Here is a 64,380-nt window from a genome sequence, read left to right as displayed (position 1 = left end):
GCCTTTCAATTAGCCCCACATGTGATTATCGGCCAGGTTGGCACAATTAACTAACTCACCATAGATGTGTGGGTTTATTTCTGGACTCTCAATTCTATCTATATCAGCCTTTGTGTTTACTGTTATACTAGTTCAAAGCTGTTTTGATTACTGAAGCTGTGTGGTATGTTATTTTCTTTGCCCCTTCTTTTTATTGTGAATTGGGTGAAGGTTTACAGAGCAAATCAATTTTCTATTCAACATTTCATACACATTTGGTTTCATGTCATTAATTGTAATCTCCACAATGCAACATTACTTGTCCCACATCCTCTCAGTGTTTCCGGTTTTGATTCATTATTCCTTCCTTCCTATGCCTTCTTGTCTTCTGACCTTTGCTCTTGGACAAATGCTGCCCTTTTGATCTTGAAGGGTTAATTATTTTAATGGAGACATACCTTCCTAGTGTTATTTTTCACCTGTTTGTTGTTTGGTTGAAAATAGAGGCATTAGACCCCAGCGGACTCGACTGTAAAACATGCATAAAAATCAACGGGCATATCTGTAACTGTTTGAGAGTTTTTCCTTTCTTTGTGTTGTTTGTTTGTTTATTTTGTTGTATTAGCTGCTGTTGATTTGTTTTTTTGTCTTTTTTGGTTATGTTTTGCTTTGCTTTGTTTTTGTGCATATTATTGTCTATACATATCTACCTGGACAAGACAGGCAGGATGAACAATCTGGAGGAGAGAACAAGGGGACCAATGGTTCCAGGGGGACATGGAGAGGGGGAGGTGGGGGAAATAAAGGGAGGTACTAGCAAACCCAGGGACAAGGGAAGAATAACTGATCTAAAATTGATGGTGAGGAGGGCTTGGGGGTGGGGGGGCGCTCAATGAAGGGCAATGTAGCTGAGAGGAATTACTAAAACCTGAATGAAGGCTGAACATGTTAGTGGGGCAAGAGGAAAGTAAAAGGAAATAGAAGAAAGAATGGGAAGATAAAGCACATTTATAGAGGTCTAAATACAGGCATGAATATATGTAAATACATTTATATATAATGACAGGGGAATATATGTATGCACATATACGTATTAAGTATTATAGTAGTGGATGGACATTGGGCCTCCACTCAAGTACTCCCTCAACGCAAGAACACTTTGTTCTACTAACATGGCACTCTGTGATGTTGACCTTCCTGACACGATCGCTGAGACAAAATGGGTGCATAAGCAAAGGTGGTAAAGAAAGCTGATGGTGCCTGGCTGTCAAAAGATATAGTGTCTGGGGTCTTAAAGACTTAAAGATAAACAAGCGGCCAACTAGCTGAGAAGCAACAAAGTCCACATGGAAGAAGGACACCAGCCTATGTGATCATGAGGTGTTGATGGGATCAGGTATCAGGCATCAAACGCCCCAAACAACACAAAACAAAACAAAACAAAAAAATCATATCAATGGGAATGAGGGGGAGGGCAGAGTGGAGACACCCCCCTGACAGAAGGACCATGGGGAAGAGGGGAGCCAGTCAGCACCGACGAAACACATAATCTTCCTCTGGTTCTTTAATGCTCCCCCTCCACTCAATCATGAACCCAATTCCACCTTACAAATCTGAGTAGACCAGAGCATGTATACAAGTACAGATAAGAGCTCACAACACAGGGAATCTAGAACTGATAACCCGCTCAGGACCAATAAGGGGAGCAGTGATACTAGGAGGGTAAGGAGTGGGGAGAAAGGGGGAACCTATCACAATAATTGACATATGGCCCTCCTCCCAACGGGACGAACAGCAGGAAAATGGGGGAAGGGAGACAGTGGTTAGTGTAAGACATAAAGATAAAAAAGGAATAATTTATAAATTATCAAGGGGACATGGGGGAGGGAGGGAAAAATTAGGACATAATACCAAGGGCTCAAGTAGAAAGAAAATGTTTTGAAAAAGATGATGACAACCTATGTACCGATGTGTTTGACACAATGGATATCTGTATGGATTGTGATCAGAGCTGTAACAATAAAATAAAATAAAATAGAGCCATTAGGATGAGTTCCAGGCCTGAAGGCTGACTGATGCATATAATCTCAGGGGCTCCACTGGCTCTATCTGACTTGTGTGACTGGTAGTGATGATTTTGGGTCTTAATTCACACTTTTCTTCCATTCTACCCAGGACTTCCTAATGGGATCCCTTTCAGAGGGATCAGCAGTGGTTTCCAGGACCATCTGGGTCTTCTGACTTCATGGTAACGAGGCTGAGGTTTGCGTGGCCTTTAGTTTATTGGACTCATTGTTTCTGCTCCTCTTCAGATTTCTTTGTTTCGATGGGGAAAGGGCAAGCATTGCTCCATAGATTGCCACTCATAATCTTTTAAGACCCCGCCTGATTGCCACTCATCAAATTAGAATGTGGCACAGTCCTTGTGGGCTATGTTATGCCAATGGACGTTGCTGTCTCCCCAAATATAATGTTTTAAAATCAGAAAGTATGAATCCTCTTCCTTCCTTCTTGTCTAGCAGGAGTGTGTTGGCTATTCTATTAGGACCTCTTTCTGTTCTAGGTAAAGTTGAGAATCGAGTTTTCCATTTCTGACAGGAAGGCTGTTGTAAGTTGCATTGGGATTGCATTGGAGGTATAGACTATTTTACTTAGTATTGACATTTTAACAATATTAAGTCTTCCAAACTGTGGATGTACAAGATCTATTCGGGTTTTTTCAAGTCTTCATTATTTCTCATCTGTATTATTTCTTTAGCCTCTTTAGGAATGTCCCTGCTTTCAGTCTTATATTTTTCAATCCAGCCCCCGCCCCCCCACCTTGAAGTGCGTACAAATGCCTTTCATGCGGTGGTCTTTGTCTTCTTTCAGGCTTTTTTCTGACATTCACATAGCATTGTTGCAGCGTCATTGCAAACAAATGTGTACCGAATGGCACGTGACTCCTCTTGTCTGGCATGGTCTCTCCTCTGACCCTCCCACCTCACTCGCTGAGTAATTCACGTGGGGTCTTCAGGCCTGCTCTGATGTGGACTCCTCTGGAAAATCTTCCCTAACGATCTAGTTTGCATTTTATCCTCTCTTCCATGACCCAGGTCCCCCCAGCTTCCTGCTGCCATGCCTCTGCATTGAACTTTTACTTACAAGTTTATCTGCTTGAAAAGATCCAAACTACCAGGCTCTAGTTCAATGCCTGCTATGCCAAAGGCATTCAATGCACAGATGCTGAGCAAAGGAGTGAGTGATAAAACCCAACCAGGCTCATTGCCACCGAGTCAATGCTGCCTCCTGGCAGTCCTGTAGAGGAGAGCTGCCCTTGTGGGGTTCTGAGACTGTAACTCTTCATGGGAGAAGAAAGAAGTCGTTCTCCTAAGCGAGTGACAGGCACCGATAAATATCGGCGGAACCAAAGGGGAGTGAGTGAACCCTACTTTAGAAAAGTGCAGTGTCAGAGTGAGTAATGGAGCTAGTGGTCACAATGGGAACGTTGGAAGGGAGGGGCGAACAAGGTGTGGTGGCCAATTTGAAGCCTCACAACCGACCAATCAGCCACGTTCTGATCAACGGAGAGCGGCTATAAATCAGAAGGGATTCCAGGGCACACACTTGCCCTAGAATTCCTGCTGCAAGAGAGAAACTCCCTCCAGCTGCTGCCGCTGCTGATCTGAGGCAAGTTCTTGCTGGAAAGGAGAAACCACCGTTCAGCGGCTGCCACTGCCCGGAGACAAGCACTTGCTCTCTGCTCGCCCTTCCCTTGGCTCTTCCAGGAACATGGCCAGCAAGAAAGTGATCACAGTGTTCGGAGCCACAGGTAAAGGAGGTCTTTCCTTTCTGCTTGTTCTTGCTTTCACTGCATCCGGGGGCTGAACAAAGAGGCCACTGAAGGGAATCTAGAAAAGAGTGCTTTTGCTCGAACTTCGGATAGAGTAAAAGGCAGCAGGGGGGTGGGGGTGAGGGGTGGAGTTGATTTGTCAGAAATGATCCCAGCCGGACGGGGGGCATCTCTGACCCATTCTGCCTTTCTCCGTCTCAGCCAACTTGGTGCCAAGTTCATTTCAACACAAACCGTCCTGTGCAGGAGGCTCCTCCCCCACTTCCTGCTAAGCACAAGGGACCTGGGTGTCTGTCTCTGTGGTGCATAGATCAACGTGCCTGCCCAATGCACCAGCGATTCTGACAAGAAGGGAGTCGGGGGTTAGAAGCACGTGCCCAAGCGACCTTTCTCACGAGGGCACCCGCGGAGGCGTTTCAGCCTTGCCTGGGACCGAGCTGGGCTGCAGCAGTCAGAGCCGTCTCCCGAAAGCGTTCAGTGTCAAGGGTGACCCATTCATTTGAAACTAAGTCAGAGCATGTCACCCTGTGTGTGGACTCGTCCAGTGGCTGCACATCTAACTCCAAACAGGTTTCATAGCGCTTCCACAGCCAGACCCGCCTCACGTGGTCCTCCCCCCATGTCACCCTCGCTGGCTCGCTCTACACCAGCCATCCTGGCCTCTTTGCATTTCCTCAGAACCATGCTTCCTCAGTTGCCCCCTTCACTTTGCCCTTCTTCTCACCCAGCCCTCCAGTCAAAGGCCACCCGCCCTGTGAGGCCGTTGCAGACCTCCAGAGTCACAAGGGCACTCAAACACTCACCGCCACCCAGGCGATGTCCACTTCTCGGGACCCTGCAGGACAGGGTAGAACTGCCCCTGGGAGTTTCTGAGACTGGGACCCTTGATGGGAGTAGAAAGCCTCGTCTTTCTCTGGAGGAGCTACCTGGCGGTTTCAAACTGCTGCTAATCTTGCGATTACTTATCCAACTCGCCACCACTATGCTGCCAGGGCCTCTTCCCTGGCACCACCTAACATTATTATTATTTTGTTACTATCTGTCTCACTAAAATGAAAATTCTGGGCTTTTGTCTGAAAGGAGCCAAGGATTGCCGGAGGGAGGGCAGTGAAATAAAGTGGTAAAAACTGATGGGCAGCTATGTTATTGATCGTAAGCAGAAGAAAAACAAACAAACAAAACAGTAGTGAGGTAGGGGGCTCCCTGTATATGGCATTAAGGGATTTGATTTTCTTGAGAGAAATGAGAAGCCAGTAAGCGATTTTGAGCTGAGTGACATTGGTGCTAAAAAGATCCTGTGCTTCTGTTGGGTGAAGACTGTGGAGGAGAAGGCTGAAGCAGGGACAGTGGGGGGAGGCTGCTGCCTTCAATCAGGGTTAGATCAGGAATAAAAGCAATGAGATGGGAGTGATCAGACCCTGGGAATATTACAAGGATGGACCTGATAGGGCTTGTGGGTGCGCCGGATATATATCAAGGGTAAGAAGAGAGGAATGAAGAATAACTTTAAAACTTCCAAAAATTTCTGCTGAGAGCAAGTGGAAGAATCAACATGCAGCTAACTGAAACGGAGAGGGTTGAGGGTGGAGGAAGAAGAGCTGCAGGTAGGTCTCATTGGACCTTCAACGCTGACGTGGCAATCTGGGCAAGAGTTAAACCTGTGGGCGCTCGGAGGGTGGACAGAGATCCTCAGGAGTGGTGTGCAAGGGAACCAGGTTAGATGAGTCAGCATTGAAGATGTTGACTCTCAGTTAGCTAAATGGGCAGGGCTGACTCTGACTAACTTACTGCTTAACTCTTGGCACTGGTTCAGGAGCCCTGGAGCACAGCAAGGTGAGCTGCTCCCAGGCTGGGTGCCCTGGGGTGTTTGAGGCAGAGTTGCAAGATTTAGTAATTAACAACATTTTTTTTTTTTTTTAGTATCAGTATATCCCATGCACCTACCCCTCACTTCTCAAAGATTTCATTGTCTGGCATCGCACATGTGCAACAATAGTAAAAGCACTAGCTGACTATTTTGCTCATGAACGACAAGTCTGGCAGTAACAGAAGTGAGGTGGGAGCCCCGAGGAACGCGGGCTGCAGTGGCTCAGGTTCTGTGTCAGCTGGGTGGGCTGGGCCATGATTCTCAGTGGCTCGGCAGTTGTGGAATGACGCAGCCACCTGTCATTTTGTGCCTCGATCGGGACATCCTCCATTTACACAATGCTGGTTTTTGCTTCATGACCCGGTCTTTGGAACCTAACCATGCTGATAAGCAAGGAGTGGGTGTGAAAAGGTATTTGGTGTGAGTCCCAGATATCTCATGAAACAAATTGGTATTGAAAAATGATCCATTATTAACTTGACATTAAATTTAATTGGACATCTTGTATCATTCTCCCCACCCCCCAGTTTTCATTACTATTGTCTTTTATTATCAATATCATTATAAATCCCATCTTTATTTGTCTTCGGGGGTGGGAAACATTACCAATGAGGCACAGATATCTATTAATACATATATACCTGCATACATACAAAGGGGCTTGTGAAAGCTTGTGGAAAAATTCCATTATTTTTTAACTCCATGAACCTTTTGAAGCTCCCTATAATATAAAAAGATACACAAACCATATTTAAAAACCATGGCTATAAATGTAGTCTGTTTTTTTTGTAGCTGTGAATGCATTTAAAAAAATAAATAGTCTTATTGGGGGCTCTTACAGCTCTTATAACAATCCATACATCCATTGTGTCAAGCACACTTGTACGTGTGTTGCCACCATCATTCTCAAAACATTTTCTTTCTACTTGAACCCTTGGAGCCCTTGAGCTCCTCTTTTTTTCCTCCCTCTTCCACCTCCCACCCTCGTGAACCCTTGATAAATTATAAATTATTATTGTTTTCATATCTTACGCCATCTGCTGTCTCCCTTCACCAATGTCCTGTTGTTCGTCCCCCTCGGGGTGTCTGTGTGTCTGTGTAATACATTGATCCTTGTGATCAGTTTCCCCTTTCTCCACCTTCTACCCCCATCTTCCCCCTACCCTCATGGTATTGCTACTCCTATTACTGTTCCAGGGGTGCGGGGGTGGGGGTTGTTACCTGTTCTGTATTCTGCGTGTCAAGAGCTTGTATCTGTACCAGTGTACATGCTCCGCTAGCTGGATTTGTAAGGTAGAACTGGGGTCATGATAGTGGTGGGGAAGAAGCATTGATGAACTAGAGGAATGTTGCGTTTCGTCAGTGCTATACTGTACCCTGGCTGACTCGTCCCTTCCTTGTGGTCCTTCCATGAGGGAATGTCCAATTGTCTACAGATGGGCTTTGGGTCTCTATTCTGACCCTACTCATTCGCATCAGTATGATTGTTCTGGGTCTTCTGATGCCCGATACCTGATTCTGTCGACGCCTCGGGATCACACAGGCTGGTGTGCTTCTTCCATGTGGGTGGGCTTTGTTGTTTCCCTGCTAGATGGCTGCTTGTTTATCTTCAAGCCTTGAAGACCCCAGACACTATATCTTTTGATAGCCAGGCATCATCAGCTTTATTGAACACATTTGCTTATGCATTCATTTTATCTTCAGCGATCGTGTTGGAAAGGTGAGTATCACAGAATGCCAGGTTCTTAGAACAAAATGTTTTTCCATTGAGGGAGGACTTGAGTAGAGGCCCATTGTCTATCTGAAACCTTGGTACTTAACATATACATATATGTACATAGGCCTATATCCCTATCCTTATATATTAATATATTTACATATGTACATGCCTGTATACATGTCATCTATTTCCTTTTACTTTCTTCCTGTCCCACTATCATGTTTGATCTTCATTAGGCTCTCAGAAGTTCCTTTCGGCTACAGTGCCCTTGATTGAACCCCACCAGGCATTATACGCCCTCCTCGTCATCAAGTTCAGATTTCTTGCTGTTCCCTTGTTCCTGGGTTGGTTGGCTCCCCCCTCTCTCCCCCGACATCCCCCTATCCCATGTCCCCTAGGAACCATAGGTCCCGTTGTTTTCTCCTTGGGATTATTTATCTTTCCTATCTTATATAGATATGAGCAAGAAGAAGAAGAAGGAGAAAAGGGGCCCATAAATACTTCCAGGTGTGTTTGCTGAGCCTTATGCAGTGTTCTGATTGAGTCTCATGAGGTGTCAAGGCCTGTCCTTGAAGTCTATTTTCAGGATTCCTCGGGGCCTTTGTTGCTTTGCTCCCCTTGCTGCTCTGTTGTGTTCCCTTCATTCTTTGCCCCGGTATGTGTGTGGGTCAGACCGGGCACAATTCCCGCACTGAAACATCCTGTAGTTTATCGGTCCAACTTAGTTTAAGGACACCTTGTGCCAATATTGGCAGCAGCTAAGTCCAGGAGCAGTGGCCACAGTTCTTGTTGATCTCCTACAAGGCCTGAAACTTCCAGAACCCTGGTGCAGGCTTACAAAGTCTAGGTCTTGTGGTGTTCCTAGCACAGGTTTCTGCTCAAACTTACAGGGTGAAGTAGGATAGTAAGAGTTCCTGCAAGGTACCAGGCAATGTGCTGACTGCTTCACACATATCACCCCCCCCCCCACTCCCTCACCCTCACACAGGTGGAAGTAGGTGTTAAAGCACCACGTACAGATGGGGACACATTGTACAAGGATCTGCACTAGTAAGAGGCAGAATTGCTTAAGACGGGAAGAAATAGATTTCCAGATCAGACAGAGTTGGTTTGCTTATTTCTGCTCAGGTCTGTGTTACCTTAGGGAAATTACTTATTTTAGCTGAGTTTAACTTTCTACTTATACATTGATAATCACATCTCAAACATTATTATTGGAATAGAGATTATTATTTTGTATAAAAACGCCTGCTCCAATGTCCAATATTTAGTCAGAACGAAAGTGGCAATGGCATCTGGGCGAAGAGGGATGTAAAGAACCATTCCATCCAGGCAGAGTCTTGCTACACTCCCAGACCCTGGGAACTGAGCAAAAGCAAGAGCCAAGAGGTCCTTCCTTGGAGGCAGTGGTGACGCCAGGGATGCTGAGCAAGGGGAGAACTGGCAGAACCTGGCAGGCTGCTTTCCCTCACTGGGCCCCTACCTCAGATAGCTCCCGCCAAAGGACAAGCTCATTCTGGTTCTAAAATAGATTTGGTATCAAAAATAGAGTTCCTATCAACAGATTGCATCTCACCGTGACCCTATAGGACAGAGTAGAACAGCCCCTGTAGCTTGCTGAGACTGTAAGTCTTTAGGGGGTTAGAAAACCTCATCTTTCTCCCGTGGAGGGCCTGTGGCTTCCACTTGCTGACTTTGCAGTTAGTCACCCAATGCATAACCACTCTGCCACCAGGCCTCCTCCAGCCAAAGGAAGGCATATCGATTTCTTTCCCACCAGGGAAGACACGTGCATTTGTACATAAACATGCTGGCACTGAGCACTCCGAATACACGTTAACCTTTACCTGTGCTATGCCTACCTTCAGCCTGAAGTCACCTGGAAGAGAAGTGGATTAAGGAGGGCAGGCCCAGAAGCAGGTCGGGCCTGAGACCACTGCGTAACAGAACGGGTGCTTTGGGATTGCTTTTGTAAGCAGTTGGAGTCATGGGTGAGTCCTGCTCCCTTTGAGGAGCAGGGTCAAGGTGGATGAATTCCTCTCCAGGCCCTACTTTTGGTTAAGTATTAAAATGGGATAGCTTCGGTGAATCAGTGTTGGTTTAGATCCAACTACTATTTTTCTTTCTTCATGCTAGTTAGTTCAGGCCATTTGCTTTTCAACCTCACTTTGATCCAGGAAGGACGGGTTAGCCTGCAAAGCTGAGAGCCCCCAAACATAGAGACCTCAATCCTTCCACTCAATCATCTGTTCATTCTTTTATTCATCCATCTGCCCATCCATCCACTCATCCATCCATCCATCCATCCATCCATCCATCCATCCATCCATCCAACCCACAAATAGGTAGTTAGAACTTGAAGTGTGCCAGGCAAGTAAGTGTTCATGGTGGTATTGTGGTAATGCAGTTGGCTGGGAGCCACAAGGTCTGGAGCTCAAAACCACCAAGAGCTCCTCAGGAGAAAGATCGGGCTTTCTATTCTCATAAACAGAGTTTCCCAACTCACAGGGGCAGTTCTACCTGGTGCTATAGGGTCACTATGAGTTAGTATTGGCTTGATGGCAGCGAGTTACCTTTTAGTTAATGTGCCAGGCACATTGGTTAGGAAGCAGGAATAATAAGGAAGCAGTTTCTGTCCTCAAGGAATGCCTGATTTAATAGGAGAGTTGTAAGGAAATAATTAAAATAACCAGACAACACTTTAAAACGTTATTTATTTTGATACAAACACACACACATAAAGCTATTGATTTTTAAAAAAGCATGTATGTAGTTTAAACAACTTAGAGACATACAAGACTTATTCAGAAAACCAGCAAACCTTGTCTCACTCATTTCTGCATTTAGCTTTTCTGTTTTTTATTGGTATCTGACTCCATACTTCTAAATGATGTGATAACCCTAGTATAGCAGTATATATATTTATTTCATTAGCTCTTCTACAGCCCACTCCCAAGCATGCACTCCCTTCCTCCCTAGCCTCCCATGGAGTTGACAACCATTTGTGCTTTTCACACGGTTGTGGGCTGATATGGACCCTTGGTAGGGCTGCGGGACTGCCATTCACACTTGAGTGCACTGGCCACACTTTTTCTTCCCTTACATAATTGCTTTTTTCCCCCTGAAATTTATCATTGCCTTTCGTTTCATTTTCTTTTTTTTTTTTGTCTTTTGTCTTTTTTTTTTTTTAACATTTTATTAGGGGCTCATACAACTGTTATCCCAATCCATACACACATCAATTGTGTAAAGCGCATTTGTACATCGTTTCTCAATCGTTTCATTTTCTTAGCTGTCTTTGTAAGGAGCCCTGGTGGCGGAAACACCAGCCACTCTGTGGGAAAAGGCAAGGCTTTCTATCCTGTAAAGAGTTAGAGTAAAAAACTTAAAAAAGAGTAGCAGGCTTGGCAACCCACAGGGGCAATTGGACCCTGTCCTACAGGGTCGCGATGAGTCGACATTGACTGGATGGCAGTGATGTGTGGTTGTTGTGAGTTGTCTTTGTGTTCATTACTTCTCTAATCTCTCCAGTAAGAATGTGTGTGTGTGTGTGTGTGTGTGTGTGTGTGTGTGTATGTGTGTGCATTTCTCTGACAAGGATCAAAACCGCCAATCAATGGGCTCTTTTTCCTCTGGGAAGACCACCCTCCTGGCGCAATCCCTTTTACTGGTTGCTTCTTCTTAGGGCTCCCGTTCCCCCCCAGTCTGGCAATCCTCTGTCTTTCTCTGGCGTTTGGTTCTTTTCGCTCCACTAGTTTCTAGAGAAAGAATTCATGGGAGTTAACTTTTTGAGAGCTTGGGTGCCTGGCAATTCTTCAGGATGGTTAGAATTTACTGGTCATTTGACTAGGTTTAGAATTCTAAATAACAGGAAAATTAAATCTTCCTCTGAAAGGATGTTGACATTCCTCCATTACTTCCAATGTTATTAAGAGATCTGATGCTAATTTTCTTTCTTTAGATTGACCACTTCCCCCACCCGAAAGCTTTGTAAGATGCTCTCTTCCCAGGGCTCTGAACTCTCAGTGATGCGCATAATATGCAACTTCCCTCGCTTTGCTGGGAATCCGGTGGAACCTATCAGTGTGGAAGCTCCACCAATCTCCTTGCACTCCGGGAAAGCATCTTCTTTGATAACTGTCCCAACTCCCTTTTGCCCATTCTCTCATTTTGAAACGTTCCTGGCTGGATCATCTAATCATTTTCTCATACCCATTTTCCATTTATTTAGAAGATTTCTTCAAAAATTTCTATTGGTATTTTCCCATTCTGCTACAAAACCTTCCATTTGTGAGAGCTGCTTCGTCTCCTTCTCCCTCTCTCCATCCCCCATTTCTTGGCGCATTATGAAGAGCTATGTTCTGAATGCAGCCTCTTTAATCTATGAGGATATTGAAGGAGCCTGATGATGTAGTGGTTATATATTGGGCTGCGATCCGTAACGTCAGCAGTTCAAACCCACCAGCTGCTCTGTGGGAGAAAGGCTTTCTATTCTTATAAACAGTTACAGTGTCAGAGCAGGTTGACCTTGTCCTCAAGGGTCGTTATGAATTGGAACCAGCTCAATGGCAGCGAGTTTTTTTAATGAGGATATTAATTATTTTAAAATTTCCCCTTTCTCTTCTTGTATTGCTTCCTTATTTTGCTTGCTTGTTTTAATTTTTGCCTTTCAACTTAAAGGCTTTCCTCAAATATTTGGTGAACTTTTGCTGCCTGTTGCTGCTGTTTACTCCCATGGCATGATCCTTTGGTTGAAGCTCTGTGCCCAAGGGCAGGGCTAACTGGCTAGTGGATCGTCCGGGAGCTTATCAGTGATGTATCTATCACCAGGCGTCCCTGGGAAACATGCATCACCATTTTATGGTGAAATTATATCCAAGTGAGCAGAGAGGAGGACAAGATGGAAGAGTTAAGCCACAGCAGAGAGGAACAAAGCGTAAAGGTGATTACCCAAACCTGGATAAAGTAACAATGTAGAGAAGCCCAGCTCGCCTGTTCTGGACCCCTGCCTTCCATTTGCCAAACTGCACTGGAGTGTAAGGGAGCCCATTGATGGAGCTCATAAAAGTCGTCTCCCAAGGTACTAAGGAGAATGGAGGAGAGCAAGGTGGTTCTGAAAGAGCAAATGAGTAGCCAGGTCAGGTCCCCAGACAGTTGGACGGAGGACTTGAAGTGTTAGTAGCCCCAACATAGCCCTTAGCACATACTCATCCAGGAGGCCCGCTAGCAAGACGTTGTAGAATGGCTATTTGAGACACGACATGGCCCTACGCATGACTTTGAATGCAATCACATCCTTCGTTTTCTCACAGGACTGTATTCTGAGTGATTCCCGAGCCGGAATTGCAGCCGGAACTATTCTACACAACCCTAACACTGTGGGAGGGAGAGAGTTTACATTTTCTCATGTCAATTTCCCAACTTTATTTTATTTTTTTAACTGTTCAAGTCAGGTTTATTCCTTTGATCTTCTATACTCATTTCTTCAAATGAACTCTGTTTATAACCACTTTCCTCCCATCCTTCAATTATGGGTAGACAGATCACCGGAGGCTTATTTCCTACGTGGATCCCACAGATGTAGCTTGGGCTCCCACTGTCATCCATAGCCGTCTGCAAACCGGATTCTCGCACTTTAGGCTCTGCTACTGATCTGTTCTTCGACTTTGGATATGATTTACAATCCTTCAGTGACTGATGGTGGGGTACTTCTTCCACGTGAACTTAGTTGACATCAATTTCCTAACTTTAAAAATCACAGATGAGGAACCTCTTCTGAAAATAGACGTTATGAAGAGCCCCAAGAGCTGCCCCTGTGGAATCCGGATGTGGAGCCCTGGTCACTTGGCATCCTTCCTGCCTGCGGTGAACCCCTCCCCTGCAGCCCCTCCCCGCGCTTTCTGCATCCATCCACCTGAAGGGACTTCAGGAGACCTCCTTGAAAGCTACTCTTGGCAAGCCGCCGGCTCCTCCTGGATTAGTTACTCTAACAGTCCCTGACCGAGTAAACGTAATAAACACCCTCTTGCCCTCCCCCTGCAGGAGCTCAGGGTGGCTCAGTGGCCAGGAGCCTTTTGGAGAGCAAACGTTTTGCTGTGAGAGCAGTGACCAGAGACGTGACCCGACCGAAGGCCCAGGTGCTGCGAGACCTTGGGGCAGAGGTGGTGAAAGGGGACTTGAACGATGCGGCGTCGGTGGAGGCGGCTCTGAAAGGTGCCTACGGGGCCTTCGTGGTGACCAACTTCTGGGACCACAACAGCAAAGAGAAGGAAGTGTGTCAGGTGGGAGCCTAACCGTTTTCTCTTCTCTGAAAGGGGGCTTGGTCTTTAGTCCGGGCGAAAATAGAAGTTTCACTCCTCAACGTCCCTGGGGACTTTATGAAATCCACGTTCTCTAGGTCCGTGTTAGAGGTGTTATTATGAAGCGAAGGTGAGGTAGCACCTGCCCAAGTTTCCATGTGGATATTCGAGAGCAAGGACTCAGTTGGTTGGTTCTCTGGTGCTCAAGGTTTGTTTGTAGATGGTATGTCGGGGTGGCAGCAAGGATACCCCACCCATTCAGGTCACTCTGAGAGTGGAATGGGGAGAGGAGAAAGGTACTGGGTATGTTACACTGCTGGTTCCCTACCCCATCTCCAGCCCTGTCTGTAAGACCCTGCAGGAGGAAGCGGAAGGCTTTCACCTCTTGGAGGTAGAGCCTCTGTTATGGATACCAATGGCCGCCCAGAATGTAACTTAATATATTGTGATGTTAGAAGAGCCTCTTCTTCCCCAGGGATGAGGACAACAAGAAAAAGAGGGGTGGAGGGCGCTTTTCAGTAAGAAGTGTATTCTTGGGTCCCCAGGGAAAGCTGGTGGCCGACGCTGCCAAGCGCCAGGGCCTGCAGCACGTGGTGTACAGCGGGCTGGAGAACGTCAAGCGGCTGACTGGTGGCCAGCTGGAGGTCCCGCACTTCGATGGGAAGGGCGAGGTGGAGGAGTATTTCTGGTCCATTGGCGTCCCCATGACCAGTGTCCGAATGGCAGCTTACTTCGAAAACTTCCTGACTCTGTGGAAGCCAGTGAAAGCCTCCGGCGGGGATTACTACACCTTGGGTAAGTGGGCAGGTGGCTGCCAACCTGAACCAGGCATCCGCCCTCGCTCTCCTCCTTTCTTCCCCTCCCAAGCACTTACTAGTTGAGTGTCTGCTATGTGCTGAGCTCCATGTGAAGCGCCGAGAGAGGGATGTCAAATTATCCTGGGCATCTGGGGGCCCTGCCACTATAGAGGACAGGGAAGTGGATTTTGGACTGTCAACCAAGGCTTCCCCTTTGAGGCCACACACCATGCCTATACTACATTGGCAGTGTAACCTCAGGCCTCCATGTCTCATCTGAAAAGTGGACCAGGTGACTTCCAAGGCTCCTTCTAGCTCATTTGACACATCTCACCTTTTGTGGCCATGGAGGAAAGGCTTTCTTCTCCTGACCAGTGGCCCCTGGACAGAGGCAGAGCTCCAGAGGGACCCTGACCCCCTGGGGGATAGGACACCAGCCCTTCTGCCGAGAGTCTGCAGTCCTAGGTCTGAGGGAGGTTCCAGAAAGCAGGACTCCATGGTAATTACAATACTGCTGCCACCGGCCATTGTTTCTCTGCTTTTATGAGGCCATTCCTCTGGCCATCGTCACAGGCAGCCTCTAGAGAGATAGGTATACCACGGTGTCAATTAAGAGTCATCGGGGGGCACAACCGGTGGCAATGTAGTGTGAGCTGGAGCTGAGGCATCTGCCACACATCACACCGTATGGTGAGTAATGCGCCACAGTACGAGCTCCCCAAACGATTAGATAAATGCGCGCCAGTGATACGCCTCCCACGGCTTGTCTCTAAGCAGTTGATTCCTTTGAGGGATGGGACCAGCCGAGGATGTCCTGTAATGGACGCTTCTCATCACTTTTAACTAGCCCTGCCCATGGGGGATGTCCCAATGGATGGCATCTCGGTCGATGACATCGGACCCATCGTCTCCAGCATCTTTAACTCTCCCAAGGAATTCGTCGGCAAGGCTGTGGGTCTCAGTGCAGAAGCTCTCACCGTCCAGCAGTACGCCGATGTTTTCTCCAAGTTCCTGGGCAAAGAAGTCCGAGATGCCAAGGTGAGTTCTTTTGAGATGCAAATGGGACCACAAGAGGCCGTGTTGGTTAATCTCGCCCAAGCACCAACTCTGGTAAATGGCCCGTGAACTTGGGCAGTCAGAAGAAATGGAAGAGGGTTCCAGTTCCACCACCACCCCCGCCCCCCCCTGCCAGTCTGTTGGTGCCATCTGAATTCCACCCTTCTGACTTTCTCTCGAGCTTTTAGAGGAAAATGACTGCTGGGGAGAAGGAACAGAGTGGTACTTTTTCAGATCCACCACACCAGCTCTGAGGCGTGCTGGTGGTGCACTAGGGAAGCACTTAGCTGCCAACCCAAAGGTTGGTGGTTCGGACCCACTAGCTGCTCCACGGAAGAGCGAGGTCACAGTCTGCTTGCATAAAGATCATGGCCTTGGGAACTCTGTGGGTCAGTTCCACTCCATCCTGTGGCATCACTGTGTCGGAAGTGACGGTCAGCACACAGCCACAGATCAGCAACTTATCTAAGCACTCATTGCTGAGCACTAGAGAGCTCTCAGTGGGAAATCACATCCCTGGCAAACACTCACATTTTGCCCCATCCAACATTTGACGCCCATTTTCTGAGATCACTTTGCCATAATATCAATTCAAAAATACAAGTCAAGCTTCTTCATCTTTTGCCTAACATGTTATGACAGATGACATGACAACTACAAGTGGCTCTTCCTTGCTCTCACTCATGAAAAGGCCCAGGGCGTGCTCAAATCCATCCCCTCCTCTCTGGTTCCTTTTCTTTCTAGGAGCCCTGGTGGAGCAGTGGTGATGAGTGGGGCTGCTAAGTGCAAGGCCAGCAGTTTGAAACCACCAGCCAGCTCTGAGGGATAGAGGAAGCTCTCTGTGCCAGTAAAGACTGGCAGCCTCGGAGACCCACCAGGGCAGTTCCACCCAGTCCGATAGGGTCGCCATGAGTCAGCATGGACTCGATGGGAGTAGGTTTGTTTTTTCAGGGGGCGGGGTGGTTTCTTCTCTTTCTACGCCCCACCAAGCAAGATCACACAGTCTGTCTTGACCCACGACGATTCTCAAATACGAAAGCATTGGCTTGAACGTGCTGAGTGGTCTCTCACAGAGGGCTGTGGAAACTGCCATGGCTAATCAAACTTCTCAGTGGTGCCCCCCTCCCCACACCCCGCCGGGGTTCAAGTGGCTCCCAGGGCCCGTGCCATATCCTCCTGGGTTTCCAAGACTAACTCTTTTTTTTTGCCCCCATGAAATCATTTTATTGGGGGCTCCTACAACTCTTATCACAATCCATCCATCCATCCATTGTGTCAAGGACATTTGTACATTTGTTGCCATCATCATTCTCAAAACATTTTCTTTCTACTTGAGCCCTTGATATCAGCTCCTCATTTTTCCCCCTCCCCACCCTCCCTCCCTTGAGAACCCTTGATAATTTATAAATTATTATTTTTCATGTCTTACGCTGACTGCTTCACCCACTTTTCTGTTGTCCGTCCCCCAGGGAGGAGGTTGTATGTAGATCATTGTGATCGGTTCTCCCTTTCTCCCCCACCTTCTCCTTCTCTCCTGGTATCACTACTCTCATTATTGGTCCTGAGGGGTTTATCGGTCCTGGATTCCCTGTGTTTCCAGTTCTTATCTGTACCATTGCACATACTCTGGTCTAGCTGGATTTGTAAGGTAGAATTGGGATCATGATAGTGTGGTAGGGGAGGAAACATTAAAGAACTAGAAGAAAGTTGTATGTTTCAATGGTGCTATACTGCACCTTGACTGGCTGGTCTCCTCCCTGAGACCCTTCTGTAAGGGGATGTCCAGTTACCTACAGTTGGGCTCTGGGTCCCCACCCCACACTCCTCCTCATTCACAATGATATGATTTTTTGTTCTTTGATGCCTAATACCTGATCCTATTGGCACCTCATGATCACACAGGCTGGTGTGCTTCTTCCATGTGGGCTTTGTTGCTTCTCAGCTAGATGGCCGCTTGTTTATTTCAAGCCTTTAAGACTCCAGACGCTATATCTTTTGATAGCTGGGCACCATCAGCTTTCTTCACTGCATTTGCATATGCACCCATGTTGCCAAGACTAACTCTTTATGCAACACGAGACTAACTCATTACACAGTAGACAGCCTCATCTTTCTCCTGCAGAGCGCAGAGCGGTGGGTGCTTTCCCATGGCGGTCAGCAGCCAGACTCATAACCCACTTTGGTACCAGGGCTCCTCCTGACCTTGCAAGCATCTCTTAGCCATGTACCACTGGGAGATAAAGTTGCTTTATTGTGCAGCTAAAACGGTTCTGACCCCATAACTTCTAGGACATTAGAGGCTGGAGGTCCTAGAAAATGCTGTGTGTACTATTCTTAGTAACTAGTCTGATTTGAACACCACCCACAGATCTAGATTGGGGAAATTCTCAGGCAGGGGCCCCTGGGTGAGGCCACTGGTTAATGGGCTCAGCTGCTAACTGAAAGGTTGGAGGTTCAAGTTCACCCAGCAGTACCTCGGAAGAAAAGCCTGGTAATCTACTTCTGAAAAAAACCAGACCTTGAAAATCCTGAGAAACACAGTTCCCCTCTGACACAGGCCAAGTCACATACTCCCCCGCCACAGTGTATGATTTTTGGTTTGAGAAAGGATACATCTGGCCACACGGTGGCGCCCCGGCGCCCATAGGCTGACTAGTCCTACTCTGGCTAGGAAGCGGTTTGCCTAACTGATTCAGGGAGGGGATGGCTCAGAGCAAACGCTGGCCAGGAAGAACTCTGGTGTGGCTGAAAGGGTTATGTCTAACCTCCGGAGGAACATGGCTCTCTCAAAAAGTGAGACAACTAGACAAATCTCTTTCCTTCAGAAATCTGTGTTAGGTTGTTGCTATGAGGTGCCATGGAGTCCGTTTGACCCAGAGCAACCTCTTGCACAACAGAAGGAAGCCCTGCTGCGTCCTGTGCCATCCTCACAAGTATTCCCATGCCTGAGCTCATTGCTGCAGCCACGGAGTCCGTCCATCTCCTTAAGGGACTTGCTCTTTTTTTTGCTGCCCTTCTACTTTACTTCCCCAGGGACTGGTCCCTCCGGACAACACGTCCAAAGTGTGTGAGACCAAGTCTCACCATCCTTGCCTCTAAGGAGCACTCTGGTCACACATCTTCCAAGACCGATCGGTTGTCCTTTTAACAGGCCATGGTACTCTCAATATTCCTCTCCAGCCTCAGCAATCTGTAGGAAAGAATGACTTATTTGATTGGGGGATCTGGGGGTGAGAGGGGGGCAGCGTCACACATTTGTGGAGAAATTCTATTACATTTTAATTCCATTTTTTCCACTACTTTTCGGAAGCCTCCTTGTATTTGTCATTTCCTAAAAATTACAGGATGAAAGAATGACTCAAGGAGGCATTAAAAAATCATCTCCATTTTCCACCAGCCCCTTTTAATTGGAAACTCATCTGATACGTCTTCTTTTTAATTTCACAAATAAATGGTTATTGTAGGAAAACAGAGAAACTCATACAAAGAGAAAATAAAAATCACAAGTAGTTTAACCTCCCAAAGATAGCTGCTGTTAAGACGTGGTCCCTTTCCCAGTAGTTGCATTCACAATCCCCAACCAAACCGGCTCACTGCCACTGAGTGGATTCGGCCCCCAGCCGGAACCTGCAACAAGGCAGAACTGCCCCTGTGAGTTCCCGAGGCTGCAAGTGGAGGGGAGCGGGATGCCTCGTCTTTCTCCCTCCGATTGCCTGGTGCTTTAGAACTGCTGACCTTTTGGTCAGTAGCCCACTGCAGAACTACACCGTGGCTCCTATACACATAGTAATATATATATTCATAATAAAATGAAAATAACCTACTTTTGGCAGCATTTTTATCTAGCTTTTCAACTTTTTGTATGTATTTTCCTAGTGTAAAAACCCTTCAAAGACATCTATTTTAATAGCTAGATGATGTTCTTAAAAAAATGGGCATGCCACAATGTTAAAAAAATGATTCCCCCATTGTTGGACATGTAAGTTGTTCTTGAATTTCCATGCTCACAAATGGCAATGTGGCAATCCTTGTGTCACAGAAGTTGTTTGTGTCTATGGCATTTTTCTAAGTCCAAGTGGTTTCCGAGGTCAAGGTTATCTCCGGAACCTAAGGACAGATTACGCTGGATCAGATAGTAAGATATGACCTAATCCACTAGAGGCAACTACTGATCTAGTTAGTAGACGAAGGGACTCACGGGGTAGATTTTGTGCTGGAAGACAGGTGGTGGCCCCGTAGACATGTGACAGGCTGTATCTCTGGGTGCTCAGGGTCTGGAATGGTTACAGGCAAAATGTCCATTTTAAGCAAGGAGGAGGAAGCCTGGGAGACCCAGTGCTGGAGTGGGGGCTGAGGGGCTTTATCTAGGGCCTGGGAGAGGGGAGTATCTCAGGGTGCTGTTGGGAGAATTCCCTGAGGAGATGCACATGAAATCACCACAGAGGGGTGGTGTATGAAGGAGCTCAAAAAATTCATTAAAATTTTTTTCATTATCTTTTAATTCCATTTCCCCAGACTCTTGAAGCTTCCTCATAGATCTAGAATACCTGTCTAAAATCCTTGCAGTCTGAGGCTGCTTGAATTACAGAATCCCTCAGCTTTTAGGCAGGCTGTGATCTGCAGAGGTTATGTAACATCAGCACAGGGCCCAGGGCAGGAACCTGTAATAAAACACATGGATATTCTTTGTCGCAAAGGCTATGAATATATCTACTAAATGGGATGAAGGCTACAAGTAGCCTTGTCCCAGATCCGGCCTTGTTTCCAAATTAGTTCAGAAAAGTTAGACTTCTGAAACAAGAGAAAACCCGGAGAGTGTCTTGGATTTCAGAATCAGGTTAAAGAATTTTGGACCCCTGTCATCCAGCCTTCAGGTGAATGGTTTCTTGTCAATTCATTTACCATGCGGGCTCTTCCATTTCCTGAATGTGTTCTTGTTCTTAAAAGATCACCCCAGAAGCGTACGAGAAGCTGGACTTCCCCGCGGCAGAGGAGATGGCCAACATGTGTCGCTTCTATCAAATGAAACCGGACCGCGATGTCAAGCTCACCCGCCGACTGAACCAGGCCGTCAAAAGCTTCAGCCAATTTATGTCAGAGAACCGAGGAGCCTTGAAAGGCATGTGAAGAAAGTCACCGGGGTCTCTGGTTCGGTTCCTCTTTCCAGCACAAGCAAGGCTCCTTCCGCTCTTTCTTCAGAAGGATGTGTGCTGCGTTTGTGATTTCACCAAGTAATTTCGTTCACACAAGTGCGCGGCAAACGTCTCCACCGGCCGCTAAATCATTTTGATTTCCCCAGAACAAAACTATGCGTAGAGAAATGTAGGTGGAAGATGATGTTTCGTGAACAAGCATGGGAGTCGGGAATTCTGTAATCACATTTGCTGAAAGGGGTGGGCATCTGTTTTCTGACTCAGTCATTAAATCATCTATCGACTTACCACCCCATTCGTCATGTATTCACGAGTCATTCATTCATTATCTGTTTTTCAGTCATCGGTTCCACAAACTGTCTTGTAGCCCTGGCACACTTGGGGCACGCTGTCCCTGTGTCTCTGTGTGTTTTTGTACCAGAGTGGTCTGCCCGCCAAGGCCCCCCAGCTCCTTTTCAGTCCATGGCTGGGTTTGTGCCACAGTAGGACCAGAAGGGCCATCTGGTCTTTTTGCCACAAGTGAACCTGCAGGCTCCGCTGTGGGTGGAGGTCAAGAAGCTGTGGCTAGCACAGGGAAGTGCAAACGGAAGGTGAAGCACCATGGGTAAATCTCTTGCTCAGCCTTTTCAGTACCACAGTGTGATGGTCTCTTGTCCTGGTCTTCTTCCTGACTGTGAGTGACTTTCTCCCAACACCTGGGTGCAGAGTAGATGATTAATAGTCTTGATTGCCTCAATGAGCGAGTAGAGTTAATTGACCATAAAGTTAACTGATCATACAAAAACCAGGAGCAAACTCACTGCCATCGAGTCCATGTCAGCCCACGGACCATGTAGGACAGGGTAAAGCTGCCTCTGTGTTTCTGAAGCTGTAACACTTTATGGCGTAGAAGTCCTCAGAGGGCCTGGTGGTTTCAAACTGCTGACCTTGTAGATCTCAGCCCAGCTCATAACCACTATGCCACCAGGGCTTCTAACTGATCATAAGCAAAGGGAAATGAAATATGTGTAAAGGTAGGGAAATGGTAAGATTAGCAACAGATGCTTCAGCAGTGAGAGGGTGCCTGCTTGGAGAAGAGCAAGCAGCCCACGGCCGCAGCAGGCAGTGTGTTGTGTGTGGAGTGGCTGAGCAAGCGGGTGGAGGCTGCGCTTTGTGTGTAAGAGGAGACTCTGGCCCAGGATGGTATTCAAAGGAGAGAAAGCCTTGGCGATAGTAACACCAGCCTTTCTTTTCTTTTAAGTATGAATGATGTTGAAGTTTTTGCAGACAAATTCTAATTCTAGTGGTGAGATCACAAAGTATATTTGAGGATCATTCTTTTCACTAAAAATTTTAAAACAGTTGTATTGACATACCACACAATTCAGTGGTTTAAATGTATTTAAAAGCATTGTGCAATCACCACCACAATCAATTTTAGAACATTTTCTTCATTTCTATACCCTATGTTATTAGCTTCCCCTTACCTCCCTACTCTCCCAGTCATAATGCTAACAGATTAGCATTAATCTAGTGACTGTATCTCTAGATTCCTACATCCTGGATTTCAAGTCAAGAAAATCATACCCCCAAGTCCAACAGTGACAACAAAATAAAACACAAAACAAATGTAAATTTCAGAGAAAGCAGAAGACCAAAGAAACTAGAATTAAAAAAATAAAGCAAGTTAAGAGGGAGAACAAATGATAATATATTAAATTTTTAACCTAACTATATGTGCAGGAATCCACTTTCCAGTGCATTCTGTCTGAGGGTAAGACTTTTCACATCTCTGGACAATGGCTGAGTTTGTTAGTTTATTGTGCCTACCTGGCCAATAAGCACATTGTGGGATTAATTGAAGGGCTGAGGGATAAACGGCTCAGTGAGTCTCGGGTCTCTTGCTTTGTGATGGTCACACCAGGGTACAGCTAACTTAGCAGTTCCCTGCATTAGCTTGCAAGATTGACTTCCTGCAAGACATCCCCAAGGAGAAGCCACATGCAGCCCTGGGTGCTGGAGCAGCCGTGTGGAGACCCCTGTCAGCGCTGAGATGCTTACATGTTCACTGACTCGGCTTTCCTCCTGCAGTCGGCATCATTACGTCTGTATTGTGAGATGGAGGAGGACTCTGTGGATTGGTGTTGGGCATATGGGTGAATGGATTAATGTTGGACTTGTGGTCTTGGGCAGCACTAGGTTGGGATGTTTTCTTGATGCACATTTAACTCTTATATACAGCTCTCTCTTATACATGAGTTGTTGTGGATTTGTTTCTCTAAAGTACCCAGACTAAAACAATGGCCTGAGGTTTCAACGGGCTTTTAAACCAAGCAGGGACTCGGCAAATGGAATGTTGGCTTTCGCTTCCATCTATAACCTTTTGTAAACCAAGTGGTTAGAATTTAAGCTCTAATACATTCCTTCCCCTGATACTGGATTTTATTATGTATAATCCTTGGCTCATACAGATTGGTATGCTCCTTCCATGTAGCTGACTCCGCTCTTAGACAGTTGCTTACTTTAAGCCAGAACCCTGGTGGTACACTGGTTATGCATTGGGCTGCTAACTGCAAGGTCAGCAGTTCAGAACCCCCAGCTGCTCTGTGGGAGAAAGACCAGGCTTTCTATTCCCGGTTATAGTTTATAGTTATAGTTTCAGAAACTCACAGCAGCAGTTCTACTCCGTCTTTTAGAATTGCTTCGGGTCAGTATTAACTCGTATTAACTCGATGGCTGTGAGTTTGCTTTTTGAGCAAGTTTAAGACCCCAGACACTATTCTTTCTGATATCTTTGCCAGACTGTGCTATAGGACCCATATCGTCAGTCACCACTTCATGAGGGCAAGAACTCAGCAGGGCCGCCTCCTAAGAAGGCATCATTCTTAGATTAGGATTTACCAACTGTGAGCTCCAAATCCATTCCTTTATCTCATTTATATAAATTCCGGGCCCACTGTTGAAGCAGCTTCATCAGCTTGTTGAAGGATAATAATTTAAGTAAGAGGTGAGAATCACTCTTTTCATAGCACAAACCCAAACAACCATTGCAGCCATGGAGTCAATTTCGACTCATCGTGGCCCTACGGGCCAGAACTGTCCCATAGGGCCGCCAAGGCTGTCATCTTTTCGACAACGGACCATCTTGTCTTTCTCTCTTGGAGCGGCTGGTGGATTTGAATCACTGGCCCGGCACCTAACTCACAGAGCCACAGGGCCTTAGAAATAAACTTCATGCAACACACCTTCTCAACCGTGGGATATCGGTCTGGATACATTTCTAAAGAGGGAAAGAAAAAAAAATACAAACTGTAAACTACACGCGGCTGGTTTCTTACGGATCTGGGTGGCTCTGGCAGGAAGCATGCTGCTGGTCCCCCACTCCTCCGAGCACACAGAGGTGTGGATGCCGAGGCATCGCTGCCCACCTGGAGCGGGTGGACAGAGCAGAACTGCCTGGGGAGTCTCCCAGGTGGCAATCTGTCTGGAAGCAGACTGCAGCCCGGAGTGGCTGCTGAGCCCAAACTCTTGACCTTTTGCTCAGAGGCCCACCGCTCAGCCCACGTAGCGGGTGGGGTTCCTCAGATGGAGGGTGACTGAAGGGTCCTGGGTCTCAATGGAGGCCAGCGGGGGCCTGTTCCTGGGGAGCCTGAGAAGCCCTCTTTGAGTTCAGAGGTAAACTGGAAAGTGGCTTGTCTGAAACCAAACGGTGTCTCTGGGGGGCTTTGTTTCTCTCCTTGTTTCACACAAGCAATAGGGACGCAATTCGGAACCTTGGCTGAAATAACAAACCTCAATGCTATGGAATTGGTTCTGACTCAGCGCCCACAGAGGGCAGAGTCCGCCTGGCCCTTTTGGGTCTCCGAGATTGTCATCTTTATGGGAGCAGACAGCCCCATCTTTCTTGGAAGGAGTGGCTGGTGGGTTTGCACCCGGACTTTGCAGTCAGCACCCTGAATGCACAACCCCCTTGACCCCAGGGTGTATTCATGGGCACAGGCAAGGTACTCCCCTACTTTCCATCTCTGGCCGGCTCAAGGGAGCAAAGCTGCCCTTTAAATTTGCTCTGGGTAGAGACACAGAGGAGGAAACGGGTTGTGTACTGCACAGAACACGCTGAGAGGATGAATTGACTTACAAGGTATAAGCACATGTTGCATTTACTATTGAGAGTCATTCTTAGCCTTGCATTCTTTATATGGCACCCTGAGTTGCCAGGTGCCCAACGGACAGCTCTGGGTCTCCTCCCTGTCCTGCCCACCCAGCCCTGGCCTTCCCCACTATACAAGGTCTCCCTCCACTCGAGCATCCCTTGCCCGCCACCAGATGGCAGCACGAGTCTAGTATGAGAAAGGCTCCAGTGTCTCCAACCTCTTTCTAAGTGGATGTCTCCTGGGGCTTTCTTTAGGGTCAAAGCCAAAGGAGGCAGTTACATGGTGAACATTACAGCCCTCAGTGCCTCTCTTTCTGACTCTCACAGTCACCCTCCAGGTCATCTCAACAAACATACATATGCTGTGTTTCGTTCTGTGTTTCCCTCTGCCCATCAAGTGATCATCCAGCTCATGACAACTCATGGTGACCCCATGCATGTCAGGGTAAACACAGAGGGGTTCCAATGGCTGAATTTTCAGAAGTAGATTGCTAGCTTTTTCTTTTCGGGCACTTCTGGGTGGACTCCCATCTTCTGGTCAGTAGTCCAGTGTGTTGGATTTAGGGAAAGGAAAGGGGGGCCAGTGCATTATCCAAAGGCCTTAACTACAGCAGAGAAGACTTTCAGGGTGGGAAGGTGGGAGAGCGCTCTGCCCCTACCTCGGTCCCAGGCGTGTGGAACACACAGCTTGCAGTCTAGCTTGGTAGCAAAAGGGCAGAGCCTTCTCCACAGCTCTGCTCCTGTCTTCTCTCCTGCCCAAGGGACCCTCCTAACTAACTCTCCAGCCCCTGTCAGACTGCACCAGGCTTAGAGGCAATTCCCCAAAAGGAAATCAGGGCGTGGGTACGAAAAGGCAGGGGACCTCTTCGTAAAGTGGCCTTTCTTTGGCAACAGTCAACTCCTGTCCTCCTTGTAAAAGTGAACAGGAAGGCAGACACATGAATTTTAAAATGCCCCAGAGTTTCGGCTGTTAAACCCTCTGAAAGGCTGGCTGTTCAGTGGAATGTTGCAAGATTAAAAACATGCACACCGTTGAACTTGACAGAATGACTTCTAGGAAACTACCTTAGGCAAATAAGTATGAATATAGATAAAAATAAGATTTTGAGGATCTTATGAATGTGTTGGTCATGAGAGGGAAAAAAGCACAAATGAAATAAACTAAATGTTCAACATTAAAGGAATGGAACAGTATTAAAGACTCAGACCCTTTTAAAACTTGCATTTGGAAAGAATTTTTATCAAGAAGGAAAAAAATCTGATGTTTAAGTGAAAGATACTGGATATAAACCATCTACTTTATATAATCCTCTTTGTGCAAATATTATACATGAATAGTAACATGGGGAAAAAATCCCAAATGTTAGTAGTGGTTTTTAATTGAGCAGTGAGATCTGTGGATGATTTTTCTCTTCCTTTTTAAAGTTCCTTTATTTCTCAGTTTTCGATAATAAGCATAGTTTTATGCCAAATTTTTGTGTTATGAAAGAGTTGTGTTTTAAATTGAACAAATATCGGAGGTTGTCCTAAAGCTTCCAGATAGTTACAGTAATAGTGGTTATTTATGTGAGTTTACTATGTGCCAATCACTGTATTTTGAACTATATGTACATTTTTAGCCATTTTATTAGCACTTCATCCACATCATACAATTTGAGAATTCAGTGATATCAAGAAGAGTTGTACAGAGATTGTTTCCTTACATCTTTGTATCGACACTCCAAGCACGGCTATTTTCTCACTTTACAGATAGACAGGGGAGCTTCAAAAAGGTCATGGGAAAATTCCACTGTATTTTAATTCCATTTTCCCCACAAGCTTTTTGGAGCTCCCTCATGCTTCAGAGAATTTAGGTCACGTGTCCGAAGTCACACATCTAGTGGGTGACAGAGCCAGGCTCTAATTCCAAATCTGACGATCTCCAAAGTTCATGAATTTTCCACGGGGTCAACGCCTTTTAGATCAAGGCAATTCTCAAGTTATGAATACAGCAGGTCATCAAATTCACTCAGAGTTCAATTGTTTTGAATTCAAGACATTTTCCCTCAGAAACATTACAGGGTATAAATGCTAACCCGCAGCACAGCCTAAAGGGCAATCCCCCCAGAGCTGGTGAAGCCACACCAGTTCGTGTGCTGGGAAAGCACAGCTCTCTGCAAGTCGTTGCGTGCTAATCCTCTCTTCCAGCTGAACACACAAGAGAAGAATGAGAGGAGCATCAGGATTCGGACAAGGAAGCGCTTGAGGTGATCTCGGGGGAGTCACTAGAACTGGGTCTACATACGGGAGGAGGAATCAGAGCCACGGTGGAGGTCCTGAAGTCTGAGGGGCAGGTTAGGAATACATTCTAGATAAGGGTGTGGGATTGACTACCCCTTAGAGGAAATCTAAGGAGCTCTCAGTAGATCTTGGGAATCTCGAACCAAAATGCTTCCAAGACTCAGGCAGGTAAATGACACAGATCAAATATAAGACAAAAGAGATCGGTGGAAACTGTAGCAATGAGAGATTATGTGGCCCATCTAAAGGCATTGAAAAGAAACAAGAGCATAGCTTCAGTTACAGAATTTGCTCCAACTGTTTCTAAAATACGGAGCCTTGGTGACACAGTGGGTTTCTCGTTGGGCTGAAAACCACAAGGTCTGCAGTTTGAAACCACCAGCTGTTCCTCAGGAGAAAGAGGAGGCTTTCTGCTCCCTTATTAAAGATTTACAGTCTCAGAAACACACACACACACACACACACACACACACACACACACACACACACAGAGGGCAGTTCTACTCTATCTTTCGGGGGTTTTCTGAGTCAGAATTCACTCAACGGCAGTGAATTTGAACTAGGAATTCCAAAGTGGAGCCCTCATAATGTACCGGGTTACACACTAGACTGCTAAGTGCAAGGTTGGTGATTCAATCCCACCAGCCATTCCCCCGGAACAAGGGAAGGCTGTCTGCTCACAGGAAGGTTTGCAGTTTCAGAAAGCCCGTAGAGTTACCATGACTCAGTCAAGTGCATGCAGGGGGCTTGGGTGTCTAAACTGGTGGTTTTCTGGCCTTCAGGGTCTTATACCTGAACCTGCTCATTGGTGGAAGGGTAGAGAACCAGGGGAGTTGTAGGGATTGTGGGCAAAGGGAGTGAGAACAGCAGGGGAGGGCTGTATCTGACCTCCTCCAGCTCCCAGATTGCCACAATCTGGAATTGTGCCTCACAATCTGAGGCAGGGCTCAGACAGGCCTCCATGCTCCGTCCTTTTGCAATAGAGAGTTGTTCATCCTCCAATTGTTTGCCCTTGTTTTCTTCATCTTCCTTTTGTTGCTTTCCAGCCTTATGGCACAGTGGTCAGAGAGAGAAGTCTGTATGATATCAATGTGCTAAATTTATGCCGATTCCACTTATGCCCTAACATGTGGTCTATCCTCGAATATGTGCTGTGTGGATTTGAGAAGAATGTGATTTTTTTTTTTTAAATTTGGGTGGAGAACTCTGTAGATATCTATCAGGTCAAACCATCTAATTGTAGTGTTTAGATCTATAGCCTCCTTCTTGAATTTTTTCCCCAATGATCAATCTTTATCAGAGAGTGGGGTATTGAAGTCACCTACTGTAATTGTTGAGTCTGTGGCTTCTTTTTTCATCTTTTGGAGTGTTTGATTGACATATTCTGCTGAATGCTTGTTTGGCAAGTAAATGTTTAGACTGCTTAGTGGTACTTTGTCTACCCTCACCTTGAGCATTATATAGTGTCCTTCCTTATCTCTTTTTATGGTTTGCATTTTGAGATCAATTTTATCCGAGATTAGGCTTGCAACTCTTGCTTTTTTTTGAATTGCTATTTGCATGGTATATTTTTCTCTAACCTTTGATTCTCAGCCTATTTTTGTCTGTAATCTTGAGATGTGTCTCCAGTAGGTAGAAGATCAAGGGGTTGTGTTTTCTAAGCCAATCTACCAGTCTCTGGCTCTTAAGAGTTCATTCCATTGATATTCAGGGTTATTACACCTATCTGTGATGTCATTTTATCCCTCTTGTGTTGGGTGTTTTCCTACCTCCATTTCTTTTCCGTGGGTTGTGCATATGTGTGTTTGTGGTTCAATCTTGCCTTCTTTCCTTCCTTGAGCCAGTGTTACCTCAGGGTCTCTTTTCCCTTTGATGGTCTCTGGGTGGAGTTGTTCTGTGTGCTTGGTGAGTGTTGTTCTTCAGCCCATATGGGGCGGGTGAGGCTCTTTTGTAGTGCTGGGTTCCTTTAATCATATTCTTTGAGATTTTCCTTGTCTCAGAAGGCTCTCACTTCTCCATCAACTTTGATAGATAATTTGGCTGGATAGAGCTTTCTTGGGTTTGCCTTATTTTGCTGCAATTTTCGGAAGATGCTGCTCCACTCTCTCTTCTTCATGGTGTCCGCTGATAGTTCTGAGCATATTCTTATCTGCTTGCCTTGTGATTACCTGTTTTCCCCTAGCTGGTCTCATAATTTTCTCCTTTTCCTCATAATTGGATAGTTTAACAGCTACATGTCTTGGTGACTTCTTCTTGGGATTCAGTCTAGCTGGTATTCTTTCGGTTGCCTGGTCTGCATTCATTAAGCTAGGGAAGTTTTCCTCCAAGAGTTCCATCACTATTTTGGATGCTGATTTCCTTGATGTGCATTCCTCTGGTAATCAACTAATTCGGATGTTGTTTCTTCTCATAGCATCAGGCATAGCTCTGAGGTTTTCTTCAGCTTCTCTGCTGGACTTGTTACACTTTTTCTCACATTTATTAATTTCTGTTTGTGAGTCCTCTAGGTCGCTGGTGCAGTTCTCTGCCTCCTCCATTCTCTGGACGAAGTCCGTGAGTTTGCTATTAGTTTTTGTTGTCTCACCCCTTAGCTCTTATATTTCCCTTTGGTGCATGACCTTTATCTCCTCTATCATTTCATCCTTTTTCTGTAATGCTTCCCTCATGCCCTGTATGACTTGAGGCAGCATTCTGAAGATTTCGTTCTGTGGGAGGTCAACGCCTGCCTTTTCTATGATGGCCATCAGGTCCAGGTGGTCCTCTGACACTGGATTTTCTATCTCTTTTCTTGTTGAAGCTGTAGAAACAGCTTGCTGGTTTTTGGTCGATTTATTGGAGCTAGATGCCATTTTCCTGGGTATCTTAGAGTCCTGGGCTCTCTCTTTGGGAGAATGGTGTTGGTGTTTCTGTAGGCTTCCTATAGCCAACTGCCTTGAAGGATTGTGTTTCACCTTTGTCCTGCTGAGGTTTCCCTCTCGCCTTGGCCTATGCTTTGTTCACCAGCCACCTTCAGGTCTTCTTAGGGACTGTTTGCAGCTGTGCACGCTGCCGTCCAATGAAAAGTGTTAGCCTGCATGCAGGGGAGCATGTTTAGGGGATGAGTTGAGGATTGTATGATCTGTTCCTGGCTAGGGGCACTTCCCTCAGGTAGACGGGTGGGAGGGCGGGCCCGCTACTTCTGTTTGTGTGCAGATCCACTGCTCATGCAGATCCACTGCTTGGAGCACAGAGGGGTGGGGAGGATTGAATAAGGAGAAGGTAGAAGTCAGTAAGCAAGCCCCAAAGGCTTGGGTCCCTATGTCGCAGCTGCAGAAGCTTCTGCCAGACTTGTGTCCGTCGCCTGACATGCCTGGAGCGTTGCAGCAGGATGGGAACCTTTGTGTGTGTATGTGTGTGTGTGGGGGGGGTAGGGGGGATCGGGGATTTGGCTGTGGGGGCTGTGGGGAGCACTGAGATGAGGCAGGAACCTCTGGGTGGAGACCTCTGGGTGTTTGGGGGTCTGCTGGTGGGTCTGTGCAGAGCACCAAGTCAGGGCAGAAGCCTCTGCCGTATGCCTGGTTGCCCTGTGGTGCTGGGGCATGAGCCTCTTGGGAGGAGGGGGGAGGGGCTGGTTGGTGGGTGTGTGATCAGCACCCAGAGCCGGCAGGCACCTGAGGGTGTGTATTGGCTGGGGGGTCTGCACAGAAGCCTCTGCTGTGCACCTGGCTGCTCTGTGGCTCTGGTAGAGGCAGAGCTGTTGCCCTGAGCACTGCAAAAGAGACCACAGTGTCCGCAGGCTGTGCAGGTGATGGGATCGAAGTCAGTTTCTGGTTCAGAGAAGTGCTCTGAGTTGTCTTGGGAACGGAAAGACAGACTTGATACCCCTACTCAGCACCCAAATCTCCCCACTCACCAATCTCCACGGAGCTCCGGGCGTGAGCTACCTATCTGGTTGCCATCTTGGTGTAAATCCTCAAAACCTCATTTTTTAATGGCTATTTTGGAAGATTTTATAATTCCTCTCTATTTCTATAACATGGAAAAATCATGTATAATTCCAAAGTCATATGGTGAGGCCATGTAAATATTTATAGCTATATCCTGAAGCTGAATTGCAGGTGATGGTGTGGTAGTTACATAATCTGTTGTCAATTTGAGACTTTTAAGAGTGAAGGGGTGAAGTTTAACCTGTCAATCAGGTATCAGTTTGATGACCTCATTTGGAGGCGCTAAGGAGATAAATAGCTCATTAGAGGTGAGACACACACTTATTCCCTGTGAGACATTCCTGTTGACAAGCCACATGGAGCTATGCTGATGGCAGCCAGAGCCTTAGAGCTGGAGGAGCGATGTGGAGACCCACGCAAGCCCTAAAGTGCTTCCACCGCCACTGGATCCACAAGACTTTCCACCCACTGGCCTGTGATCTTTCTGCAGTCAGCATTACTGCATGTATTGCAGAATTTACAGACTGGTATTGGGCATGTAGGCTAATGTTGGATTTATGGACTTGATCTGGACTGGGCTAAGATATTTTCTTAATGTACAATTACTCTGCATATAAAGTTCTTTCCTATACACATATGTGAGTGTCAAAGAATTTGTTTCTCTAGTCTACTCTGACTAACTCAGATGGTAAGGGCAATCAGTTCAACTGAAGCAGTTTGGGGAAGAGTTTTATTTTCTTGAACCTCAGTGATGGTGATGGTATCTGCAGCCTGAAAGTGAGAGCTAGTAGACTCATGTTTCAAATAGGAGCCATCAATAAATAAAACTGAATCAGGAGTAGATAAAGGAATTTCTTTTAAGTTATTAAAAGCTACTTGATTAAATATCAGCAGTTATGTTTTGGGTAATCCTTACTGCCAATTTCTGGAAGAAGAGTGATAGGATTAAAGTCACAGAATGTAATCTAATGTGAGGTACTGCTTTGAGGATCATTCCATAGAGAGAGTCAACTTGTGGAAAGATGATAGGTCAAAGCAGAGTTAAATGTAGCAGGTACTTTGTGAAGACTGTAAACATCGATTAGCTATCATAAAACAATATATGCAGTGCTTCTAACTATTTTTGCGTGGCAGCAATAATCCTGAGTCAAGGAGAAAACCATTTGGCTATAGGGTGGATGCAGATTGTAATAGCCTAGGGGCGTCTTGTTTTCATGCTTCTGGGTTAAGATGCTTCGAGTGCTTCTGAAGGTTTCATGTAAAAATAGGAAACATCTAGGTGATAGTTAGGAAAGCCTATTCCAAGTGAGTTTTCTAGAGCTTATAAATGAAAAGAAACTCTTGAAAACAACTTCCTAATTCTCTGCAACTTTGAAAGACTCTGGTTCATAGACTTTTATATAGTGGTTAAGCCAACAAGGAGAAATTAGGGATTATGTTCTACAGTAGCCACAAAGATCCAGATACCCATTAATTATGTCTCGGTTTAGGGAACAGAAAAAGCAAAACCAGCTTTTTTCTGCTTAGGACAAATAGAAATACTTTCTGTAGAAATCAAATATGTGCTGGACACCATGGATGTATGTATGTGGATTGTGATAAGAGTTGTACAAGCCCCCAATAAAATGATTTTTAAAAATAAATAAAATATGGGACAAAGGGCTTGGGCAATGTAGTTTTTCTCTGGAAACTTTATGCTCCTCAAAAGCTGAATATTTTAACAAGATTGCGTTATCTTCAAGGCAAGCCTACTGAGAGGCAGAGTATATTAGTAAATAATGTATTGTGGCAGTATGGACTTGTTCATAAATTTTGAAAGCTGCCAGTCCATGTGTTGCAAGTCCAAGTTCATGATTTGAGAGAAGTAAATGGGAGATTCAGTAAAATTCTGGAGTACTGCAGTCCAGGTAAATTGTTGATTTTTTCAGGTGAAGACAAAGGAATACTGACTCTCCGGATTGGAGAACGGAATGGTGGACAGGAATGGTGAACGGACACTCAAAACATGCATAGCGGCATAAGGTGTAGTGCATGGGGGAACACTGGAGCTCAATACACGAGGATTCAGAACTGCTGGAAATCTAGGAATAACAATGCACAACTCCTGGACAAATTTCCAGTCTCTGTTGTTTGGCTTTTTAACAGACTTCACAGAAGTTTTTTTTTTCCCTGTTTATTTTATTTTATTTTTTTAACATTTTATTAGGGGCTCATACAACTGTTATCCCAATCCATACACACATCAATTGTGTAAAGCACATTTGTACATCGTTTCTCAAAACATTTTCTCTCCACTTAAGCCCCCAACATCAGGTCCTCATTTTTCCCCTCCCTCCCCGCTCCCCCATCCCTCATGAGCCCTCAATAGCTTATAAATGGGTATTTTGTCATATCTTGCCCTGTCCGACGTCTCCCCTCACCCACCTTTCGGCTGTCTGTCCCCCAGGGAGGAGGTCACACACATTTCCATGTAATCGGTTCCCTCTTTCCTACCCATTCTCCCTTTACCCTCCCTGTTTTGCCACTCACACCACTGGTCCTATAGGGCTCATCCGTCCTGGATTCCCTGTATTTTCAGTTCCTATCTGTACCAATGTACTTCCTCTGGTCTAGGCAGACTTGCAAGATCGAATTCGAGTCATGGTAGTGGGAGCGGGGAGGAAACATTTAGGAACTAGAGGAAAGTTGTATTTCTCATCATTGTTACATTGCACCCTGACTGGCTCATCTCCTCCCCGAGACCCCTCTGCAAGGGGATCTCCAGTGGCCTGCTAATGGGCTTTGGATCTCCATTCCGCACTCCGCCCATCATTCACTATGGTAAGATTTTTTGTTCTGATGATGCCTTACACCTGATCCCTTCCACACCTCGTGGTTGCATAGGCTGGTGTGCTTCTTCCATGTGGGCTTTGTTGCTTCTGAGCTTGATGGCCACTTGATTACCTTCAAGCCTTTAAGACCCCAGACGCTATACTTTTTGATAGCCGGGCACCATCAGCTTTCTTCGCCACATTTGTTTATGCACCCATTTGTCTTCAGGGCTTCACAGAAGTTTTACAAGGGTTAGTGCACTGAATAATTAAACCATGAGGAAAGGAATCCTGGACACTTGAGTTAACTCCTCTTTGGCTTCTCTTTTAGAAGATGTTGAGGAGTCTTTGCTGAGGACTTAATAGTATATATTTATATTTTAATTGGTTCTGCTGATAAAACTCATTCCACATCAGCAAATGTGGTGGTCCAACGGGTTTCAGCAATCAATAGAAGAAAGACCAAAGGTAAGTGGGCCAAAGGGGTCCAAATGTTTTTGTGCATAAGCAGAGCTTTCCTTTTAAATTAGTTCTGATTCAGAGTCCTCACTAGGGGTTCTCAGAGGATCTAGGAAATTTAATAATATTTCTTTTCTTTAAAAAAATTGCAAAAGGCAGTTCCATTTAGACCCAAAGTTTTAGCCTAACAAATTAACAGGAACATTGGGACTAAATGAGAATGAATGTAAACCCTCGTCAAGACTAAGGGAGATTGGCACAGGTTTTGAATGCATTCAAGTCTCTTCTTGATTTGTAACCCCCAAACTTTTAATTTTGGGGGTGGTGGTGGGGTATTTTAGGGCAGAGGCTTTTGGAGAAAAAAGAGGGTAATTAGTGGCAGAAAAGTTTTCACTACTGTCAATTAGAAGTTGCAAGTTTTATCACTAACAAATATAGTCGATTCTCCTTGAAATTTAATGTTGAAATTTCCCTGTTGTGTCCCTGGGGGCCTTTTATCCCACTTTTGGCTGAAAGATCTCTTGTTTAGGCTGTTTCTATTGTTTTGCTTTAAACTTATAACAATTTACTTTCCTCAATGCCTAGATTTTTTTGCAATAATTGCAAGTTCTAGATTTAATGTGGGGCCCTAGTGGCCTAGGAGGTTGCACGTTGGGCTGCTGACCTCAAGGCCAGTGGGCTAAAGCCACTCCATGGGAGAAAGATGAGGCTTTCTATTCCTATCAACAGTTACAGTCTCAGAAACCCACAGAAGCAGTTCTGCTCTGTCCTATAGAATCACTATGGGTTGGATTGAGTGAATGGCAGTGAGAATTGAAGTTTAGTGTCTCCTAAAGGCTTGAATTTACTTTGTTATTTAATAGGCTGTAATTGTTGTAGTTGGAAGGCCATTAATTTGTTTCCTCGGAGTTGGTTTACTCTCCAAGGCCTGAGATAGTTTGTGCACTAAATTGGTCATTTTGGTAAGGGAACTGCTTTCCAATCCGGTTGGTGCCTTTAAATTTGTGTTGAAAATTCAGATTTTAGGGCGGATCTGAATAATACGGATGACATAGCATTACTTGTTGAAAACACAAGGACTTGAAGCACCTAATGATGAATACAAGACTACATCCTTCAGTATGGATTATAATTCAATGTAAAGAAGATAAGGCCCTCACAACTAAGCCAATAGACAGCGTCTTGAGAAAAAGAGAGTTAAGTTATCAAGAATTTTGCTTTACATGGATTCATAATCTATCCCCACAGAGGTATAAATCAAATGATGTCTTGCATTGGGTAACCTACTGCATAAGGCCTATTTAAAATGTTGGAGAGCAGAGGTCCCTTTAAGAACTAAGGCATGCTTGACAGAAGCCATGGCATTTTCAATCGCCTCATGTACCCGTGAAAATAAATCAACAAATAAGGATGAGTGGAGAAGAACAGAGGCATTTGAATTATGGGTTGGCAAAGAATATTGAAGGTATGATGGGCTGCCAGAAGAACAAACACATCTATCTTAAAGAAAGTAAAGCTGGGGTGTTCCTTAGTAGTGAGGATGGTGAGACTTCATCTCAAGCATGTTGGGCATGTTCTCGGGAGAGGCGGTCCCTGGTAAAGGGCATCGTGCTTGGTGAAATACAGGGTCAGGGGAAGAGAGGAAGCTCCTCATCTAGGTGGCTTGAAGCAGTGGCTCCAATGATGAGCAGAAGCATAACATCAATTATGAGAATGGTGCAGGACCGGGCAGTGTCTTGTTCTGTTGTACATAGAGTTGTTATGAGTCATCACTGACTCAATAACATCTAACAACAACAACAACAACAATAACATGAACACTGCATTAAAGGCTCCAGGAGCTCCCAGAGTTGATGGAATAATCCTGGAATGCTCAGATTTTAAAAATAATCTGATCTGGTGTCATAACCATGTTTTGTATCGAAGAGTGAAATTGTGTCCAGTTTAATATTGGGGATGGGGGGAGCTTTTAGAATGGCTTCTAGAAACCTTGGGCTCACAACATGAGAATCTTCTAATATTTTTATGTCTATTCTATTTAGGTCTGGAGCTACCCTATCTTTGGGATTTTTTCCACTCAGCCCACTCCATAGTTGAACCTCTCCTGGTCTGGTTATCAGACGGAATGTCAGTACAAAGCAGGGATTCCACGTTGATAAGCCACTCAACGAGGATTTAAAATTCCTCACCAAACTTTTAGAATTTTCCCACACTTTTGGGAACTCTAGCAATTTTATGTAATTTTGAGCATATCCGAGAACTAAAAGTATTTGAGGAGGATCTTAATATCTGGACTGGGACAGATTTTAAAAAGAATTTTGGGAATAGGCTTTAGGTTCTCAGTAAGCTCTTGAGCAAGAAAAGAAAGTTCAATGTGTTAGTCCAGGTTGACTAGACAGACAAATTCATAGACACTCATATGTGTATAGGAAAGAACTTTATCAAAGCCCACATGGAAGAAGCACACTAGCCTGTAAGATGACAAGGCAGTGAAGGGGTCAGGTATCAGGCATCAAAGATAAAAAACAAAACAAAACATAACATTGTGAATGAGGGGGAGTGCAGAGTGGGGACCCAGGGCCCATCCGAGGGAAATTGGACATCCCCTTGCAGAAGGGCTGTGGGGTGGTGAGGAGCAAATCAGAGTGCAGTGTAGCAATGATGAAATATGAAATTTTCCTCTAGTTCTTAAATGCTTCCTCCCCCCTACTACCATGATCCCAATTCTACCTTACATATCCGGCTGGACCAGAGGATGTACACTGGCACAGATAGGAACTGGGAATACAGTGAACCCAGGACAGATGAACCCCCCAGGACCAGTGGAGAGAGTGGCGATATCGGGAGGGTGGAAGGAAGGTGAGGGAGAAAGGGGGAACAGATGACAAGGTCTACATATGGCCTTCTCCCTGGGGGACAGACAGCAGAGAAGTGGGTGAGGGAGATGTTGGATGGGGTAAGATATGATAAAATAATAATAATTTATAAATTATCAAGGCTTCAGGGGGAGGGGTGAATCGGGAGGGAGGGGGAAAATGAGGAGCTGATACCAAGGGCTCAAGTGGAAAGCGGGTGTTGTGAGAATGATGAAGTCAACATATGTACTAATGTGCGGACACAAATGATGTATGTACGGGTTGTGATGAGTTATATGAGCCCCTAATAAAATGAGTATTAAAAAAAAGAAAGAAAGAACTTTATATAAAAGAGCAGTTGTATATTGAGAAAACATTCCATCAAAGTCCAGATCAAATCCATAAGTCTGATATTAGCCCATTTGTCTGATATCAGTCTATAAATTCCTCTTCAGACTCATGCAACACATACAATGACACCGAATTCAGGAAGTGGGTGGAAAGTTTTGTGTATCCAGTGGCAGTGGAAGCATCTCAGTGCTTGCCTGGGTCTCCACATGGCTCCTCCAGCTCCAGGGCTCTGGCTCCATCAGTGCAGCTCCATCTGACTTGTCAACAGGAATGCTTCGCAGGGAGAGTATGTGTCCTGCCTTCAGGGAGGAAGACAGGAGTTCCCAGAATCCTCAGGAGAAGGCCATACCCACCCAGAGGCCTCATTGGCGATGACCTGATTGACAGGTTAGACTCCACCCCTTTGCTAAAGTTGACAGGAGATCATGTAACTGCCACACTCAGACAGAGTGTTATCAGAGGAATCTTTAGTGGCATTAGAGTAGTACGAAGGGAGAGGAGGATACAAGAAAGAAGCATCTTGCTAAGGAGCAGACAGTCCCAGAGAACTTGGGTAATTGGAGCAGACATCTGACATTGCAATTTTGTTTAGCTAACTTAGAATCATTATCTTTCAGGGAAGCAATTGTGCTTTTTGGTTGTTGTAGATATCAAAGTTTATTAGTGGTTAGTAGGGTCAGTATACAGAAAGTGGGGGGTGGAGGGCAGCGGGAATGGAAAAACTACATGGATCGTGGAATGGTACGCTTGCAAACATATTCTTTTAATTGCTGTCAATAAGGCTTACACCTGTAAATAATTGAATGGGCAAAAGTTGTGTGATAGATACACAAGGGGGCTTCAAAAAGTTTGTGGGAGACTTCCATTATTTTAAAATTTATGTGCAGTTATCACTGATTTGTTTGCTGGCTTGCTCTTCCACCTGCAGGGCCAGGGGCAGTGCCTTCCTGAAACCTTGGAGGGCTGAGAGGTGCTTGGTAAAGTTGACGAGGGTGGATTCGGCTTTGTTCTCAATGGGCTCCAGGTCATAGTCAAGCTGCGTGGTCATTGTGGGAGAGCTTAAGTCAGGTTGGCCCTTTCTTTGAGCTGAAGAGGTGCGAGGAGAAACCGGCAGAACACACATCTGGGACAGCGGCTGCAAAGCGTTAAGGCGGTGGGTCTTCTCTGGCGCCCAGCAATTGTGCTTTTATCACTTCTTCTAGAAATTTCAAAATACGACAATATTAAAATAGCAAACCCATTGTTTGGACTTAATTTAAGAGCTTTTCTTTTGTAATTTATGGTCCAGAAAAGTCCATTTAGATAGTCCCAAAGAACACACAGACACGTATTTCCAGACTGTCCTCGGAGAGGACAGGCCTAGCAGAAAGGCGGAAGCAGGTCGCAGAGCCTCGTTCTTATCCACGGAGTAGGCAAGCGTCTCAGATGGGAGCTGTTCATTGCCTCCAGACCGGTTTCCCGTTTCTCAAAGAAAGCTCAAATTGGTTCAGAGTTTAAGATCTGCAGCCTCAGTAAAATCCTGCCAGCATCACAGGGTTGGTAGTGTATAGTGCTCAAACCAATGTGCTTGAGACTAGTAGAGGGATTTTCTCTTGTGTCTAGCAGGTGGTCTGATGCCTCTGGTGTACAAACCCAATACCACTAGCAGTGTGGCTAATTTTTGCAAGACAAGAATGGAAACAGACAAGAATAAAGGATCAAATCAACCCAGACTCAATAGCTCACAAGTCTTGAAACGCTCACACAACAAATTTGAGCTTAAAATGTTGAGAGGCTAGGTGTCTAGTGGTGACTCCTGAGAAGGTAAAGAATGGTGAGCTCAAACAGCCCCGCAGGTACCAAAGCCCAGTCCTGAAGTCCTTGTGGGTCACTGCAGGCATGCACCTATCCATTCCACTCCTGATACCAAAGATAAGGCAAAGAGCAAACTGGAAAATCTGTTGACACGAGAGAAAAGAGTCTGCTGAGGGAACAGAATATTCTGAATTGAGTAGGGATCCGTGAGGATTCATTAAGGTGCTCCTGTGAGAGAAATATTTTCACAGGACTGAGTACAGAAAATTCAGAAACATAACAAGGAAACGGTCTGGTTGGTTGACATTTACAAAACCATGCTTTAATAGTCACTAGAAAATCATGAGGTTCCTTAAGCCTTGTTTTGTTAACCATAAAATCTGAGTTAAGCATCTTGTTGCACTATGGTTACTTTGGGGCTGCTGTGGTTCATGGGAGTGTGCTAGGAGGGGACAAAAGGGACGCTCAGAGGCTTCCGGAAGCATTCTGGCTCACCAGAATTTGAGAATCGGCTCAGAATGAGCAGTAAACAACAGAAGTAATCTGGCCTACATCCTAGACAGGATATACTTCTTATGCCAAGTATATACATATTTTGGATTATAACAAAATATGTCCCTGTTCTATTATAACAGAACAGGGACACCTGCTTTGGATTTATATGATTAAGAAATAAACTTCATAGTGGTAGTGTCATTTTATGTGTGTGAGTTTACTGTAGCAACTAGCATTGCTTTAACCAAGATGGTATTTTTATACCCATTGTATAGAGGAGGAAATGGAAGCTCAGGGAAGTCAAGTAATTTGCTCAAGGTCACACAGCTGCGAAGTAATGAATTTGAACCCAAATTTATCCAGCTGACATCCCAGGCTCTTTCTTTCCACAATAGGATCCTGTTTCCCATCTAAAAGTCTGAGCTACCTCGTGCTGCTGAAACACACACACGTTCCGGGGAGTGATTTTGAAGAACAGACACTTATTTTCTCACAGTTCATCAGGCTAAAAGTCTCAGTCAGGGTCCCATCTGGGTTTGTTCTCTCCTTGGGGAGACCTGGATTCCTGGGCTGGTAGACATCCTCGCATGGTTTCTTTCTGCTCCCACACTCCATTTCTTTGTCTCTGTGTCTATCCTAGTCTTACTTATTTTATTTTACTCAGAAATGATTAGGATTAAGTTTAGGATCCGTCTTACAGGAGTATGGCCTCATTAACAACACAAAAGAACCTCCCTCTATCCAAACAGGAGCACACCCACAGGTACAGGGCCCAGGAATTCAACACACACTTTGGGGAGTTATTTAGCACATACTAAACTGTGCTGTGGGTTAGGCATTGGGCTTTGAAGCACAAGGCTGACAGTTCAAGCCCACCTGCTGCTCCATGGAAGAGATGTAGAGCTGTCTGCTCCCATAAAGCTTTGCAACTTTAGAAACCCTCACTGGGTCCCTAGGCGTCAACGATGGCAGTGAAGGGTTAGGGTTTTTCAATTCTATTATAACTCCTCTCCTCCAGGCTGAGAGAAGCCTCCCAAATGCAAGCACCTGGAGGGGAAGAAGGTGGAGTCCAGAGCTCTGAGTCTGCATGATCTCAACCTGGTTTCAAGGTGCCTGGGGTGGGGGAAATCCACCAGCAACCTCAGATGCCCCTCCTGACAGCCTGGGGGCTGGGGATCTGTGGCCAAAGCAGAAAGGGGCTGTCTCCCCCAGCCTGTCATCAGGGGTTTGAACAATATCTGGATAGTGTTTCTATTTCCAGTGGCACTCTTTCTGGTCCTCTTGTTCATTAACATCTGTCATTCCAATTCGGGCTCTGGGTTGAACTCTGTGAACCTCGCTAAGAGGCGCTCGCTACCTCTTTGTTCAAACAGACAATGGTTGCGATAACAAAGAGGAAAATCAGTTGCAGGTGAAAGTTTATTTTTAACAATTCCAAGGCCAAATGGGGATTTAACATGAAAATCAGAGCCCTCATTTCCACCTGGTCTCTCCAAAAGTAGCAGGGTGTGTGTGTGAGTGTGTGTGTGTATGTGTGTGTGTGTGTGTGTGTGCATTTGACTGGTCAGGACTCTCTCTCCATCACGCTTGGACTCCTTCCAAGCGAGGGCACCATTTGATGAAATGGATAGTTCAAAGTTTTTTGGGGAAAGAAACAGTCATTTCATTTGAGGATGGGATATAGTGTAGGCCCTGGGGTATGATCAGTTTAGGAAGGCATGCTGCTCTAGCTGCTCGCTGATTTCTTTACATTTTAGTCCAAACCTACCTAAACCTATGAAATAAAACAGAAATTCTTTTAAATCATTAGGCTGGAAGTTCCTTTGGGCCTGGGCCCCTGGCACCTCCATTCTCTGCAGCTTCCATGAACCAGTCCCTAACCCAAGGGCTTGTTGTTGATTCCCACACATGATGACCCCATGTGTTACAGATGACATGCTCCCCGGGGCTTTCCATGGCCAGGACTTTTAGAAGGCGTCTGGTGGCCCAGAGCTGAAGTGCTCATCAAATAACTGAGAAGTTAGTGGTTCAAACCCACCATCTGCTCTGCAGGTGAAACATGCGGCAGTCTGCTTCTGTCCGATTTATGGTCACTTCTCTTATGGTCATTACAGGGCGTTTCTACTCTGTCCTACAAGGATGCTCACTATGAGTTAGAGCGGGGGACTTGACAGCAGTAGGTTTGGAGTCTGGATGTCCTTTTGGAAACAGATAGGCGGGTCTTTATTCTGAGGTACCCCTAGTGTGGGTTCACCTTTCAGTTCGTACTTAGTGCAAGGCATTTGCATCATTGGGGCTGCCTAATGCAAAAACAAACAAGAAGAAGAAGAAGAAGAGGAAGAGGAAGAGGAAGAAGAAGAAGAAGAAGAAGGAACACAAAACTCCAGTTGCAGTGGATTGGATTCCATCGTGCCCCATGTGTGTTAGAGTAGAACTGTGCCCTATAGCATCCCTACTGGCTGTGACCATCGGAAATGAATCTGCAGAGTCTCTGAGTACTGTATATTTGAGCTGCCAACCTTTCAGTTAGCATTCAAGCATTTAAGTATTCACATAACTCAGATTGTTCTATGTTGCTGTTAGGGATCATCTTCTATGTTGTTGTTTCTATGTTGCTGTTAGGGATCATCGATTCTGTTCCCATCAGCGTGAAACTATATATGCAGTGTACACAGCCCCGTCCTGAGCTCGCCCCACCATTGTTGTGCTTGAGCTTCTTCTTGCAGCCACTGGAGCCCTCCATCTAGTGGACAGTCTTCTTTTTTGCTGTGCCTCCACTTTCCCAAGTATGATGTCTTTTTTTCTGGGGACTGGTCCCTTCTGATAACAAGTCCAAAGTACTTGAGATGAAGTCTCACTATCCTGGCTTCTAAGGAGTATTCTGGCTGTACTTCCAAGACAGATTTGTTTGTTCTTTTGGCAGCACTATAACATGGTATTTTCAATCTTGGCCAGCACTATAATTCAAATGGATTGATTCGTCTTCAGTCTTTCTTTATTCACTGTTCAACTTTCAGCTGCATAAGAGGTGATTGAACACACCATGGCTTGGGTCGGGCACAGCTTAATCCTCAAAGTAACATCCTTGCTTTTCAACACTTTAAAGAGGTCTTGTGTAGTAGATTGACCCAAAGCAATGTGCTGTTTGATCTCTTGACTGCTGCTTCCATGAACATTGATTGTGGACTCAAGGAAGATGAAATCCTTGGCAACATCAATCTTCTCTCCACTGGTTGACACCTCTCTGTGGGTGTGGCCTTCTCATGAGAATTCTGGGAGTTTCCTCTCTTTCTCTCTGGAGGCAGGACACACTCTCTCTGCTTTAGCTTCCTGTTGACAAGGCACACGGAGTCATGCTGATGGCAGCCAGAGCCCTTGAGATGCTTCCACTGCCACTGGCTCCACAAGACTTTCCACCCAGAGGCTTGTGATCTTCCTGCATTTAGTGTCATTGCATGTGTAGCCTGAGTCTGAAGAGGAATTTATGGACTTTATAGTATCAGGCATAAAGGCTAATATCAGACTTACAGACTTAATATGGACTGGGCTGGGATGTTATATCGATGCATAATTACTTCTGGATCTAAAGTTCTCTCTTACACACATATGAGTGTCTCTTGATTTGTCTCTCTTGTCAACCCAGTCTAACACAAACCCTGACACACACCTTTCTTGATTTTAAACCATGTACTATTCTCTTGCTCTGTTTGCAAAACTGCTTCTTGGTCCTTGTACAAATTCTGCAATAATACAATGAAATGTTCTGGATTTCTCATTTTTCTCAAGGCTATCCATAGTTTTTAATGATCCACACAGTGGAATGCCTTGGTATAGTCAATAAAACACAAGAAAATATCTTTCTAATATTCTCTGCTTTCAGCCAAGATCCATCTGCCACCAGCATGTCCTACATTCTCTTCTGCATTCAGTCTGAATTTCTGGCAGCTCCCTATTGATATAGTGCTGCAACAATTGTTGAATGATCTTCAGCAAAATTTTACTTGCAAGTGAAATCAGTAACATTGTTTTATAATTTGCACGTTTTGGGGGGTCATCTTTCTTTGGAGTGGGTACAAATATGGAGCTCTTCCAGTCAGTTGAGTAAGTGGTTGTCCTCCACTTTCTCGGCGTCTACAAGCGAGTGCTTTCATTGCTTAATTGGCTTGTTGAAACATTTCAATTGGTATTCCATAAATTCCTGGTGCTTTGTTTCACCTTGGACTTCTTCCTTCAATACCACTGGTTTTTGTTTATACACCACCTTTGAGATGGTTCAATGTCAACTAGTTCTTTTTGGTACAGTGACTCTGTATTCTTTCCATTTCCTTTTCACGCTTCCGTCAACATCACTATTTTGTCCGCAGAATCTTTATATACCGCAACTTGATCCTTAATTTTTTTTCTTGAGTCCTTTCAGTTTAAGACATGCTGAGCATGTTCTTCCTTTTGGTTTTCTAACTTTAGGTCTTTGCACATTTCATTATTTCTTTGCACAATACTTTATCTCCTTGAGCCCTTGTGAAAGCCCTCGAGGGTCCTGTCTAGATGGGGGCAGGCATCTGGGGCTGGAGGGGAGGCCTACATGTTCTTACCAGACTCATCTTCATTAATCACCTTTTATCCTGTTTCGACAAACATTAGCTTCCTATTACTTATTCAGGTTCAATTTTGCAACCTGAGATACCAAGCCCTCTCTCATAGGCCCAAGTTCATCCCAGGATCCTCGATTGGTAGTAAAGTTAGAAGCAGATGTAGTAATCATAAAGACAGTAGTATACTAGTGAAACCTCATTAAGATTATATATGCCCTATGGTAGTTATACAATTTCATGTCAACTTGATAACTAAGAATGAAGGGGTGGAGTCTAACCTGTCAATCAGGTCAGAGCCTGGTGATTTCTCCCTGTGGGTGTGGCCTTCTCATGAGGATTCTGGGATTTTCTCTTCTCCCTGGAGGTGGGACATTCTCTCTGCTCTCATTCCTGATGATAAGCTACATGGAGCCAGGCTGATGACAGCCAAAGCCCTGGAAATGCTTCCACTGCCACTGGCCCCACAAGACTTTCCACTTACCAGCCTGTGATCTTCCTGAATTTGGTATTATTGCACGTGCTGTGTGAGTCTGAAGAGGAATTCATGGACTAATATCAGACTTATGGGCTAATATTAAACTTATGGAAACTTGATCTGGAATGACCTGGGATGTTTTCTTAATATATAATTACTCTTTGATATAAAGCTCTTTCCTATACACATATGAGTCTCCCTGGATTTGTTTTTCTAGTCTACTAGGACTAACACATACCCAGACCTTCTTGAAGGACTTTTCTTTTATTAACACCACTGAACATTCTCTGTGAAGGAGATGCTTATTATCCTCATTTATAGATGAAGAAACCAGGTACAGATAGACTACTAGCAGAACCTAGGTTCTGGCCTAGACGATGTGGCTCAGACTGACACTGGGTCCCACAACACCACTGTGCTTCTGTGTAACTCCCATGTGGGCCACAGACTCTCTCCCACTCACCCTAAATTCTCCTTGGAGGTCTTTTCCCTGATGCTTTCTGTCTGGGAATGCCTTTCCCTTTCTTATCAAACCCAACCTCTTTTCCAGAGTCTCCTTCTATGGAGAATAAATGGATCTGGACTCAATTCTATGTTCAAGTCCCAGTACCCAGTTATCAATCCTCTCCTTCCAATCACTTCTCCCAATCTCTACAGTGGGGATTTTACTCTCCCCTGCACAGGGTCACCCTGAGGACACTGTGAGGTAATGTATGTGAGCATGCTTTGCAAACTCTGGCACCCTGTATGAATGTGCATGAATGGCCTGAGTCAGCAATTCTTTTCTCTCCTGTTTCCCCACATTAGGCTATGTTTACAGTCTGTACTTCACTTATCACAGTTTCCTTACACATTCTCTTGGACACATGACTTTACTTTTCTAACGTTGAGTTTCCCCATCCGTGAAATGAGAATAATACCACCCACCCCACCTTATAGTATGATTGTGGGGATTAAATTCTTTCATGCTTTCAAAGGAGTGGAGACATAACAGAAACAAGCCTGTGCTTTCCATGCTTCCCAAGTCTTGACTTTTCTCGAGCTACTGGGGTAAAAGTATCCTTCCTGTCATTAGCAGAGGTCAACCCAGAGCCATGCGTTCTCTCTTCTTCCATTCTTTTTAATGAATCAATGCTCCTGTCTTCTAGGAGCTTCTGATCTAACACAGCACCAGCACCGGAATGCTGCTCCCTTTGACGGGGCCATGCTCACGCACCGCCACCAGCAGTCCTAAGCCAGTCCTCATGCAGTAGAGCATTCTGAGCACACAGAAGCACTCTATGGCCCTTGGACTGCTTGTTCAGCTGAAATGACTTGTGTCTGGCCCAGATCTTCCCTTTCGATTTTGGCAGAACTTCAGGGAGTGAGAAAACTGGGTGAGTGTGAGGGCTGGGGTTAGAATGTGGGGACTCAACAGATCACACTGTTAACACTTCTCCTCTTTGCTAACTTTATGAATTTCAAGAAAAACTTCTTGCGAAATGGCACCGATGTGCTTGCCAAATGCTGAGATGGGCCAAAGGAGGTGTAGTCAGCATTTGGAAGTTCCTTGCTTAAAATTTAACAGCCAAAGAGGGAAGAAGGACATGCCGGGGAGTTGGGAGTTAGTGATGGTAGGTGTATAAGAAGGATCTGGAAGGATAAAGGATGGCAAACAGACGGGGCTCCTTGGGGTTCCACCCCCACAAAATCTCTCAAGCCACCCCTTCCTCTCCTTCTCTAGCACAGCCCCCATCTGACCCTCATCATCCTCACCAACTCCGGTGATGCTTCCTGTAGGTCTCCTTGTCCTACCCCTGGCTTCCAACTCTATTCCTTGACTTAAAAGCTTTCAAGGTTTCCCAATGCTCACAGAATTGTTCAAGGCCCTTGTGCAGACAGGTCCCAAATGTCACCTCTGTCCTCACCCCTTCACCCTTCACAAAGCTTCTGAGGCTCCCTAGAGAAATAGATGGGGGGCTGTCTCCCAGACATGCCAGGGACTTTCCAGCCCTTGTTCCATTGCCCAGGCTAGCCTTTCAGTCTAGTCAGGGTGGGGAACTTCTGGGGAACCATCAAGATCAGATAAGATCACACACCTCACCAAAGAGAACAAGTTCCAGCCACCACATTAGGGATGAGCTAATGAAGTGTTTGATCAAACTTAGCAGGCTATTTTTGCAGTTGATAATTTTGTAGGGCCCATTAATAATGTTATAAACATCCAAATGGCCCATGGCAGAGAAAAGACTCCCCACCCTGGTCTAGATGGTTTTCTCCTGGTTCCCATCTGGTCTGGTAAATCCTTGGTCATTCTCCCAAACCTAGTTCAAATAGACTTTTTCAATTCTTCCATGCAAAGTGGATATAAACTTATTTCCACCCCACGGGGTATGTGTACTGCATTAGTTTATGTGTATCATTATGTGATCTCAGGAACAGGACTCATGTATAATTACACACTCCTCTTCCACCTAATACAATGTCTAATTTAGCATATACTAGTTAGCTTAAGTGGAACACTGGCCTGCGATCTTCATGGTCAGTAGTCTGAAACTACCAGCCACTCCGTGGGAGAAAGGTTGGGCTTTCTACTCTCATACACAGTTACCATCTCAGAAACCCCCAGAGGGTTGCTACGAAACAGCCATGACTTGATGGTATTCTGTCTGAGAGAGAGTTTATTTAAATTATTGAACGCTGACAGGACAAACTCCTGGTGCCACAAAGGAGCCCAAAGAATAGTCTGAGTTTTGAGCTGTGTCTGCCAATTGATTCTGCTTCTCTGAAATCCAGAAAAACATGGTGGATTGGGAATGGGTACGAGGCCAATGCCTCCTTGCTTATCATAGGGCAACTGCTCCCTGATAATGTGTCTGTCTCCAAGAAGGCATTCCTCCTTTAGCTCATTGAGGTCCCCAACAAGTATTCCCACCATATGGCAGACCCTGGGTTGGACTCTGGGGACAGAGACATGATGGTGACATTGTCTCTGACCTGGAGGTCTTCACAACTTAGTCAGGGAAACACACACGCAGACACGCACACGCACAAAGCTCAGTTTAGCCTGGGAGCATCCAGGTAGACTTCTTGGAGAAGGTGGCTCCTAAGCAGAATGCTGAAATATATACAAGGGTTCAACAGGCAAGGACAGAGATTGTAACCAGCACAACTTCAGGACACCATGAGGATTCAGAACTGATGATTTTTTGTTGATGGGGGTGAGAGGAGAGATGAGCAGACATAGAAATACTGATAGAGATATTGATAATCTTTGAGCGAGGCTGTAAAGGATGAATGATTGATCAAGGACGAATGATAGATAGAGGTAAGGTATGATTGAAGGGACAACTAGGCAGAGGAACATGGAAAGGCATGGAGGAGTGATGCAACTTTTTATACATGGTCAACTACAAGAAGGTTATCCCGAAAGCTTTAGTTAGGAGATCGATTGCGGTGAGAAAGGAGGTTGCAGAGAAGGAACATGCCCAAGTTATGAAACACTGAGTGTCATGTTGAGGTGCTTGAACTTGATCCAGAGTGCACGATGACCTGGTCAGATGTAGCGTAACCCGCTTCTGACAATCTCCTACCAACAATGGGGTGGACTGTCAGACAGGGCACTGGGTCTGTCAAAGTCTCCAGTGTTGGGAGTTTCACGTGGGCTGGGGACATTCTGGACATTGAGAGGTCCCCTAATCTACAAACAAACTGGAGGAGTCTTAGGTCAAAAAAGGAAAGAGAGGGCTGTGCTATTGTTTATCAGGAGAGCTGAAGCTTGTTCTAATTATTCTCTCTGCTGTTAGCCCTAGGCTCTGCAAGGATCGATGTGGTGGGAACACTGACAGGTTCTGGGAAACAGCAGAAGTCTGGCTAACTGGAAGAAACTACTTTCCCTAGGTGCACAGCAGTCAGAGGCCCGAGGCTCTGGACCTCAGATTTAATACTGGACCCCATGAAAATATATAAGAAGAGCTTCCTGCTTAATTGCAAAATAAACAGCTCACCTGGCTCTTATGAAAGCTGCTGTATTTCAGGGTCTATGTTGTGGGGAGGGATGATATGTTAGGCTGAATTTTCCCATGAAACAAAACCAGTGACATAAACACACATATATGAAATATATAAATATATAATGTACTTAGATGCTACCATATGTTATATATGTTATTTGTGATATGATATATTTTATATAGATGAGCAATATTATATATATATAGATATCTGAAAGGGCTTGTTCAGATTCCTGAGGCTATCAGTGGATGAAACAGGAAACTGGGACATCACGGGCTGGTGGGTGTAGAGTCCTGTGGATCCAAGGTCTGAAGAAACATGGCAGGGTACCAACAGCCCCCAGGTTGGGTAGCCCCCCTTGGCCTGTAGCTCCAGATGTGAGACAGTTAAGAAGGAAGGTTAAGAAGTTAAGAAGAGCCAGGAAGTGAGAGGTCCACGGTGTCTCTCTCATTAAAAAGGCCCCACTCCCAAGGAGGCATCATCAGGCTGTGACCTGGTTCACAGGTTGGAGCCCACTCCTGCTTCCACACAGATACCATCAGGTTGACATAAAATCTAACTATCACAGTTGGGTAACAACATGGGTGGAACAGGCCTCTATAGTTTTTACTGGAACCTTCACATTGACCACTCAGTCATATCCCTCGTGACCAAAACCTACGGATGCTGGCTGATACCCAGAAAGGGTCCTGGCCTTACCTCATATCTTCAGGGTGATGGAACAAAAACAATGTTAGTTTCCTAGGAGTCTGGGACTTGCTTAGAAATATCCTTACTAAGCAACCTTTTATACCCACTATGCCAAGCACTGATATGGCTATTAGTAAGGTGACCAGACGTCCCGCTTTTGGCGGAACAGTCCCGATTTTTAACAATTTTTCCCGCATCCCGCAGCATTTTATAAAAGTCCTGATTTTTGGAAAGAATGCACGACAACTAGGGACCCAACTGAAGATAAGAGCTCATGTCTGCTTTCAAAAAATACACTGTCTAGTTGCAGTGGTGGGAATTTGAATCCACTCAAAAGCATCTTAGAACCAAAGCCTGGCAACCACACCAACACCACAGCTGATTCCGCATGATGGTGACTCCATGTGTTTCAGAGTTGAGCTCCGTATAGTTTTCAATGCCTGTGACCATTTAAAAGTGGATCCCTGGGCCTTTTTTCTGAGGTGTCTCTCAGTGGATGGAACCACCAGACCTTATGGTGAGGAACTGAACAGTAAATGACCATTGACATCACCTCAGGAGTCCCTGAAGAATTAAGCCCACTGAAAATCCTAGAGGGAAGTTCTACTCTGACACACCCAGGACCACCATGACTTGGAATTGACTCCATGAGAAGACTCAGATCTTCTCGTTGCAATAGGAGAGGTGAGAAAGAGGACTTATCATTCAGCCAACTTTGGTTTGTAAGAGACGAAGAATGCTGTTCCTCTCTGACCCACACAAAGAAAGAAAGGACGCATCACAGGGCCAATTGACTCTGGACTCAGTTTTTCTCATCTGGCGCAATTCCGTTCTCAGACAGGCCTTTTCTCTTGTGATTGCAAGATGGTTCCTAGCGCCTATTGAAGGTTAATAGCAAAATCCTCACAAAAGTCAGTGTGCCACTGGCTCTTACCCGGTCTCACGTTCACTTTTGAGCCAATCCCTGCGGGAGTAGGGGTTTGGGAAGAGGAGGTACCGAGGAACTTAGGCCCAGGGGCCATGCTTCATGTTTGAACCAGAGGTTGCACTCCGCCTCAAGCATACAGTCTACAGATGTCAAAAGGAGATCGGATGATCTCCTGAAGGATGAATGGGAACTGGTGGCCAGAAATGAGCTGCTCCAAGGGGGATTTAGATAATAGTTAGGGCTCTGATGGCAGAACAGCACGAAGAATAGCTTAAAACAAATAACAAAAAGGAAAACAATTAGTGGAGTGCAATGTTAGATTAGGGTCACAGGATCACCTAAAGATAGATAGGATTTTCCAGACAGACAGGAACCAGGGCAGCTTCTGGACTATGGAGAGGCCTTTGTGAATGACTCTCTAATACCCTGATCTACCTTCAGTGATTAGGCAATCGTGGTATCCAACAAATAAGAGCAGCGTGATGGACTATGTCCAGGTTTTGGCAATACTGCTGAGTGGCTGTGATAGCTCATCTTTCCTCAGGTAATATGAGACAGTTGATTTTCCCTTTTTCTTTTCATTTTCATTTTTGCCACCGTTTGAGTTCAAAGTCTGTCTTTTCACATGAAAGCATCTGAATTGGTACACATCCAGGATGCTAGCTTTCATCCAGGTTCAATCTACTACAGGAAGGCTCCTCTATGTGACAGGCTCAACACAAATCTCTTGTCAGTTCTAGATTTGAAAGATTGTGGGAAAGGGCTCTCATTAGTCTGGTGTTGAAGGCCTGCCTACCCTTTAGACCAAGCATGTGCCCAGGGGCGTGGTCTAATTTAGTTGGCACAATTTGGGTTAATTATCTTGAAACCAAAACACTCACCACAGTGGAGGAGATTCTGCTCGTAGTGACCCTAGAGGTGGAGTGCCTCATAGGGCTTCCTCATAGCAACCCTGTAGGATACAGAACTCCTCCATAGGGTTTCCAAGGCTGTAATCGTTATGGAAATAGGCCACACCTTTCTCCATGGAGCAGCTAGCGGTCTGAACTGCTGACCTTTCAGTTGGCTGCTGAGTGCTTCACCATTGTCCCACCAGAACGCTTTCGAATTATCCATTTCTCTCAGATTCATCAGCCGAGGGCAAGGGTGGAGGGACGAATGGGGGTGAGTGGCCCCCATTTGTATATATGACAACCATGGTTTTCAAAGATTAGCAGTAGCCATATAAGCTGGGAGATTGTTATAAATGCAAATTCACTGAGTTGCTGAATATGAACTCTTGAGGATTAAGACCAGAAATTACCTTCTCCCTGAAGAAGGACATTCTGTTTGGAAAAGTAGAGGGGCAGTGAAAAAAAGGAAGACCTTCAGTGAGATGCATTGACACAGGGGCTGGAACCATGTTTTCAGGCATAGGGACAATTGTGAGGCTGGCACAGGACCGGGCAGGGCTTCGTTCTGTGGCACACAGTTTCCCTCTGATTCCAGATGGACGCAATGGCATTTCACAACAGTCACATCATTCTAATGCTTGAAAGTTGACAATCCTTGGTACCATTTGCACAAGAACTAACACCAATTACTTTGATAGTGCAAAGGAGAAGCAATAACACTTGGCCAGAATATGAAAAACCTTAAGAACAGATTTCTTTGAGATGGGTTTGGAAGATTGAGTAGGTTGCTTGAAAGGAATACCATTTCACAAATACAATTATTATTAGATGCTGTTGAGACAGCTCTAATTCATAGTGATCCCACTCACAACAGAAGGAAATGTTGCCTGGTCCTGTCCCGTCCTTGAGGAGTCCTGGTGGCATAGAGGTTATATGTTGGGCTGCAAACCATAAGGCCAGTCGTTTGAAACCACCAGTCACTCTGTAGAGGAAAGATGAGGCTTTCTACTCCTGTGAAGCGTGAGAGCCTAGGAAGCTCACAGGGGGCAGTTCTGCCTGTAGGGTTGCTCTGAATCGGAATCAACTTGATGGCAGTGTAGTTGGTTTTTGAGTTGGTCCCAACCTCACAATCTTTATGTCTGAACCCATGGTGGCAGCCAGGTGTCAGTTCATCTCATTGAAGGTCTTCCTCTTTATTGTGGGCCTTCTACTTTGCCACCAGGAGCCTTGGTGGCATAGTGTGCTACTCCTTGGACTGCTAACTACAAGGTCAGTGGTTTGAAACCAACAGTTGCTCCAAGGGAGAAAGATGGGACTTTCCACTTGAGTGAAGAGTTCCCGTTTTTGAAACCCACAGGAACAGTTCTACCCTGTCCTAGAGGGTCATTTCTATGAGTGAGAATTGACTCGATGGCAATGAGTTTGGTTTTGTCTTTTCTACTTTATCGAGCATGATGTCCTTTATCTTTTTCACCTATGGTCTTTTCCATTCTCGCATGAACACATATGCTGATTTATTTGTAATTAGCCTAGATAAAAATGTCTGTTACTTGGCATTTTTATTTATGACACATTTATGCTTTCTATGACATGAGCATTTTAATGATTTACAGTGCATGTGGGAAGATTCATTAAAGAAAAATTTCAGTTATTTATGAACCTACCACCCTAATCCAATTGTCACCATTATTTCACTCCAGTCTTTTTCCCCTATGGGAATTACTTAGATAATGACAGACACACATTATATGTGTGTATTTAACATGATGGTATAATTATTCTCATTTGTGATCCCAAATTTTCATAGCCGTAATTTTCTGATTATATAAGAGGCCAGCAAATAAATACATTGTAATTTACAACCCAGGCTGTTTATTGGGCTTTTTTGTTTTTCCCCAATTTCCACTGTAATAAACATCTTTGCGCTTAAGAAGTTTTATCTCACATTTTAAATTATTTCCTTAAAATGGATTTCAAGAAGTGGAATTACAGGGTCACAGGATACAGAACTTTTTATGGTCCAGGATACATTTTGTCAACTTTTCCCCCAAGTTTTATACCCATTTAGTTTGCCACCAGCGGTGTATGAGTGTGCCAGTTCCCCCTACTGTTGGCAGTTTGGGGTATTTTAATTGAAAAACAAAAAAACCTTTTTTTTACCAATTTAATAGTGGAAGAACTTTACCTCATTTTAATTTGTTTTACTACTTTAATTAATATTACCTACTAAAATGTTCCCTTGCTAGTTCAGTCTTCTTAATAAGCCCTTTAATGGTTGCAAAGCACTTTTATGATCCAATTTTCATGAGCAAAGATAAGGAAAGGGCAACTCAGTTTAGGGATCACTGTGATTGGGAGGAAAATGAGGCTTGGTACTCCAACGAGGGGTTATAATCTCAGAAACCCAGGACTGTGGTGACCTGGATGTGCTGCCCCATTTAAGGAGAGCTCAGACATTCAGCTTCTCCCTACTCTTGCCATCTGAGCATGTGGGCACTGCACTAGGGCCCGCAACCCAATAATTTGGGAGCAAAATGTAACTTATCTACCTGTAGGCTGTGGCTCACCTGAAATTCTTTGTCCTAATTTTCAAAATGCTGTGTAGCTAGCACACACGAGGCAGCAAGCTGGTGGGCCTAATCATCTTCCCAATTACACAGTGCTGTTATCTTACGTATTTAGCTCATAGTAAACAGACTACGGATGCTACCTATCATCGTTGTTATCATCACCTAATCATGACACTGCAGACTTGGCTCTGTTAATAATTGCCATTGAATTCTAACATAATTATAGAATTTTGTGCCGCTCAAGTTTATTTTCTGTAAAAGCCTCATCACAAAAGGAGCATTTTGGAGATTAGTAACAATAGGGTGAAAAAGAAAGAAATGAAGCGTCCCTATGAAGTTGAGTCATAGCCAAGGTCGACCGCCTACTCCTCTGCCAGGGGAGGCTTTGCAGCCTCATGAGGGCTCACAGGGAAATCACCGGGTGTGTGCCCAGCACAGTGCACACTGGGACTTGCTTGCTATGTGTGTGTTTCAAAGTCAGACCTACTCCAGTGCTGGTGAAACAATGCAGTCACAATTAAGTGACTGGACCTTCAGCCTAAGGAAACTTTATTAATCACTTGCATAATTACTGTAGCTTTAAACTATGTCCTTATGTCTATAGAACAAAGCAGCCTTTCTTACTCCTATTCAAAATTGTCTTGACTTGCCTTTCAGGTTTATGGACTTATTATTATTCCAGATAAATGTGCTTACTCATGTGGGATGTCAATGCCCAGAGCCTGATTTCAAACACCACAGTGAAATTCTGTCTGGGAATTGGCTCTACCTTTAAAAAGAAGGAGGAGAAGAAGCAAGAGGAGGAGGAAGAGGAAGAGGAGGAAGGAGAAATAAAATTAAGCAGAAAGAGGGTAAAAACAGTTTTCTCAGTCACACCAACCCAAACAATATTGCCATTTTTCTGCATTCTTGTGCATTATGTAAATCATGACCTTATTGAATTTGTTACAGGCTAGTGGTTAGGGTTAAGCAAGGAAGTGACTTTGAGAACTAAGGCACGCCTGACCTAAACCATGGTATTTTCTATTGTCTCATCCAATTGCGAAAGTTGGACACTGAATAAAGAAGACTGAAGAGGAAGTGCTGTGTTTGGAATGTGCTGCTGGCAAAGAACTTTGACAGTAGATCAGGGACAGCCAAAAGGAAGGACACACAAACCTGTCTCGGAAGAAGTACAGCCAGAGTGCTCCTTCGAGGCAAGGATGGAGAAACACCGTCTTACATCCTTTCGGCGTGCTGTCAGGAGAGAGCAGTCCCTGGAGAATGACACCATGCTACGTACAGGAGATGGACAGCAAAATAGAGGACGTTCCTCCAGGAGATGGACGGACACAGTGGCTGCAACGATGGGCTCAGCACAGGAACCATTGTGAGGTTGGTGCAGGCCAGACAGGGTTTTGTTCTGCTGTGGTCGTCATGGCTTGGAATGACTCGATAGCACCGGACGTGGTTAGGTAATTACTGGTAGGTGCACTGAGTCCATTTCAACTCACTGTGACCCCATGTGACAGAGTAGATTTGCCCCCATTAGACTTCTGAGGCTGTTATCCGTCTGTGAGCCACTTGCTAGGCCGTCTTCTCATGGACCCCGAGTGAGTCTGAACTGCCAACCTTTCTGTTAGCTGTCGAGTGCTGTACATAGCTGCAACCTGCAAAGGAGAGAGACAGAAAGGTGAAAGGACTCTTAGAAGCTGACGGGAATGTGGACAGGGATGCTCAGGGGAACAGAGACCCTAAAGTGCAGGACTGATGACTCCGGGTTCCTTTGAAACCTGTCCCACCTGATGCTGAGGCTCCCAACAAGGCGGGCACAATTTTGTGTTTTCCCATTTAAAATTGTTATATTAACATGTTGACCTTTTCCTGTGTTGCTGTAGGGCCTTTACAATTACCTTTTGCGATTGTGTTACTCTGGGTGGACTAGAGAAACAAATCCATGGACACACATATGTGTATAAGAAAGGTTTATAGTTAAGAGCAATTGAACATGGAGAAAACATCCCAGCCCAGTCCAGATCAAGCCCATAAGTCCGATATTAGCTCATACATCCGATATCAACCTATAAAGTCCTCTTAAGACTCACGAAACACATGCAGGACGATCACAAGCCAGTGGGTAGAAAGTCTTTGGGTCCAGTGGCGTTGTGAGCATCTCAGCGCTGGCAGGGTCTCTCTGTGGCTTCTCTGGCTTCAGAGGTCTGGTTGCATCCATGTGGTTTGTCTTCCGCAATGTCTCCCAGGGAGTAGCAGAGAGAAAGAGAGAGAGAGGTGTCTTCCGCTTCCAAGGAGGAAGTACCAGATTTCCCAGAATTCTCAGGAGAAGGCCATGCCCACACAGAAGTCGCATTGGCTATCTCCAGATTGACAGCCGAGACTCCACCCCTACACTCTTAATCCTTCAATTGACACCAGATTAGGTGACTACAACAGTGATTGACTGAAACATTCCCCTGTATTTAGGAATTGGATAGTCAGTTTATCCTTAATATTCATAACACTGATACACATCTTTAAATAGAGAACTGTTTGTCACTTACCTCTCTCCCTCAAGATAATTTCTGGGGAATTAGAAGTGTCGGATTTAAAAATATAATAAATGTTCTGATTTGCCATATTGCTCAAATGTCTTCCTAGGACCAAACCCATGGCCATCTAGCAAATTATGACCTGAAGAGGTGTGCACGGCTTTGTAAATCTTTACCGAAGCAGATAAGCGACTGTATTAGTCTGGGTACTTTGGAGAAACAAATCCACAGCGACTCATGTAGAAGAGAGAGTTTTATGTAAAGAAAATGTGCATCACGAAAACATCCCAACCCAATGCTGCCCAAGGCCACAAGCCCAACATTAACCCATTAACCCAACACCAGTCCACAAAGTCCTCCACCTCACAACACAGAGGCAATGGTGCTGACTGCAGGAGGAAAGCTGAGTCAGTGAACAAACAAGCATCTCAGCACTAGCAGGGGTCTCCACACGGCTGCTCCAGCACCCAGGGCTGCATCGGGATAAGTCCATGTAGCTTCTCCTTGGGGATGTCTTGTAGGAAGTCAATCTTGCAGCTGAAGCAGGGAACTGCTAAGGCAGCTGCGCCCGGTACAACCATCACAAAACAAGAGACCCGAGAACTAGAAAGGCGAGGTTCACCACCCATTTATCCCTCCACCTTTCAATTAGCCCCACATGTGATTATCGGCCAGGCTGGCACAATTAACTAACTCAGCCACATTTTCTCTCCCTTGGAGGCATTTATGTTGCTACAAGAATTAAAACAAAATTTCAAATTTCCTGTAAACTTCCCAGAATTGGACTTTTATCATTTTCTTAAACCTTTGAAACTACTGACTTATTCCTTATATTCTTCCTTGTGTGATTTGCCTAAATAGGCCCTTCATGTTTGTTAAACAGAGTAGAGGTGGTGTTCTTTTACATACAGACACACATACAAAGCATACTCATAGAGGACAAATAATAACTCGGACAGTTTTAGGACTCGTTTGTGGTTAGTTGTTGCTCTTTTTAACTCTTTGTGGAATTACATTTCAGCAAAATCTGCCCTGAGCTCCATATACGGTGCCGTATCTCCTTATAGCACTCCTCAGTTTGTGTTGTAAGGATCAATGTCCTCATCCCCACCCCACCCCCGCCCACACCTACTGAACCATGAGCTCCTTTCTGTCTCCCCTATACTTTGCATACGGTATTTCCCCCTATTTTTGGTATTTTTTTGTAAACTTGTTTATATTTTATTAAATGTCTTAGTCCCACCCCTCTCCCCTCTAATAATGCTACTTACCATTAAGCACACACAGAAGAAAATGCTTGAACTTACAAGTATTTTGAAACCACACTGAAGATTATCAGAACCATTCCTCCTCCTTCTCCTCTTCTTCCTCTTCCTCCTCTTCCTCCTCCCACTTCTCTTCCTCCTCTTCCTCCTTCTCCTCCTCTTCCTCTTCCTGTTCCTCCTCCTTCTTTTCCTTCTCCTCCTCCTCCTCTTCCTCTTCCTCCTCCTCTTCCTCTTCTTCCTCCTCCTCCTCCATCAGTTAGGTATTCTATGAGTATTCTCTCTGAAACACAGATTAACTGATCCTATTGCCAATTTGTCGAAAATTTTGACTTTGAGATGTATATTAGCTCAAATAATCGAAATGGTGTAAATTTTACTCCAAAGAATGCCTTCATATTTCTATCTCCACAACCACACAGATGTACACATAGTGGCATCACTTCTTAAACACTATCTCCTGGGACTTCCAGAATCAGCGGTTCTTTTTGCGAAGTATGAAGACTCAATTTCCAGTCTTGTGCCAAACTGCTCAGTAAGGATGAGGAAGCAGTGAGTCAATATACTCGTTTCCCAATGAGCATTTGTTTGGGGTTTTGTCAGCACTCTTAGTTTTTAATTTGTAAAGTACCCCTTTGCTTATCCTTAGATTGTTTCCCACTCTTCTGCCTGTTGCCATCACACACATTTATCTTTCATACACATAACCCTGGTCCCATCTTTAATCCCCACTGTCATAAACAGTGAGGGCCCTGGTGGTCTGGTGGGTGAGTGTTGGGCCACTCATCACGAGAAAGACGAAGCCATCTGCTTCCGCCATGATCTACACCCTCGGGAACCCTGCAGAGCAGTCCTTTAGGGTCATATAGACTCCACTGAAGAGCCGTGAGAACGGATCATCAAAAAGGAGAAGGAAGAACCCAGGCTGAATAAGTGGACTCATACTCTTTACTGTTAGGCTATCCTAGATGATTGTTTACAGCGCTACTTCAAGCCTGACATACATGGGGAGGCCGTGGCGGGGTGGGGGTCTTGGGAAGAATATCTTGTTTGATGTTGCCCTTTTCATTGTGTGCCTCACCACAATCACGTTAACCCTAGAGCTGTGGTTGGGACCCTACGGGACCAAATTCTACCTCATTCCCATTTTTGCTTTTCAATCGTGTTCTTGGTTTACACTGTAAGTTTACAGTCAATCGGGCTCCCCGTCAACACTTTCTGTGCGAATTGTTCAGTGACACCAGTCTTCTGTAGTGTCTGCATTCACCCTCACTGGGTCCCTCTTGTTCTGCTTTGCATAGGGTCTTGTTCCTACTAATATGTGCTCAAAATTGCTTGAAGTGGGTTTTTTAAAATCATTTTATTGGGGACTCAGAGCTTTTTTACTTCCCTCAGAGCTTTTACAACATTACATACATCAACTGTATCAAGCATATTTGTACATATGTTGCCATCATCATTTCTGAAACATTTTCTACTTGAGCCCTTGGTATAAACTCCTCTTTTTTCCCCTCCCTCCCCCACCCTCCCCCACTCGTATATCCTTGATCAATTATATATTGTTGTTATTTCGTATCTTACACTGTCCATTGTCTCCCTTCACCCACATTTCTGCTACTTGTCCTGGTGGGAAGGGGGCTATATATCCAATCTTGCGATGGGTTCCCCCTCCCCACTCCATGACCATCTCCCTACCCTTATGATATCACTACTCCCATTACTGTTCCTGAGGGGTTTATCTTTCCTGAATTCCAGGTGTCGAGAGCTCTTATCTGTACCAATGTGTGTTCTCCGGTCTAATCAGATTTGTAAGGTAGAACTGGGTCATGGTAGTGGTGGGGAGGAAGTGTTCAGGAACTAGGGGAATGATGTGTGATTTGTCGGTGCTATACTACACTTTCCTTCTACCACTTCTGTGGGGGTTATCCAATTTTCTACAGATGGGCTTTGGGGCTCCACTTCAACACCCCTCTTTCATATTGATACAGTTGTTTGATTTGGATCTTTTGATACCTGATGCCTGATCCCATCAACACCTCATGATCTACATGATCATGTGCTTCTTCCATGTGGATTTATTTACTTCCCTGCTAGATGGCCGCTTATTTGACTTCAAGTCTGTAAGACCCCAGATGCTATATCTTTTGATAGCTGGGCACCATCCACTCTCTTCACCAAATTTGCTTATGCACCCGTTTTGTCATCAGTGATCATGTTGGGAAGGTATCAAAGAGTGCCAGGTTACCAGAACAAGTGTTCCTGTGTAAAGGGAGGCCTTGAGCAGAAGCCCAAGTCCATCTGCTCTCTTAATACTTATATAAATATATGTACCTTGGCCTCTATCTCATTATAAATTAATATGTTTACATATACACATGCCTGTAGGTATACCTCTATAAATAGCTTTTGCCTCGTACTTCTTTCCTCTCTTTCCTTTCACCTTCCCCCTGTCCCGCTATCATGTTCACCCTCCATTCCGCTCTCAGTTTCACCTCTGTAGCTTGATGAGGTTTTGAAGGACATGGATGTTTGGGTGAGGAACGAGAAGAAATTCGCTGCGTGGAACCACCATTTTGAATGCTGAATCCTAGAGTCAGCCACCGAGAGGCGGGAAGCCGCTGGCTGACCTGGGAGGAGGCCCAGTGTTGGGGAGTAGGTCTTCCTCTGCCCCGGGGGCCTCACCCAAGACTCGGAGGTGCTGCTGGGAGAGCCCTCGGGGGTCTGGGTGGGCAGCTGCTTTCCTTTGGCGCCACTTTCTGGGCAAAAGGTTCCTGTGTTTGGATTTTATTAGCCAATAAAATTAAGGGGAAAATGCTGGGGAAAAATCACAGCACACTGTTGTTACTCTTGTGAATGAATAACATAACTTGCAACTAGACTATTAATGTCTAAATGGATTTTCTGTGCTCCCAGCCAAAACACATTTCATAAAGTTACACAGAGATGGATGGTATCCCAGTTAATAAAAACAGCCGTGGGTGAAGGATGTGTGGTCTAGTAGAAGGGAGCTGATTATTGATGCGAGGTCCCGGGATTGCTGCATTTCAGCCTGGTTTTTATTTTAAAATGAAAAATCAAACACGTTACTAAACAGTTGAACTTCAGCTTATTACCAAACCCCAAATGTAAGATGTATATTTATTAAGAAAGCCTTTGGATAGAGAAATATGTAGGTGGAATTTTATGAGGTATCTTGAATATATTTCAACATTGCATTATCGATCCATTTAAACCAATCCTAGGTTGCCCCTAGTCTTAAGTAGAAATGATTCATTTGCTTGACACAATGTATGCACGTATGGATTGTGGTAAGAATTGTACGAGCCCCCAAAAAATGATTTTAAAAAACACCAAAAATGATTCATTTGAAATCACATTTGTTTATTTCTTGAAGTAATTACTCCTTATCCGGGGACTGATGTACAAATTCTAGAATTTTAATTCAATGGCTTAAAACCAAAATAAAAATTCTCTAGTGCTGGCAGCGGGGGATACCATAGTTCAGAGAATCATTTCCATAAGCACCTTTCGTTACAATCTATTGTTTTCATAATATAAGTGAGAGTCTGACTTCATTAAAAACCCAAACAGCCAACCAGTTGCTACAAGTCAATTCTAACTCATGGCAACGCCATGGATGTCAGAGTAGAACTGTACTCAGAGGAAGTCAAACAGTAATTTTTCATTTTCTATGTGCTGGGTGAATTAGTGTGCTAGCAACCATTTAGCCAAACACTTTAAAAAATACGTCTAAACACATATGCATATTTATTTAAAATTTTACTGATACGTAAGTGTGTGGCACTCTATTTGCAAATAGCAATAACACGTGTAATACTCATGAAATCCAGGAGGCGAATCTAAAGCGAGAGTAACTGGATTAATGGCTCCTTGGGGTTATGGACGGGGAGGCTGGAGGGAAATGGGGAGCTCATAATTACGAGTACGAGAATGAAGAAAATGTTCCGAAACTGTGGTGATGATTGCACAAGTCTTCTTGATGTCATTGAACTAGTGAATTGTATGATATGTGAATTATTTGCCAATAAAACTGTTGGAAAAATGAATTGTAAATTCCAAAATGCCAATTGTATCTTTTGTGCACTTCTTAAAAAATTGTGATTTGGGTAAAAGTTTACAGAGAAAATTCATTTTCCAGTCAACAATTCATATGCGTGTTGAAGTGTGCCATTGACTGCAGTCGCCACAAAGTAACAGTACAGTGAACCCTCGCCACTTCGCGCTTCGACTTCCGCCACTGATTGGCTCATACTGTACACGCTTGATGCCATAAATAATATCATAAATAATAAATGATCATTGTAACGTCCAAAATGTTTTACTGTATTTTCCCTTTTTCGTTTAATAAATTGGGTAGTACGAGTGTAATGGTGACTAAAGGGTGTTTTTTCATGTCCTCTATGCTCTAACTACGAAAATATTTGATTTACAAATAAGGAACCCTACTTCACGGAATTTCATTTATCACGGTAGGGTCTAGAACCGATTAACCGCGATAAACGAGGGTTCACTGTACTTTTCTCCGTTCCTCCTTGTTTCCATTCAGACTTTTCCTATTCGCTCATGTCTTCTGACATTTGTTCCTGGGCAGATGCTGTTCTCACCTTGTGTGGCTGATAGTTATAAGGAGTGTGTACCTCTGTGGTGTGATTTTCGCCTTACAGACCTATTGCGTGGCTGAAAGGTGAGTCACAGGGAAGAATTCAGTTCCAGGATTGAAGAGTGAGTGTCTGGAGGTTCCACCAGTTTCTATCAGTCCAGCAAGCCTGGTCTGTGGGGACCCAGCCTCCACAACCAAATGGATCCTAAGGGGTGGTTGTGTAATTGAGAGGTAAATTAAAGAAACACCAGCAAGACATACAAGGGCTCATCTCTTCCGAGGGCAGGTTCAAGAGCGAGCACAAATGTATTCTCTCACAAGCTTATATAATCTTGGACATGCAAGCTATGCCATGCACATTCATGGTAGAGGCATACACGTAACAGAAAGGGGGCATGGTAGGGGTGTACATGTGACAGGAAGGTACATATGTAACAAGATGGACAGGTTCTAGTTAAGATGGTGGCTTAACTTTGGTTGTCCCTGAGTTGGCTTGACCTTAGGTGTCCCTGGACTCTTCTCTAGGGGAGCCATCTACAATCCTTATCAGAAGGGAGTGGGCCGAACTTAGGGTGGAGAGGTCTGATTGTTTTTGATGGCAGACAACCTTCAGGTGGATAACCTTCAAGCTTACAGAAACAACCATGTACTTGCAAGCAGCATCTTAAAATTGGCGTTATTATGGGGAACATTGTGGGCAATCACTTTAGTAAGGAGAATGTGCCTGGGATTCATCTCTAACTCACAAATGTGAAGGCCTCCGCCCACCAGAGTCTGCCTCCCACACTCTTCATGATGAGTGCAGAGAATTTGGTCGCATACACTCTTCTCCTGGTTCTCAATTTCCCACACTGGTCTTTTTCATGGCTTCCAGTTTTCTTCTATGTGGTGTCTTCTAAAGCGATTCCTTTCAGAGCAGTCAGTAGTGGGAGATGAGCACCATCTAGTTCTGGTCTCAGTCGCTGTGAAGACAGAAGTTTTCTTGGCGCATTAACTCTTTGGCCTAATTGTTTCCGTGCATATTTGATTTTCTTCATTTTTCTTTGCTCCAAGATCAATAGTTGCTCATTAGATGGCTTTTCATGAGCTTTTAAGACCCCAGTTGCAACTCACCAAACTGGAATGTAGAACATTGTCTTCCTGGACTGTTATGCCTATTGACTTAGTGTCCCCCGAGATGGTGATTCTAAGACCCAAGGTCTAGCAACTCATTCCTTCAAGACATTTGGTACGACTAAGATGTTTTCCGAATTTTGCCCCTGTACACGCTACTGTATGCACATGGATATATTTGCAGCAGCATCTAAACACGTATGTAGAAGTATCCTCTGCCAATCCTATGCATACTGATACTTGGTAAGCTTGTCTATCTATGTTGTAGTTGCTGTCGCGTTGCTTCCAAGTCATAGCACAACTTTATGTACAACAGAGCAAACCACTGCCCGGTCCCGTGCTGCCACTCGAAATTGTTCTTATGTTTGAGCCTGCTGTTGCAGCCACTGTGTCCATCCATCTTGCCGAGGACCTTCCCCTTTTTCACTATCCGTCGACTTTGCCAAGCATGATGTCTTTTTCCAAGGACTGGTCTCTCCTGATAACATGTCCAAAGTCCGTGAGACAAAGTTTCGCTGTGTTTCTAAGGAACATTCTGGCCATGCTTCTTCCAAGACAGATTTGTTTGTTATTTTGGCAGTTCATGGCCCATTCAAGATTCTTCCCCAGCACCACAGTTCCTGGTATCCACTAGTAGCTTGTTCTTACTGCTGTACATACTGGGATTGTGTCTTTGATGCCTTCAATGCTTGTGCTCCTCCACTGGCTTTCTTTGCTTGGATACTTTTGCGTCGACATCCCCTTTCTTGTGTTTTGCCTTTCCCATCACCCAAGTTAATCCATGTCTACCCTCCAGGCAGTGATTCCTCTTCCTTCCCTCTCAGCCCTGGTGACAGAAGGATTCTGTGCGGAAGCCTTTTCCTAACTTTTGATAGTAGTGATCTCATACAGTCTTCATCTTTTGGCCACAAGG

General features: G+C 45.0%; 1 protein-coding gene across 1 annotated transcript; it reads left to right on the top strand.

Moving 5' to 3' along the window:
• Nucleotides 1-3,638: 3,638 nt before the first annotated feature.
• On the top strand, nt 3,639-20,991 carry LOC101643344 (nmrA-like family domain-containing protein 1). Its single transcript, XM_004713469.2, has 5 exons — nt 3,639-3,790; nt 13,441-13,679; nt 14,243-14,492; nt 15,342-15,532; nt 20,498-20,991. Exons 1-5 carry the CDS (start codon nt 3,751-3,753, stop codon nt 20,675-20,677), a joined length of 900 nt encoding a protein of 299 aa, XP_004713526.1. The 5' UTR covers nt 3,639-3,750; the 3' UTR covers nt 20,678-20,991.
• The last annotated feature ends 43,389 nt before the right edge of the window (nt 20,992-64,380 follow it).

This window comes from Echinops telfairi, unplaced genomic scaffold (genome assembly GCF_000313985.2).
Source record: "Echinops telfairi isolate 266 unplaced genomic scaffold, ASM31398v2 ScPeMD7_7407;HRSCAF=8445, whole genome shotgun sequence".
Classification (NCBI taxonomy): domain Eukaryota; kingdom Metazoa; phylum Chordata; class Mammalia; order Afrosoricida; family Tenrecidae; genus Echinops; species Echinops telfairi.
The sequence above is the reverse complement of the archived record's forward strand: the minus strand, read 5'-3'. Positions and strand labels throughout refer to the sequence as shown.

What these genes read in the sequence shown, in the direction of transcription:
- LOC101643344 (XM_004713469.2), top strand. Translation starts at nt 3,751, where the DNA reads ATGGCCAGCAAGAAAGTGATCACAGTGTTCGGAGCCACAG. An exon ending in CACAGTGTTCGGAGCCACAG is followed by an intron (nt 3,791 to 13,440) that starts GTAAAGGAGGTC and finishes CTCCCCCTGCAG; the next exon opens with GAGCTCAGGGTGGCTCAGTG. An exon ending in AAGAAGTCCGAGATGCCAAG is followed by an intron (nt 15,533 to 20,497) that starts GTGAGTTCTTTT and finishes TGTTCTTAAAAG; the next exon opens with ATCACCCCAGAAGCGTACGA.